This window comes from Serinus canaria, chromosome 2 (genome assembly GCF_022539315.1).
Source record: "Serinus canaria isolate serCan28SL12 chromosome 2, serCan2020, whole genome shotgun sequence".
Taxonomy (NCBI): domain Eukaryota; kingdom Metazoa; phylum Chordata; class Aves; order Passeriformes; family Fringillidae; genus Serinus; species Serinus canaria.
In genome coordinates, this window is record NC_066315.1 from 32,300,829 (window position 1) to 32,372,240 (window position 71,412).

At 40.1% G+C, this 71,412-nt stretch overlaps 4 protein-coding genes across 7 annotated transcripts in view; 2 read left to right on the plus strand and 2 right to left on the minus strand.

Annotated features, from left to right (window-relative positions):
• Positions 1–13,634: 13,634 nt before the first annotated feature.
• TRA2A (transformer 2 alpha homolog) lies at positions 13,635–38,217 on the minus strand. Of its 4 annotated transcripts, XM_050970342.1 has the most exons (9): positions 37,981–38,211; positions 29,242–29,554; positions 28,829–28,962; positions 27,116–27,281; positions 24,594–24,782; positions 16,129–16,244; positions 15,563–15,670; positions 14,794–14,861; positions 13,635–14,614 (listed from the first exon to the last, which is right to left on the minus strand). In XM_050970342.1, exons 4-9 carry the CDS (start codon positions 27,146–27,148, stop codon positions 14,604–14,606), a joined length of 525 nt encoding a protein of 174 aa, XP_050826299.1. In that variant the 5' UTR covers positions 27,149–27,281; positions 28,829–28,962; positions 29,242–29,554; positions 37,981–38,211; the 3' UTR covers positions 13,635–14,603. The 4 variants fall into 4 exon arrangements, with proteins under 4 accessions (XP_050826299.1, XP_018765051.1, XP_009084290.1 ...); XM_018909506.3 differs by lacking the exon at positions 29,242–29,554 and having other exon boundaries at positions 27,116–27,275; positions 37,981–38,217; XM_009086042.4 differs by lacking the exon at positions 29,242–29,554 and having other exon boundaries at positions 15,563–15,667; positions 37,981–38,215.
• Positions 38,218–43,306: 5,089 nt separating this feature from the next.
• Positions 43,307–44,089, minus strand: LOC127059249 (proline-rich protein HaeIII subfamily 1-like). The gene has a single exon (XM_050970998.1). It carries the CDS (start codon positions 44,087–44,089, stop codon positions 43,307–43,309), a length of 783 nt encoding a protein of 260 aa, XP_050826955.1.
• A 10,145-nt stretch (positions 44,090–54,234) lies between these two features.
• Positions 54,235–59,168, plus strand: CCDC126 (coiled-coil domain containing 126). Its single transcript, XM_050970343.1, has 3 exons — positions 54,235–54,373; positions 54,980–55,383; positions 57,582–59,168. Exons 2-3 carry the CDS (start codon positions 55,146–55,148, stop codon positions 57,761–57,763), a joined length of 420 nt encoding a protein of 139 aa, XP_050826300.1. The 5' UTR covers positions 54,235–54,373; positions 54,980–55,145; the 3' UTR covers positions 57,764–59,168.
• Positions 59,169–65,836: 6,668 nt separating this feature from the next.
• Positions 65,837–71,412, plus strand: part of FAM221A (family with sequence similarity 221 member A) — a 10,675-nt gene continuing 5,099 nt past the window's right edge. The window contains exons 1-4 of the mRNA XM_009086046.4: positions 65,837–65,971; positions 67,539–67,712; positions 68,179–68,369; positions 70,916–71,122. Of these exons, the coding sequence (XP_009084294.2) occupies positions 65,916–65,971; positions 67,539–67,712; positions 68,179–68,369; positions 70,916–71,122 (628 nt within the window). The 5' untranslated portion in view covers positions 65,837–65,915. The remainder of the gene's footprint in view (positions 65,972–67,538; positions 67,713–68,178; positions 68,370–70,915; positions 71,123–71,412) is intronic.

The window sequence follows — 71,412 nt, forward strand, 5'->3', positions numbered from 1 at the left end:
CAAATGGATTCATCACAAATCAACTTTCTGTAATAAGAACCTTCACTGCAGCTGGAAGCGAGGAGGTGACAGTGCTGCAGAGAGATGAGGTAACAGAGAGGGGTTGGCAGGAGGGAAAGTCTTAGCACTGGTCGCAGAAAGTGGATAAAACACTAAGGTCCAGGTAGTGCCATCCACTGCCAGAAGTGACCTCTTGGACAAGCATAATTTCTTCTTCATTTTCATCTTCATCTTGCTCAGTCCCACTCTTCTCCACATGCAGAAATCCCAAAACTTCCCCAGCCACCTGCTCCACTGTGTCTTTGTCCCGTGGTGTGTCCCAGAATGTCCTCTTTCCACAAATTGTTTCTCTCCAAATTCTTGATTCTAGTAACCCCTTCCCTTCCCTTCCCTTCCCTTCCCTTCCCTTCCCTTCCCTTCCCTTCCCTTCCCTTCCCTTCCCTTCCCTTCCCTTCCCTTCCCTTCCCTTCCCTTCCCTTCCCTTCCCTTCCCTTCCCTTCCCTTCCCTTCCCTTCCCTTCCCTTCCCTTCCCTTCCCTTCCCTTCCCTTCCCTTCCCTTCCCTTCCCTCTGTAACTTCCTGAGCAATTTCTGAATTTTCCAGTTTTTGTCCTCAGCCTTGTACCTTGTTTTCCCCTCTCCTTGCCCACATTCCAGTGTGGTTTAGCAAAGCAACAGGAAATTCCTTCCTTATACCTCCTTTCTCTCTTCACTTTGGGTTCATTCATTATTCCTGTTGCTGAAGTTCACAAATGCCATTTAGCTTTTGCCACATGCCCAAATGACTGGCAAATCCTTCCTATCTCTCTCTTACACAAGACAGTTTTCTTTTTCCATCTTTGCCAAGGAGGAATTGTACTTTGATTATAAAGGTGATGCTGATTTAGGTAACACTTTGTCTTGTTAGAGGGGAAGACCACCTTCCCAGCACAGGGAGAGAATCAAAGCTGAGACTTTCCTGATTAAGCCTGATCCAATGCACCTGGTGAATTTTGGAAATTCTTGGGTACCTCCTCAGAGTTCTACTCACATTCCTCCTGATTAGTAGAAGATTATGGGAAGTTTTTGCATGGATATCACCATCAAGAAAGTAAGCTGGCAGCACGTTTCAATGAGCCGTGGTCATGCTGATATTTAAGAAGCTAACTCATAAAATTATCACTATAGCCATGGAGGCTCATCTTTCTTACTCCAAACAAGTCAGAAATCATAGAGTCAGAGAATCATAGAATATCCTGTGTTGGAAGGCACCCACACAGATCAACAAATCCAACTTTTAGAAAGGAGAGTGTGAAAAAAAAGACCTCGGCAGTGTTTGGAGCAGTCACAGTTTTTGGGGCTGCTTCTTCCCTGGGGCTGTTATTAATTAGGGACTCAATACTGGTCTGTGCTGATTTTCAGCAGAAAGAGGGTCAAGCAGCTGCTCAGATACATTCAGTTGCCTGTGACGTGCCTTCAGTAAAAGGCAGTGAGACAGCAGAGTGTAGTCACAGTGGAACTAATGAGCTAAAAGTAGAAAGCAGGAGGGGACAAGAGCAGGTGGCTTTAGCAGGCGGGAAAAGGAAGGTTTATATTTCCACATGCCACAGAGGATGGTTTTAGCTATCTGGGTAGGTATTCAAGTGGAAAACCTCTCTGCTGCTAGCCAGGCTCAGCAAGAGATGGGCAGAGATGCTGCTCTTGGACCCTGGTTACCTCCCCATATCCATTTCACCAGTCCCAATGGGGTAAATGGGTGCTGAAGCCCAGAACTGGATACATCGACAGCTGCTCGTGGTTCAACCAGAGACGATAGCAACTCCCTTCCTTGGATTTGCTAAACTTCCCTATGCGGTGTGCTGCAACAGAGGCAGCAGCTGCAATTTACTTTTTCCTTGAGAAGTTGTAGAAGGAATTAATTTCATCTTAGGGACACAGACTTTGCCAGAGACAGCCATAATTTATCACCTGCAGACTCGGGGTGACACGCTGGGCTGGCTCACAGGCTTGTGCTGGTGGGGGACACAGCTCCTCCCTTGGCACCGTGAGGCTGGACAAGCTGGGAGGGCAGGGGGGGAAGCCAGATGCTCCTCCTGAGTGAGACAGGGATCACTGTGACACACACCACAGGTGTTGGGGGATTGTGACTGTAGGTCTGTCCCAGGCAAACAGGAAGCCCATCAGGAACCATGAGATTTCTGCTGTGCTTCCAGGGACGTTTTCCCCATGCTCTCTACTCTGTGTGCTTTACAGGACAAGCAGGGAAGGGGTGAGAAATCAGGCATTGCAGAAAAATCATCCAGACTAATCTCCAAAAGAGAGCAAGCTCTTATAGAGCCTTGGGAGGTTTTTATAGCGTCCCTGTGATAAGCACAGCTTTGCTGCCCATCAAACACCTTAACAGCTTGGTGCTCATGAGACATCCAGGTTATACCTCTGGAACCACTGTTCCTGTCAGAGTGCATGGACTAAAGGGTGCATCCTGTACTCAAACCACCTTCAAGGAACAAGTGTTTCCAAACTTGTGAAGGTTGCAAGGGTACCTTCACAGCACTCAACAGCTAGAGCACTCCTGAGACACTTTCCTACATCTTCAACCTTCTGCCTAAAGATTAGCACCGGGAATGGTTTTATTGATGTAAAAATACATGGCTATCCAAATGAGTTACCTCAAATGCTTGGGGTGTTGGAGGTTTTGCTTAATTTCACATATCCCATGGCTGAACCAGGTGCAGAAGCTGAGAGGCAAAACTGTCCCAACTCAGGAGACAGTGCAGAGGAGGGAATCCACCAGACCTGCCAGCTTTTTCTCTGCTAATGCAGCCCAGCTCATCCTCAGGGCAACACAGACCATCTGCGTGGAAAGACAGAGCGACACTGTCTCAAAGGGGATATTTGGTCATTTGGGTTACTTACTTTAGAGGGTGACACCTGTGACACCTTGGAAGCTTGTAGTTTAAAAATGGTATTCAGTGCTTTTCCAGGGCAGAGGAGGGAAAAGCAGATGAGTCTCTATGAGAGGTTAGTCTGGGCAGTGTGGACTTGGAACCAAGCATTGTCATTTAGAAGGTTACTACACTCTATATAAATAAAAACTGTCTGTTGAGGATGACTAAACATCACTAGTTTTGTTTAAAAATAAGAACAGAAATAAATATTACACTGTTTTGCCATTGTTCCCAGTCTATTGCTCTAGCCAGTCAGAAGAAGCTGCAGTTTTCTCCAGGAAACAAGTTGTGGAGGGATACATTCCTGCTCCCATCCTGCTCTTCCTCCTGCTTTCTCATTATATCTCCTCTGTTTCAGCAGGCTAACAGTTGCCACAGGAATTGAAGAATCTGCACCTATTCCAAGACAAAGGGACTTGCCACTAAAATGTCCTGAAAAAACAGCTATTACCAGAAGTTCTAGTCAAGAAAAAGAGATGAAGATGTGTTTTAAAAGATCAGAGAGGCTGGATCCAGGCTGGGGCAGATTTTGGTCTTATTCAGAGAAGCAAAAGCTGAGGTCTTGCCCCTGGTGACACAAGGAGTTGCTCCCCCAGTCACTTTTGCTGTCTCCTGCCAGGAAGGAGGAGTCCTGATTGCTATAGATTCTGAGTGGGTTTCTGACCACACGAGAGGGGAAAGGAGTAATTGTTTTTCTCCTTGTGCCAAAGTGGAGCAATAAGAAAAATTTTTGAGTGACTTATATCCCCAAAGGCAGGACATGAGAGTTCATCTATCTCTGTCAATAACCCAGCTCTCATCTCCAGCCTTACTGCAAAAGTCTTCTCCTGGCTTTGCCTGTAGATCTGCCTCCTTCAGATCTCTATGGTGCCTATCTCATTAAGCAACACTTTTCTCTGAGAGTGGCTTTCTTCCCCTGCTAAGCTCCAAAGCTTAGATGTTAAAGCTCTCCACCCCCTCAAAGAAACATTTCTGCATGGTAACCCCAATGTTCTGAGGCAGGTTAGTGCAAAGCCATCAGCTCTTCTACTCATTCCTCCATGGAGTTCGAGCTCAAGATGCTTTGCAGAGGGATAGGTCCATGCTTAGAAAACAAAGGTTTTGCTTTTAGATAAATTTTGGTTTGCTCCTTTTACTGCAAATTTTAGCAAAGTTTTCATTTGACTGGTTCCTCCAGACTTCCCCCACTCTGGATACTCCAGTCCTATTATCCACTTAATTCTCATTATATTTGCTTACTTGCCCTTCTTATGCATTAGAGATCTCTTGCCCACTTTCTCCTTTCCCAAGCTGCTTGCAATACCCCAGAAAGTCAGACACTTGTGGCCACAACAAGAATGGGAAAAGCTGAGAACTGTAAAATGTTCACTTGTGAAGAAATATTTTGAAGATGCTAAAGGAAGAAATAAGCAAATAATCTGCCCACTGTGGGGAATTCATTCAAAAAACAGGCATACACTTTATAGGTCTAGCAATTTCCCAGCTACTTGCTTCTATTAGTTAATTAAACCGATTAATTATATTCTTAGTCAAAGAAGAATTCCAACAGTCACAAAGAAAAAGACAAAGAAGCAGACAGATGCTGCTTTTGCATCTCTGGTTATGCAGTTCCAACAGACAATGAAGATTTCCTCTCTGTGAGTAGCTGGAAATCCACTATTCCCCAGAGAAGTTGTTTCTTTTTGCAGTTTGGGAACTTGGGTAAAACAATTTCATACAAAGTTTCCCCAGTTTAAGGCTTTGATAGACTCTAGCAAAGATTCTAGCCAGGTAGCAGCTTCTTGATTTGACTCTTGTCTCTCCCCTCAGGATTTCATGTGTGCTGTCTGAGCAGTATTTATTGTTTGCACACAGGGGTTGAGAGAACACCTCTGCTTTTCTGCATTTGGACACAGCTGAGATGAACACAGGCACAGAGAGCCAGCTGCACCTTGCTCACCTCGAGGAGCACCTGGGTGCCAAACTCTCACCCAGTGCTTCACCTGGACACAGCCCAGGGGGGAAGTACCCAAGTGTGGGGTCCAAGCCCCCATTCTGGCTGACCACTGGGCAGGCTTGCCTGGAGCCACTGCTGTGCTGTAGCATGGCTGGGACTTGGATGAAGGCTCCACTGACTCTTCCTCGCTGGTGCAACACAGAAATATCTTTCTCAAACTGAAAAGACAAGGTTGGAGGCATGGCAAGACAGGGTTAAGCACAGATGGAAGTGGGCAGAAGCAGACATAGATTCTCTTTCTCTGTATTCCCCTGTCAGAGATGGGTACCAGGGACCCTCATGAGGAAAAGATGAACTTTTTTATTCATTTATTTCTGGATTCCTCTGGCCATTTAAAATGAAATTAAAATCTGGAGCACAAGTAGCACCTTCTTCCCAAAGGATTCAGACAACAGGAGGGCCACAATTCAAACTTTCTAAATACTCCTGCTTCCACAGCCCAAACACAATACCAGTTACTTCCAATCCTACCTGCTCACACAGCCACTGGAGCAGCTGGCCTTGCAACACAGCGTGGTTGGCGGGTTTGGAAGCTGCCCCAGAGCAGGTGATGGAGCTGCTGAGTCTCTGACCCAGCACATTTCTCTCCCTCTTCACCTGGGACTGGCAGGCAAAGGATGAGGAATCCCCAAGGTGCTCCTGGCTGGCATCAGGCAGTGCTTGGCCGTAGGAGGTCTTCAAGCTTCAACCCCCAGTTTTGGCAGCAGTGAAATGGGAGGATATTTTGGCAGCAGAGAAATGAGAGAATGTTTGGTCTTTCCTATGGCTGGGGGTGGGTCGAGGAGCCCCCAGGTTTTGGCCACAGCTGCAGCCCAGGGACCCCTGTTTGACAGTGAGGAGTTGGGGATTGTCAGTAGCGGAGAGTGAGCCAAAATCCACTTGGGTGCTGCTGGTGGGAGGTGTAGGCTGTGTGGTCAGCCTCTGGACTGGCTGTACAACTGCTTTTTGATTAAACCAGGGATAACCACTGTCCTGAGTGACTCTGATTTCTGTGCTTAATATCTCAGGTTTGTCTGGCTTTGAAGAACTAAATTAACTCTGTGGTACAATCAAAGATGTGCTAAACTGCAGAAGTTTAAGGCCATATTAAAACATGGATTCTCTAATATTTTTTAAATGTCTTGGTGTTTGAGTCTTGGTGTTTCCTGCAATGCAATGTGCAGCTTGCAGGCACTGCATTGGTGCTCAGCAAGGAGGGGCCTCCCCACCAGCACTGGGCTGGGGACAACCCAGGTGGGGTGGGATAAGCATGGACTGGGGCTCAAACCCTTCCTCAAACTGAAGAAAGTTCTCTGTTCCTTCATCATCTGAATCCACATGAGAAAGAAACCTCTTGTATTTTTAAGTTCCAGAACTGGATCCTCTGAAAACTCATCTCCTGTGACATCTGCTTGGGACCAGACAGCCCAGTCCTTAAGGCTGTCCCTGAGCATGAGGCCTCACCTACATGTTCTGCATCTGTCAGTGCTAGCTTAGACTTTATAAACTTATTTTTCAATTATATCATGTTGTTTAATTATCTCTCACAGATCCTCTTGCAAATTGCCCGCCATCTTCCAAAGCTGGAAGAGAGAAAATAAAAAAAAGCATTGGAAGAAGAGCATTTATTCACTTCATACATGGAAAACTGAGAGCAAATCTTCTCCCCAAGTTTACCCATGTACCCATCCAGTTCTCCTACATTCCCACCACATCATGTGACTCAATCCCAGTATGAATTTTCCTTTTCAGGGAATATTTTCAGCTGTGTCAATATTTAGTTCAGCTGTTAACTTCCACAAGGTTTTGTCTTTTTATATTTTGAAGATCTATTGTTCTTAACTCCTTTCTATGAAATTCACAGGTGAGTTGCTGCATGGGCTCCCTTCTAGCCTCCAGTAGATAGAAATTAGACACACTGTACATAAAACAGTGTGGAAATCTAGACTTCAGTAGAATGTTTAACTTTAAAATAATAAAACCCCTTGCTCTATACATTCTGCTCTGCACGCGAGCCCAGCACTAGGGAGTTTTGGGGTTTTTTAGTGAAGTTTTGCTCTTGCTACCTTTTCTCTCAAGTGCCAGCAGTGGATGTGACGGTATCACATGCACCCTTGGCAGAGCCAGCTGCACTGGAGGGATATTCAGGGCCACCCTGACTGCACAGCCACAGCTGTGATTATTTGTGCTACCGTCACTGCTCAAGCAGAAGATTTGGCATCAGTCACTTTAAATATGACTTATATTTGTTGTAAACATGTGAAAGACACTTGGACACAAGCAAGAATCTGGTCTTCAGCTTGGCAAATAACCCTGCTTTACCTGCCCTAAAGAGGCAGCAGGTCTGCTAGATGTTCCCTTGGACATGGCCCAGTGGGATGAGGCTGGCATCTTCCCTGATCAGATGTCCGCTGATACAGGAAGCAGAAAGGCTTTGGAATGTGAAATGCAGGTTAGGACCTGTTATCTCTGCTTTTTTTCCCCTCTCTGCCAAGGAGAGCAGAGCATACAGCACACTTTGTACCTATGCTCCTTACCTTGCAGTGGGGGGAGAAGAGAGCCACTGAGAGCAAGAGGTGCTGGGCAGCAACCCCACACCTGGCTAGGGGCTGCAGCTGGGGAAGTCAGTGTTTATGGGAAACTTGACTACTTGTAATTAACCTTCCTCTAAAGTTAATTGATTGCTCTGAATGAAGAAGAATATTCATGCCTCCTAGAAGTATAAATTGTCAGACTGAAGTTGTATCTGATGCACTGTTAAAATCTTTGGGGCTTGGGTGGTTTTCTATTGTGGGGGTGGGGATAATTGTTTTGGGGGATTTTTGAGTTTGGGGTGGTTCTTTTGTTTGTTTGTGTTTATGGGGTTTTGGAGGGGTTTTTGTGTTTGTTTGTTTGTTTATTTGTTTTGTTTTGTTTAAGAAACCAGTTCCTAAGCATTTACCACACAAAACTGTTAAAGATTCAGCACAGAAATCCAAATTAGCTGCTCTGCCTGGAAGTGAAGATTATCAACCAGATAGAATTCAGCTGTAAAATAACTATGGGATTTGACATCTGGGATTTTTCAGTGTGAAAGAAATCACCTTTTTGTTCCCTAGATGATACTCTTCTCTGCCCAATCCTGCACTGAATCCAGTGGTCTGGAGAAAGGGGAAAGCTGACATCTAGATCAAGGAGGAGACAAGAAATAGGAGCACTAGGAAAGCATATTAGGTGAGAAGCAGGAGACAGCTGCTGGCTGGCAAAGTCCTCCATTCTGTTGCCATCCTACCACAGTTCAGATCACACCAAAATATCCCAGCAGTGCACATGAGAGTCATCAACCAGTCGAACGTTCCCTGGTGAAGGCAGTTTGTGTGTTTATTGTGAGATTAGATACTAGACAATATTTGTAATGATGTGTGTTGTTAGTGTAGTGGAATCATGTATCATCAACAGTGATTTAGTAATCAATGCTCCATGGTTCCTCTCTCCTGCACTGCTGTGGGAGTTAGGCATCTGCTTCCACAGAACCTGTAAAAGACAGTAGAGCCACTGCAAATTATTAAATCCCAATATCATATAGGATATGATACCCTACCTATCAGCTACCTTTAGCCATCCATAAGTTTATTTTTATCTCCATGAATTTTACAGAGTTTCTACCATGAGACAAAGAGAGCCATCTTAAAATTGTTGAGGTAGTACTGCAAATCCACATCTCACCCATAACCTTGGATCCACAAACCAACCTGGCAAAAGGCTGGCTACTTATCATGCTGAGAACAGGAGCAAAAATGGAACAGTGAGAAAAAGGGGTCAGGGCAGCCCATGATTCCTCTGTCCAGAGAGCTGCAAGACTGCACTCCACACAGAACTGATCCACTCTTCCACCCCAGTTAGTTTATAGATTTTATTTCTACATTTTAAAGCAAATATAAAGGTCTATACAAGCCCCTGTGATACACCTGAAAGCTACTTGAGGAGTTCTCTGTCTGTACTTTCCTTTGGGGTAAATCCTGAAAGACAAAGAAGCATGGTGGAAGATTACCTTGTGCCTGTGCTGCTTACCACTGCTGCTATAATCCAAGTATAATGGGACTGGTTCAGCATGAGAAAATTGAGCCTGGAATTTTTGGCAGATTCTAAATTACTGAACTTGAGATGCTGTGCAGAGGGTGCATCCTTGTCCTAATGCAGTACTGGAAGAAGAATGAGGGTGGAATCACAGATCAGAACCAGTGGAACTGTTACACCAATATTGGCTCTTGCTAACCACAACTCTCCATTCTTGATCCCTAATGTATCAGATAGCTTCACAGTTGGAAGGCTCCACCAAAAACAAAGGAAAAAAAGAGAAAAAGCAGGGTACAGAGAAACAACTACATTTTAAGCTTAAAAAATGATCTTACACAGGAAGCACTACTAGCCTTCTGCACAGTGGGACAATTATTTGCACTATATCATTTGCACATAGACTTAAAGAAAGGTTTGCAGACCTTTGTTGACAGACATCTTCTTTCAGGTTTTGCCAAAACAATTTAGTTGCTATTTGAATGTGAAAGAGATCTACCATTAGATATCAAAAATGTAGCCTCAGTTGCTACCACAAAGGCTAAGAAATCATTCTGTGTAAGGTGGTCTCTCACTTCCTCAGGAAATTCAGCAACAGACCCACTGGTAGCCTTTCCAAGGCCATTAGTATATCTGCCAGTTTTAATGAACATTTCAACCTCTGCATGTAAAGCAATAAAAGGAAAAGTATTAGGGTTTATTTGTTCCAGTTTAATACCTCAAACTGAGAAAGTGTGATGGTGGTATTTTTTATGCTCTCTGGACGTACTGACCTACTTAAGGCAAACTGTTTTCTATCTTTACTTGATCAAAGTGTTGCATTTACAAATACAAGTGTATGAAAGACAGAAAATCATTCCTCTGCTGAATCTAACAGTCCCTACCTGTCTATGTACAAATGCAGTGCTACCTGAAAGATTTTATGCAGAAGTGAAATGTCAGCAAGCAAGAAATTGTTTACAGGCACTGCAGGTGAGGTGGCTTAAGTGCATTTTGTGTTCTCCTTTATGCTGCTGTTTAAAAGGCAAGGGCAGTGACTGTGAGAATGAGGGAAATTAATTCACATCATTTGCCCAGCCAAAAAAACAAATGGCTTTTGTAGAAAGCAATACAAAATGTTTATCCCAGATTGTTTTTCTTCCCTGGTTATTCACATTAGCTCTAGAGGACTGCAGTAGCTAAGTGGACTGATAGTAAAGGGTGGCAGTGGTGCTAAGTCTAGCTGACCAGTTGCTACTTTGTGAAGCCACGCAGCAGAAGATGCTTTCCCAAAAAGCATGCTCTAGCTGCCTGGGCCTCCCCATTTCCACATCATGCAGCACCACAGTCAAATGCTTTGCTGAGTACTGCAATACCAAGTCTTAATGTCATTATAGATTTGAAGTATAGTTACACAGGGCAAATGACTAAACAACAATCTTAATAAAATTCCTCTCATGTACATTGTATTATACACACGCTCCCTCTTGGAAGGTATTCTGTCTCCACATGTAAACCAGCATGTCTCCTAACTGTTGCCGTCGGGTGCAAATTTTCCATTACATACACAGTCTCAGACTAGCCTGGGGAGCAGCTGTTGTGAACTTCTTGTGGCCACTTCTTGGAAGCATTTGGGAACAGGGCATATTTAAAAGCAAGTGTTATCTTGCATTCTCTAGGCTATGCCTAGAACTGAGGCTATACATAAACCTAGATTAATATCAGGTTTGTCTAAAGTCAGAATTTAAATATTCCCTGCAGCTCATTCTGAACTTCAGCTTCTTGTGTACTAGCACAGAGTAACATCAAGGTTTTTTTACTTAGGTTGACTTGTTGTCACTCTGTTGCAAAAGTGTAGTATTTGTTCAGAGTTCTGACTACACTAACAATTCACCCAGGACTAGAAGTACAAAAAACCTTTAGAGAAAACTATGTATGTTTCAATAGCTGTGTTTGCAGAAACAGTGTAAAAATTACTTTGGCTAATTAATTTCATACACAGGACCTGGAGCTTAAAGAAAGTGTTCCTAAATCCATTCACAACAAAGCAGAGATGAGACTCCCATTCCTGGGGAGAATGCAAGCCACAAAAGTTTAAAAAAAAACCCTCTGCTAACCCAGAGATCTCTGTCCAAGTGATCTCAGTTAAAAAACCCCAACCAACTAACAAACCAACCAACCAAAAAAACCCCACCCACAAAGGAGGAAACAGCTGCAAATTACCCTTTCCTTTTCAGGACTGCCACTTTTAGAGATGGCCAATTAAGTCCAGCAATTATTCATACATTTCAGACATCTACAAGTATGTCCAGGACAGTAAGAATTACCACTTTCACCTGTTCTTCAAGTGGACTGCCTTACATCACTGAACATGAAGCATAAAATGAACCATGTAATACAATGCTGCTACCACTGATAACTTTATATGGACTTGTGCTAAGTAGGATGTTTAGGTCGACAGATCTATCTGTTGGAGGCAACAATCTCCAAGCTAAGTATCGCAACACTCCTTCAGCTTCCAGGCAACATATTTGCTGAACTGCTCCCTGGCTGGCTAATACAACCTCTCAAGCCTGGACAATTACAGGCACCAAATACCATAAACTACAGAAAGTAGCCACTTCTCACTTCCCTTTAGCCTAATTCCCTGAGCCCGAATGCCTCCTTCAAACTGCAGTGCAGCTACTCCCCATGCTTTTGCATCTGGCTGCCTCACAGCTTCTACACACTGCTTTCCATAATCCACACAGAATGATACAGGCTGGAAAAGACCACCGAGATCAAGTCCAGCCTTTGACCAATCACCACCTTGGCACTAAGTGCCACATTGGAACACAACACCTTCATGGATGGTGACTCCACCACCTCCCTGGGCAGGGAATCCATTCCAACGTTTAACCCTTTCTGTCAAGAGATCAGAATGTCTGACCTGAATCTCCAGAGGCACAGCTTGAGGCCATGGTCCTCTTGTTATATCACTTACTGTCAGGAAGAGGAGACCAACCCCCAGTTCTGTACAGCCTCATTCAGGAACTTGCAGAGTGATGCAGTCACCCCTGAGCCTCCTTTTCTCCAGGCTAAGTACCCTCAACTCCCTCTGACATTCCACACAGGACTTGCACTCCAGACCCTTCCCCAGCCCCATTGTTCTTCGCTGGACACACCTCAGCACCTCAATGCCTTTCTTGAAACCCAAAACTGGACACGAGATTTGAGGTGTGGCTGTCCAGTGCTGAGTAGAACAGAACAATCACTGGTAAAACTTGCTGGCCACACTGTGCTTGATCCAAGCCAGTCTGCCATTGACCTTCTTGGGCCACCTGGGCTCACTACTCCTGGCTCATGTTCAGCCAGCTTGTGGACCAGCATCCCCAGGTCCTTTTCTGCCAGGCAGCTTTCTGACCACTCTGTCCCCAGCCTGTAGCACTGTCTGGGGCTGCTGTGACCCAAGTGCAGGACTTGACATTTTACCTTACTGAACCTCAGCCCATTGATCCAGCCTGTCCAGATCCCCCTGCAGAACCCTCCTACCCTTCTGCAGATCAGTGCTCCCACCCATCTTGCCATCATCTGTGAGCTTGCTGAGGGTGCACTCAATCCCCTCATCCAGATCACTGATGAAGATATGGAAAGGACTGACCCTTGTGCTGAGCCCTGGAGAACCTCTTGAAACCGGCCAACAGCTGGATGTGGCACCATTCTCCTCCACCCGCTGGGGTCAGATATCCTGACTGGTTTTTTATTCAGTGAAGAGCGCACCAGTCCAAACCATGGGACTGACAGCTTTTCCAGGAGAATGCCATGGGAGACAGTATCTATCAAAGGCCTTGCTGCAGTCCAGGTAGACAAGATCCACAGCCTTTCCCTCTCCCATTAAGTGGGTTATGGGATGAGATCAGGTTCATCAGGCAGGACTTGCCTTTCCTAAACCAGTGCTGGTAGGGCCTGATTCCTAGGTTGTCCTGGATGTGTGATGGCACTCAAGATAGCTGCTCCATAACCATCCTGGGCACCAAGGTCAGGCCAATATGTCTCTGTAAGCTCCCTGGATCCTCCTTGCAGTGCTTCTTGTGCCTGGGTGTCACACCGGCTAACCATGTTTTGAAAGAAGAATTTTCAACTGCAAATTTATGGTAAGACATCATAGATTCAAAAGTATTGAGCAATAACCAGTTAGAACTTGTTTTGTCACCAATTTTTCTGGCATATTCTATCAAGCTTTAAAGATGTGTGCTGGTGTATCTTTTAACTACTTGCTAATAGTTCCTGGCACAACACTCAGAAACAGCTAATGCAATTACATTTCATACACTTACCCTCTTAAAATCATGACAAACTCTTTCGGTGGCCTTCCCTGACAATCAGGAAGAAAATTTGCTGCAAGGGCTTTGTGGTTGTTTTCCTTTTGCTGTGGCAATACCAACATTCAACCAGCCACTTGTCAGAAAACTAAACAAAGTCAACAGGGTTTCTCTTATTCAACCATCTCCCCACAACTCCAGCAAGTGACAAGGAAGGCACAAGAGAAAGCTGGATTACCCACCCTGCTTAGTCATCCCATATAACCACATACTGATTCTCGGGGAAGACAAGGCTCCTGAAAAGACAGGTAAAAGATGACTTTATCATCCACACCCCAGCATCAAATATTGTTTAGCCAAAGTGACACAAGATGCAGAATGAAAGACAAGAAACCACATCATCAGTGGACTTAACTTTTATTGAGGGGGAAAAAAAAAGGGTTTACACATAACTGTAGGTTTTTCCATCCATACTTCCAAAAGCTCAAAAAGGACAGGAAACAAAACTTGCTCCATCATTATTTCAATACCAAAAAGTTGGCCATTTTTCCTTTCATGAACAGCAAATTATATAACTAATTGCTATGTTCAATAAATATTTTTTCTCTTGCACCAATTAAGGGGAAATGTTCAACGAAGTACCACAAAGACCCCAGGAATTGAACAATTTTAATTTCAACTGTTATCCACTGTGTAGCAATCCAGAAACTTTTTTTCTATAAAACACACATCCTTAATTTTGAGTGTACAAGGATCTATTCTCCCAGTCAAATACCAAACTCTGATCTAGCTCAAATAGTCTATTTTCAAAGCAACTACTTGACAAAAAAAAAAAAATTTAAAAATCCTCTGGTTCATGACTATCTAAGCAAATTTATCATTACAGAAAAGACTCAAAGTCATTACTTGTTTATCAAAGTAATAGGTAAACATTTTAACAGAAAGATTAACAAGTTACTTGGAAATGCAGGTTTATGTTAAAGTATCTGAGTGTGTATACTACATATGACATGCAAGCTTTAAAAATATCAATGCTCTCTTCTGATTAGTCAGGAGTCCAACTGTTTTAGAAATAAAATAGGAATGACTTCCAAAATGTATCAGCACTTTGGGGTTCTCTAATTTTTTGCTCAAGATGTTTTACTACACAAAAACTACAACAATTACAATATTTAAGAGTATTACAATAAGAAGGGGTGGAAAATAGGAATACTTCAACTGAAAATATGTATATTCTAAATGAACCAAAGACTTGTGAAAGAGCTGGAAGGAGGACAAGAAAGGGAAGATGGAAGGGAAAGCAGTAGGGAAGTTGAAGATCTGAACTTTGTATTTAAAAATCAAGTCCTCAACTGTAACTCTTCTGATCTTCAGTAGCGCCCTGGAAAAAACAAAAGACAACACAATTACTAATTACACAATCATAAGCTAACTGTATACATTATCTCAACTTAACTATGCCCAGCTTTTTATGCTTTCACATTCAGAATTCCCACTGATCAATTCATATAAGAATGTTTATGTCAGCCAGATCCTCTTTATTCACTTGTATTTACTTACTTGGACTATAGGAACGGGATCTTGATCGTGATCGGTATCGACTATAATAAGGTGATGGTGATCGTCTCCTTTAAAGGAAATTAAAAAAGAAATCAAACAACATCCATTATGAAAGAAGCCTTATTCACATCACTTCTACAGAACAGAACCACTTCCTTAGCACTGAAAGACTTGGCCTGCATGAATGATTTCTGCTTTATTTGGCTGTGGCTTATGGTTATTTAACAAATGCTTTTATATTTCTCTATTTGATGTGTTTAAACTCTAAGATATTCCCAGTCAAAGAATTTAATAAACTCTCACTAGCCTTACAAACACATAAAGTGCTTTTCCAGATGCCTACAATTCTTGTTGAACAACATTCTCTGAAACCAGATAACTTTCAAAACAGCAAGATGGTTATGAAATGTCAAGCATTAAAAATCCCATCTACAAATAATCCCTTTTTAAACAGCAGTGTGTATCAGCTGTCTCTGGTTCTATATACAGCATAGAAAAATGAATTCCCTTTTTATCTGTCCACTTGATTCCTGAGATACATGCTCTACACCTCCTTCACACAGCAAAATTAACCCCTTGCCCAACAGAAAACCCAAATTACGTAAACACTGAAGATTCTGACTACTTCAGTCCCATAAAACCTAAGGAAATAAGGCTCTAACATATAACAGGTACATATACAGAATACTGCTACAAACTGAATAATCTGTTTTGTCATCTAACTTTGCAAAAAATCCACTGTTACAGAGATGAAATAAAGATAAGGTACCTGTATCTGTAGTCATATTCTTCATATCTGTCATATCCTCTGTCATACCCCCTATCATAATATGAGTCCCGGCGACGACCCGCTCCGCCGCCACCACCTCCTCCACTGCTATTAGGGGAAAAGAAAAAACAGAACCAAAACCCCCTTTATATATCTAGTCTTCATCTTGAGTTAAATTAGATAAATAAATATAAATTATTTTAAATTTTTTTAAAAGTGGCCTTGTAGTAAATCAGACACTTAAGACTGTACCACAAAAATATACAGACAAAGTAGTTAAATAGAAACACCTTCAAAAACTCCCAGAAAAACGAGGGATTTGATGCTAATTCCCATCAAAATCAAAGGCAAATGGGCACCTCCTATTTCAGCAGGCTAAGGATACATTAATTGATCATGCTGGATATTATTTTTTATTAACAGGTCCTTCAATATTTCTATAAATAAAGATACTGCATTCTTTGTATCAGTAAAATAAAATACTGTATAAACACAGTACTGCATTCTTTATATCAGTAATTTCTTCAACTAATATCCAGCATTCAGTTTAAATCCACTGAACTTACTGTGTTGGCCTGCCCATGTAGATGCCTGGGGTGGGCGTATGTGCTCTTTTGGTGATTGAATAATCCACTCGAATCCTCCTGCCATCCAGCTCCATTCCATTTGCATGCTCCATTGCCTGCAGGAGACACAAGAAACAGGGATGTGACATCTGCAACCTACTGGTAACTATGGAAGGCTATGAACAAACACATTATTTTCCACCAGAAAAACAAGCCTGGAACTTGTCTTGTTTAGACTGGTTACTAGTGCCCCACTGTGGCGACTGGCTCATCTCTTGTCCCCATGCCGGTGGTGTTACAGGACTGCACTGGGGTGCCGAACTAATGCGACTCTCAATCTCTTCTTAAGGGAGCACAGGCTAACCACTAACACAACCACTCTCCCTAGACTTTATCTTCTACCCATCTGAAAGGTAAACTGCAAGTCAAACCAGCTTTTTTCTGAAAACTGCATCTTTCCTACCGCCGTCTCTGACCCAGAGGGGACGGGCGGATTCAAAAGCTGTGCAAAACAGTGGCTTCCTGTAGGGTGCATATGGCCGGATTACTGCTCGTCGGCTGCCATTTCATGCTCTCCCAGCCTCCTGCCATCTCCCTTACAAGGACCTACTTCAGCAGAGCTTAGTAAAATGGCGGGTTCAGCCTACATGGATACCTAATTACAACCTTCCTCCCCACTCCCTCTCACAATAGCAGCTTGCTTAAGTGATACACACAAGGGTCTGCGCTCAGACGCCCTGCCCGCAGCCCCTGCACACACTCGCTGGGTGTTCCAGCCCCAGCTCCTCCACCCTGAGAATCAATACAATGGCCTTTCACAAACTCAAACCATCAAAGTAAGTAGTTATTCAAAGGAGCACAGCGTACTTTTGAGACTTATATTCATGCAAAAATAACCTAAAAACCCAAACCCCAACAAATCCACAACAATTAATTTTAACAGCGAATGATGGACTTGAAAGGATTTTTTTTAAATTTGCTTTTTGAATTTTAATAGCTTCTGTTATCTGCTACAGAATCCCTGAAATACCAATACACACCACTTACTTCTCAACACTAAGCACAGCACTTAGTCCAATACACATTATTTTAACTTCGTCATGTCTGAAGAAGAGATACTGTTACAATCTTCAGTTAAAGAACATAACCACTTTGCTATTTTTTATCTGCAAAACCAAAACAACCTCAAAACATGAAGGTGGCTCTAAGCAGAGATTTTTTCCTTCTTTTTAATAATGAAACATTTATTCAAAAAAATCTCAACTCTAACAAAGAGCCTTACTGAACTTACATACAAATCGTCAAGGAGATACAGAAACCTGATATCCCTATGATATAACTGTTGTGTCCAAACTGGAGGCGACTGCTGGTCACTGATGTATTTATTGAGAGAGAGTTTGTATTTTAGTAATGCTGTTTGTGTCCATACTATATCGCCACCTAGTGATTTGCGTTTCAAGACCAAACTACATTTACCCAACTGCAAGGTACAGCAAAGAGCATTTCAAGTCTTTCAACATACACTCAAGTGTATTTTGCCACTAAAACACATTCCTCAGCTTTAGTCTTAGAGCCTTAACACCGTTTTTTTTCCCCACAAGGATGATGTAAATGAAAATACATCTGTGCATGCATCCTAGGAAATTCTGTGTGCACAAGCCCAATGATGAAGGCTGCAAACATTTGGCTGAAAAATTACCTCCGTGATGAAACACATCTTTCTGGAAATGCAGCAAGTTAAATTGTAAGACAATTTCTGCTGCATGGCATTTTCAAGTCCAGTCAACAACTTGGAGAATAATAAGCTTAGCTGACTAGAAGCCACCTCAAATCCAGAACACCTGGCATGTTTGTCTTATTTAGTGAAGCCAACAAACACCTCTTCCAGAGGAAAAATTCTCTGACAGAGGGACCAGTATAGAGAAGACCAACATACCAGCAACAGAAATGAAGAATTTTGAGAGTTGCCTGATTGTTTTAGAAATACCAGGAAATGTGTTACATTTCAGTGGATAAAGATCATGGTCACCAGACTGCACAGAACTCCCAAAACCCTGGTCACAATTTCTAATGTCCTACCAAATATTAAAACATTTTCTTTTAACAGCTGTCCGCAATAATTGCCAACTAAAAAATTTTAAAATAGAGAAAATCTTTGACAGACAAAAAAAAAAAGCCCCTTATAGTTCTGACTGCATCCCCAAAAGCAGGAAAGCCAAAACCTACAACAATTAACAGTATGGATCACTCACATTCAGTAATTAGCAACTGGAAATTGCTTTTAAAGAGAAAATTCTCTGCACCACTCTTGACTGCACACCTCAGGTCTCTGAAGTAAAGTACTTAAGCTGACATTATTAGGTAAGGACTGCTGCAAGGTGAAAAAAAGCCCTCTCTGAAAGCCTGTGTTCATGTAACTGATACAACAGTACTTATTTTGTATGAAGGCTGTAAAAATATATAAGTGATCCTAATCACTGGCATTTCTGTGCTTTATTGAAAGTTAAAGCAGTTTACAAGAAAATTTTGGATTTTACAAAATTTTCATACTGCATGTAATATTCAAAACAAATTTCAGTTTCCTTTTCTTGATGGGTTTGGGTGTGCATGACTGCTATGTTAAGAATATTTGAGTGTCAAAGATAAGAATTTGCATATTCTCTCTAAAAATGCCAAAAACATTCTCAAATACTGTTTAAAATGATGAAATGAAACTTTAAGAAGTAAAAAAAACAAATAATATTGGGGTTTAAGACACACAATGCCTTCTTACGAATCTTTAACAGTCAATAATATATTTTTATTACAACCTGGATTATTTTCCAAATATCTGAATGTCATTAAAAGATTTGCATGGCTTTTGCAAGAGGACAGTAAGCAAGAACACAGCATTCCTATAAACACATAATAATCATTCTAGTAGCAAATTCTATGGAAAACTTGATTTTTGTAGGCTAGAATATACACCTATATGTCTGCAATCAGAAAACAGAAGTAGGACTGTAGGGAATGGCATAGGTTCAGTTTTGGATCACATTTTTAAAGTTTTGGAGGTTTAAACCTTCAGCAGACTATGCATAAGAAAACTGGTTATCTGTAAGGTGTTAGTTTGATAAAATGAACAGTTCCTGAACTACAGTATCATCTCCAGTGGCTCAAAAAAGTCAGAAAGCAATAAATTTAAGAAAGATCTCAATGTCAGTTGATATTTAATGCGGTATGTAATGTTTTCTACACATATGACCAATTAGGTAAATAAGAGTAAAACAAGTTTGGAAACACAACTTTTAATTAAATGCACAAACTTACATGGGTGGCTGGTATTAGTCAATCAAGAATCCATTAAAAAATTAAAGATTTTCAGTCTGGATAACTATTTCAGTAACTTTCAATCACTACAAAGTTAGTAACAAAGGTAGCAACAGACCAACTATCCTTAAATAGTCAAACACAAGCAGTTTATATTGTGATTTATTTTGAAAATGTGTTCTCACGATTTAAAAATAACTACACAAGGTACTGCCTTTTATTTTCCTCACTGTAGTTTTGGGGGTTTCTTTCTTTGTTTTTTACTGGAATTTTTTCTCTACTGCATTTAATGACACTGAAAAAAACAATCTCCACTCCATTACAGGTACAGCAGCAAGGGATGAAAGACACAATGGATTAGATTCCCCCCTCCAGTAATTGATTACTCATTCAGTTCTGGATTTACTGAGAACTGAAAAAAAAATCTGAAAAAAAAATTCTGATGGAATTAATGAAGAAACTCATCTTTTTATACGTGCTACAGTCTGCCAAGTTCAATTCAACTGTCCATTTCACTTTTGAACAACATTCAATTTACATGCTCTAGTTTGAGATGTCAATGATAACTTTTAAACATATACAATTATGAGCTTCAGCATTGATGGATTCTATGTATTATCTTTAAAGCATACTTTAGAGCTTCAGAGTCAAGAAATATAGTATTTTAGAGAACCAGAATGAAGAACTGGATGCTCCTGCAAGTATAGCAATTTCATGGTATTTCAGAGTCTCCAGAAGTCTGTAACTTGTAATTCCAAACATGTGAGACCTTCTAGTGCTCTTTTCTGGTATATCAAGGGTTGTTTTTGACAGCATGAACAATACTTAAACTATTCTTCCAACAAGCCATGGGAGTTTTGTTCAATAGCGTTGGTTTTAAGCTAGTCTGCTTGCACCACCCATTATATGTTTTTCAAGTTGAACTGATAAACTCCATTATTATTCTGGTCTTTGGCAACTGAATGATGTTACTGGTTTGTCTTGACTGTTAATGAAAAACACTTCAGAAAATGGTTCTGGAAGGATGCTCAAAACTTTTTGAAGAAGAACATCTAACTAACATTAGAAAATTCCATATTGCCAACAGCTGCTGTAGCTGATGCTTCTTTGATGAGTTCCTCCTACAGACACTACATTCACAGTAGCCTCAGTTTAAACAACTAACACTTCACAGTCTGAGCTACTGAAAAGCTGGTTTAGCAGCATATGACATCCCTGGTAACTGTAGTAAGAACTGTGTCCCTAGAACAGCCAGCACTTTTCACTCATGATTTTCTGAACTTACTGTTAAGTAACACCACGACACAATCAATTCCTCCCCCAACAATTTAATTTTTTTCTCATCCTAGTACATAGAAGTTTGCCATTCTCTTAAATACAGGAGGAACATCCTTATGTGATGGGCAGATGAATATCCTCTATAATTTAGTGAAAACATGGCAAAACAACATTACAACACTGGCTGCATGCCAGTGTTGCCAGTACTGCGAACCACGTAAGAGAGTGTGAGAAACAAGTCTTGAACAGATGTTCACAGATATTGCCCTTTGCATGTTGCACATGCAGAGGACTTGCACATTCTGAGGACTTGGAAAAGGGTGGCCAAGACAAGACATTGCACCACCCAAGGCAAAAAAAGCAAAACCAAGTATTTAAAAAAAAAAACAAAAACCAACTTCTGGAAATAAAACAACTACACAATATATAACACCCACTATATCCATTCTAAAAACAGGTACATAATGACAGAAGCTTTACAAACAAGCTATGAACAAGCTGACAGACAAGAACATTGGCACAACAAATCCTCAGGTTTCCATACAATCATTAGACATTCATAAGGTGTTTCCTAGACATCCATCAGTCCTTGACATTTACTGTCTTCTATCACATTTTGAACTAAAGACAGTGTCCATAAGCATCTTCAATATGGATCAAACCCTAAGAATTCAGTCAAGTGTTATTTTGCAAACATTATACCACTGCAATAAAAGATGTCTGATGGAAAAGGAACCTGCTGTCTGATCATGAAGTTTCATCTTAACCTTGGCAGAGTTTCAAACAGAATAGAACATATTCTATAAGAAATCTCCTTGACTGGACACATGCTTTGAAAACTTCCTCAATCCTGTTATAGTGGAACATCTGAAGCTACTGTGATGCTTTGGCAGCTTCTCTGTGTAGTAGTTATCAAAAGCTAAGCTTCTGTTCCTCTTTATAATCACAATGCTCATGAACAGCTAACAAGAAGACTGCTATGGTGTAATCATCTGAAATTCTGAAATTTTAAAAGAGTTTAAGTAAAAATAAACTTTAAAACTGCCCCTTCTGTATTTTTAGGACACTGAGCAGTATCACCTTTAAGAAATGCTATTTACATTGTCTTTGGAGTTCCAATACATCGATCTAGTTCACAACTAAAAATGTCTTTACCACCATATGGACACTGCACAACTTGGTTTCAGAATCATGACTCACAGCAACATTTTACCTAGTTCAATAACTGATCCAGTTTGTAAAAGTGTTAACAGGGATGACAAAGATACTGAGGGATTTTAGCTGCATGAGAATCCATGCACAACTGACAGTGATTAATCCTAAAGTTATGAAAGTTTAAACATAACTGCTCATAATGAATTTGAGATAAAATTTTAGTATTACCTATATTTCAGAGCATGTCTGCTGAGAAGCTTCCCTATGCTAGCCTTCCTGAAGGGCAGTAGTAGAGATTATGAAAAATGCACCTTTTTCTCTAGAGTTCTACTGTCATTTAATCCATCTGTCTTTAAAAGGGCTGGAATTTAGATCAACATATCATCTCTTTATTTAGATGTTCAGGATGTTGAAGGTTTGGGATTCTGTTTTTGGTTGACTAGAGTTTTTAAAATAATTATTATTTTTAAGAGGAATTAGTTACTCAGAACTGAAGTAATTCAAGTGTCATTGTTTTTATTCATACTCAACTTTTCAGACTATCTTCCAAACACAGAATTGCTACATGTCCTTCAGTGTTCTCCTACAGGGCCTGTCACAAAATTTCACACCTACAGCTATCTATCTGTCTATATGTCTGTATGTAACTTCATTTATGTATTTCCCCCTTTTCTACACCAGCTGCCACTTACTGCCATCTTCAAATCTGTCCCCAAGGCTCATGAAATAAGTCAAATAAACAAGTTTTGCTTCTGTCCTTCTTGCCAAAGTATTTCAGTTATTAAAATTCCAGGTGTTGGGAGAGTTTGCATCCTTTCCCCTTCTTCAGGCACCAACCCATTGGAGAAAAGAAAAATGGGTTTAATTACATTCCAAATTATTTCAGTTCCTGCTTAAGGCCTTAATCTTTACTTCTGTATTTCTGAATGGAAGTAACATCCCTTTTTGTTTTCCTTTGCATTCCAGTTTCATAGCATCTGCCAAAACAGCTTTATACTAAACAAATTACTTCATGCTATTTACACGGAACATTTTAAGAAATGCATGGTGTCACGCATGACCACTGCCCATGGCAACCAGGGAAAAAACCTACCTCTAAAGACATATGAAGCTGTTAAACAGACAAGACTGCTACATGAATGTGCCAAGGAACACTGCAAATATTTCAGATGTGAAATGTTTTATGAAACAGCCACTTTTTTAAAATCCTAACAAATTCAGTGTGCAAAGAAGTTAGAACAGAGCAGGCTATTAAAGACAGCTGGATATACAACTATCCACCCCATTAGCCTCTCTACCAACCTCTCCAACTAAGACTGCAGGAGAATATAGAAGGGTCACTACAGGAAGTTATGTGTCCTTTTACTTACCTCTATAACTTGCAACAACCATGCATATATACATCTACAAGACTACTCTTCTCATAAACAGATTCTCAGTTGGATCATACCAGAAGTCAAACACAAGAACTTAGCTCGTAATCCAAATACAAGTTTCTTTCATTTAAATATCATCAAGTAGCACCAGCGTTCTTGTTTTTCAGCTCCTGATAGGTTCCAGAGCTGTCAACCTCCCTGCCTTCAATAATAAATGATCTATTAAGAGAGGAGTTGTATTTAATATCTCCTCATAAATAAAACTTAGCAAATGCACACAGGATCAAAAAGCACATTTGCCCAAAAATATTACTCCATAAACAAGATGAAGTCTGTGACTCAGTCTGTCCCAAAGAAAGAGATGCACACAATGCATGCTTAAAGATGTTTTTAGAGGGTATCTTTACTTTTAATAGCAACTTTATCTATGAATTTCAGTAAATGTGGTAAAGTTCACGGTATCATTATAAAGGTAAAAAAACTATTACTTAGTGTATATTGTGGTGAATCATAACACAGACTACTGTTCATATTCTTTGATTATTTCCTTACAGATCAATTATACTAACAACTCAATCTAGCTATTAACAGCTATCTGTTAAACAACCAGGAAAGCAACTGACCAAGGCACAAATCAAGACAAATTAAATTCATATTCAAAAAAGTTTAATGATAGAAAGAGTTCGAGAAAAATCAGAATAATGGGAATGAATATCGTTAAATTTAATTTAACATTTATTTTGTCTTACTAAAATGTTCAAAGTAATCAGCTCTGAAAAATACTGCTGTCATGGAAAGCATGCAACAAACTCCATAAGAAAAGTTAATCTTCACATCACATAAGTTTGCTGCAACCTCAACAGAATTGAAAAAAACCTCTACCTAAAGTTTTTAATAATTTTCTCTAGCATAGTTGATAAGTATATCCACTGTTTTTCAAATGTACAATGACATGCCTAAAAGGAGAAAATGCACAGGGAATCTCCAGAATTTTCATTCAGAAAACAACTTAAAACTTTAACTTCCAAAATGTTTCAAAAATACTTCAGACCTAGAAGCCTTAAAGATTTATTTGCATTTTGAAGTAACAGACTAAAATCAAAGTCCAGAGCTCACTGTTGATTTAATAACAGACAGCTTATGCTCATTATCGGCCCCTGCACCTGAACACTGAACTCAAATGCTTCATTTGTTTAAATTGCCACATTGCTTGAACAAAGCATTTAAAATTAATCTCAGTGTGAGAATCTCCTAGTGAATACACACGCAAAAACTTTTTTTTTTTACAGTTAATGAAGACAATGCATAAAGAGCAGACCTGAAAAAAGTAGCAAAGCATGCATTTACCTCTTTAGAGTCATCAATTCTCTCAAAATAAACGAAAGCAAATCCTCTTGATCGTCCAGTCCGCTGATCATAAACCACATTGACACCAGTCAGAGGTCCATAACGGGAGAAGACTTCACGTAAATCTCTCTCAGTAGTGTACAAACTGAGACCAAACACTCCAAGACAGGTATTAGGATCTGGATTAGCCTGGTAAAACAAATGTTCAACTCCAATTAATTTTCGTTTTTTAAAAAAATATTAAAAATTGAATATCCTTATACCAAAACTTATCAATTATAAAAAAATTTAATCTGAAGAAAACTAAACAGGTAATACAGTTTAACACTTTACCAGCTATCATTCTAATTGTAAGACTGTTTCAAAAAGCAACTACTTTCAATGGTTTTAATTTTAGAAAAAAGACCAAAACAAGGTTCTCATGTTGGTAAAAAACTCAGTTGATAAAATTTAGCATTCTGATTTACAGAACAAGAGGAACCCATGTTATTAGTATTTAATACTGAAATTACCAATAAGGGACAGACACCACACACAAATCTGTGCTGATAACAGGTCAGCCAGCCTCCAGCTGCCCACTCTACATGTGAGCACTTGAGCTCCTAAGCACAGACATCTGAACTATAAACTAGCTTCTACTGAAACTTCCTCCACCTCAGGATTTCCTATCCAATATACTGAAAGTCAATATTTACACTTGTAAGTTAATCTTTCCACTTGTAAACTGGATGAAAGGCACCCGATTCTTTCATCTAAAGAGCAACAAGTATTGAAGGCCAGTTCTGTGAAACTGTAATCCAAAAGCATGCATATTTCTTTAGCACAAAACTCTTCACTATCATGATGTAGGATACTTAATAAATTTCACTTCAACTAGACAGAGTCAAATATGTAGTAGTACAAGGTACAAGTTCTCTTTTAGGTTACATGCCAGACAATTTGTATCTAATGCCAAATCCTCGGTAAGAACTATTTTGATCAAAATCAACATGTTTTTCAGTTAGGTGTCTGGCACCTGTAATACTAGATGCAGCAATTTAAAACACCAGCAACAAGCACAGAGATTTAATGTTTCTGCCAAAATAACAACTGGAAGCTGACACAGCTGAAATTTGTATTTCAGTTTCAGTAAGCCATCTATGCATAATAATTTATGCCTCAGAGTCTGCTTTTCAGCCTGATTCAAAGACTGAACAGGTTGAGATCTTCTGTCATATTTTTTTCAGCACATTTGTTCAGGAACCTCTTGTGAAAATAAGATGCCTACACTATTCATATATCTGAGGTTCCTTTCTTCCATTTGTCAAAGTTCAAACTTCTGTTTCAAGACATGAATGTTCTGCAATTCCTTACTATAGCTGAAGAGCACAAGACCTGGCAGTTTGTAACTCTGAAGTTTTAATTACACACATCAAGATATGTTTTTACTCCATATTTCAATGGCACTGGCAACTATACTACTTCTATTACTGAAATCCTGTAAGTATAATGAAATTTGTCTTTTAAATCATTGTTCAGGTAAATTCCTCCACACATCCATACCCATTGCATGTTTTTAACAGCCCTCTTACCCTTACACCCTATGAATTTTTCTGAGGCAAGCGAATACTGAGATCAGTTTGCAGACCCTAAGTGCCAACTGCGTCACCACTGGAAGGCCTAAACTGAATGTGGAGGACTAAAGGGCAACTTCTGTATTAGGTTTTTGTTCTGCCTCCCATCAACCCAGTATGCAAGCTCTCTCTACAAGAAAAGAAGTGCCAAAATTGCTTTCCAATTTTCAACCCCAACCATTCTGCTGTTACAAAGAAGGACACTGGGAGAAATCTCAGAATAACAAGATTAGTGTTTTAAATTTTAGTTGGTGTAGCTATACTTCCTCTTGCTCATACAGAGACACTTCTCATCTAAATTTTGAAAGACTGACTGTGCCTCCTTTTCACAACTATAAATTTTTCTAGTCTACTACAAAGATTTACTTATTTCCTAATAACACAAGGCTTTACTTCAAGGTAAACCAAATTAAATAATGAGAAGCATAAAATCACAAGCAACCTTCAACATATGCTCTATAAGCAAATAAACACTTGGGAATTTCCTTCTATGAATCCCTATGTCCATCTCATCAATACTTTCAGGTTTCCAGCACACACAGATGTGGTCTCATTTTTGTAAAGGTTACATATACTTTTTTTAACAACAACAAAAAAAAAAAGAATCAGAACAGCTCAACTTCTGGAGCTGACTGAAGCCTATGTCACCATACCTGTACATACAGACTAGCAATACAATATTTTTCAATAAATTCTACAACTTGGGTGCCAGTTAGTTGCAGGTCCAAGAAGTAAATGCTCAGCTGTAAGGACAGAGATTGCTCCACATATAACCCCAACTCCGATCCAATTCCTGTATCCTCCAGTGACAAAACAGCAGGTCAAACTCAGCCTGCAGGCAACCTGGACTACACTGATAACAAGCAGCAATTGTTTTGTCGATACTCAGCCTTTTTGAACATGACATACTCTGCTGCCAGTGTGCCTTCTCCTGTTGGACATTGGAGAATGACTACGGCTCCTGCGACGACGGTATTCTGGTGTGTATGATCTGCTTCGAGAGCGTCTCCTATGGGAATGAGAATGGGATCTGGAACGAGTGTAACGTCTGTGCGAATGTCTTCTGGACCTGGATCTTCGACAAAGAGAAACCCTTCAGTCAGGTCAAATGCATATGGTCATAATTTATTGAACTCTAAACAGTACATTTTCTAGAGAAAAATCTTTTTTTAGATGGTGTCTACAATATTAAACCCATTAAGCTTTTTCTACCTTGCACATCTAAAGATTGCATGGATCTCTAATAACCTGCTCGGCAGCACCATTTTTAACTCTTCAAGAGTACTTCTGGCATACACTGAGGATTATATTCACAACAGTTTTCAGGAATTTCAAAGTTTAAACTTACATCAGCATCTAACTAACAACTGCACAGTGGCAGAGAAACTAGATATGCCACACTGCAAAGTACTGTTTTGACTGAAAAACTGAAATATCTGGCAGAACTACAGTGCTGGAACATCTACAAGCAAAGTTTGTCTAGGCATGAAAATTACTCCGGACAAAAAAAAAAGCAGACCCCAAACATCTGCTCTACTCCTCAAACACTTTTTTGCAAATGTCTTGCTGATAATAAGCTGTTTAAAACAGGTAGGTAATCACCTTGCTAAACATAGCTAGAAGAGAAACCGTAACATTAGTTGAACTTTGGCAATTTAGAGCACGGTAACTCTTTCAGTTGGTCTGGTATAAAGTGTATAAATAGAGAAGATGTATTACTGATCTCCCCAAGAACTGGGAAGGAGAGACAACGTAAGACTATTCCTCTTTCCCCTCTAGTGCTACAAATGCTGTTTTCTGGTTTCTCTCGTGGTTTAAGAATGATTCAGCAGCTCTCCTCATTTTTATCAATACATTGTTAAAAGGGAATAGAGAAGATAGGTAGTATAAACCAGGAAATATTTATGGCATATTTAGAGAAAAAAGCCTAAGACATTTCTCTCCTGATCCGTGCTCTGTCAAACCTGAAAGCTGTAAGGCTTTACCTCCACACATCCATACGTGGGTTAGAGAAGAACAGAGAAGACATGTGCAGCATTGAAAAATTAATTTAAATCTTAAAACTCTCATAAATCAAGACCACACCTCATTTAAGACCACACCCAATTTAATAGTTTTTTACTATATTTTATAGCCTCCAATGAAAGAATGTACAGAACATTCACAAACACTGTTTTCCAGTATTTCCAAAAGTTAGACAGCTGCTTCTTTTTATGTAACCCTGGATGCCTGTGCACCAGGTCTCACTTGACTTTTTTTCCTCCCCCCTAAAGGAAAGGTCTGCACAAGAATTCCCCCATAAACAAGTTCTGGAGAAGGAAGCAGGAGCTTCAGAAAATTGAAATGCAATCCATTCTCTTTTTTCTGGAAGCGAGAAACCTACATATTTCAGCTGTGATTTCTACATTACTACTTTAAATTATAGTATTTTCTCTATTTGTACCCATGAAATAATTTCCCAACTTTGTCCACCTGCACGAACACAAACAGGAAAATTAACATATCCCTGTTAATACATCTCAAAGAGTTTGTAATTTTTACAACAGGGGAAAAGAAACTTCACCAACCTACCAAAATAAAAGCAGTAACACTGAGCTGACATGAATAACTTTTTGAACATACCTTGATTTTGATCTTGACCTAGAGTGCGATTCAGAATGTTTGGAAGCCCTCGATGGACTGCGAGATCCTGACCTGCTCTCTGATTTTACACGAGCAGGACTCCCAGCTGGAGATTTTGACTGGGAGCGAGACTCCTAACAAAAAAGACAGTATTAAAAATGGTATTGGTTGTGTAAATGCCTAACTCCTAACATTTAAAGTACAGTAATTCTATTATATTGATTGCTCCTGAAAAACAAATGGTTAGGCAATACCCTCCAAAACAAATTTCATTTTGCTAACCCACTGTTAATATTGTATGCTTGCCTCAAATAGGTCCCTGCTTGAACCAGATCACCAATTCTCTATTAACTAAGTAATCATGCAAATTCATCTACAACTTGATCATACAGACACTGGAACATAAACCATACATTTACTTAACCTAGGACCCATTCATTCTTCCAGATTCTTTTAATTCTACTTCACTCTTGCTTTCTACTTTTCTTCATTCTTCATTGAGTTTTTCATTTTTCATACTTCGTGTATTCTTCCCCAATTCAAACAATTCATTATAGCCTTAAAAAAAATATTCAAGTGCTTCTATCTGACCAATCTTCTGTTCAATTTTTTCCCCCATTCAATTTTAATTTTCTGATCTTTAATACTTTTCATTAGCCTTCTTTTATCTTGATTTATCTTCCACATTCTTGGAAAAAACTCTTCAATTTCTTCACGAACATTAACCTTAATGGAAAAAGAACATTTAGTATATTTAAGCACGTGGGGATTATAAAACTCTGCTGGAGTTCAGATGTTATCTACCAAATTGAAAAGCCAGCAGGTAAAGTGCAAGAAACTATTTTATAAAACAACTTTTTAAAAAAAATATCTTTAAAACTGTATAAGTGTCTATGTTCTAACAATAAGCTTACTGAGTTCTCAGTGTTTTACTGTATTTGCAAAGCTACCCTCCTCCCCTCTGAGATTTTTTTTGTAAGATACATAGATACACTAAAAACTAATTAGCACAAATATATTGAAGTGTTGATATCAGTGATTTCCCCACCCCCCTAAAATAATAACTATGTGCTTCTCAGTATTAAATATCCCAAATTTTACTCCTATAGATTACTAAGACATTCAATTCAACAGAATGGCCAAAGATTTCCAGTCAAAACCTATCTATGCCCATACTTACTCGCATAATACATGAACATAGGTATAAGCAACATAAATTATTATTCTTCCTACTTTTTCTTCCTCATTGTTATCCTGTTTTCCTTATATAATCCATATAAACTAAGATGTAGAACCATACAGTTAAAGCAATCCAAGTAAAAACAGGAGGGGTTTTTTTCTTGCATGGTAAGGCACACAAGAGAAAAACTAGGAAAACAAGCAAACAAAGAGCAGGTTAGGATTTCCTCACATTTTATAGCGTACAGCATTTCTAGGGTGCTATAAAAACCCCTACAGAACATTATGCTATATACATTTGTAACTTTACAAAATACTTAATGAAGAAATGCATACCAAGTTCCCCTCCCACAGGTGTTACATTTCATGTTTATTTGCATGATTTCTCCTCCTGACTGTCCTCAAAATTTTTGCTCTTTCTCACTCTACCTATGTCCAGATTTGCTGTTTTGCAGTTAAAATTCTTCACTACCTTCCACTAGAGTTCTTTTTCAAAGGACGCTGTCTTCATATTTCAAGACAGTAAATTCACCAGAAATGGAACCTGAGAAGCTCCTTGCTAACAGCTATTGCAGCCACACTAGCATTCCCCTTTACCTCAATAAAAAGGACAAAGGACTCATGGAGATTGTCACCTACTAGGATGACAGGCCTGCCAAACTTTAACAATGAAGGCCAAATTCTAAGCTTGGCTGTGAACAGTGGACCATATAAACCTTATGAAGATGGCTACATTGAGCTAACTACAGGACTTCACTGAAATAAATTATGTACATGCATTTAAATATTACCAAATTTGGTGGTTTAACATTTGAAATTCACTGCTTGCAATAAAGAAAAATTTCTCTTATAACCACTAACACTATCTTTTTACCACCTCGCCTCTGTCTTTGTACTCTTCAATGTCTGACAGCCTCTTAAATTCTTCTCTTTATAACTCATCACTTGCAACAATTGCCAATTTCTCTGGGAAATATTTGTATTTCTCCCTAGTAAAAATGATCAGTAATAAAGAAAAACATTCAAAGTTACATCAGATTTAGAAAACACCCTTCAATAAAAAGACAAAGAATTCACCCTCCTCAGACACTCCTTTTCTTCATAAGGATACTGCATTGTTCATCCTTTTTACATCTGAAAGATCAATTCTTGAACGAGAACTCTAGAAACTTGAACAAAGGCAACCCCCATCCCATCCCTGGATCCTGCCCAATCTAGAAGTGTTGGGAGGCACCAAAAATACCATGGACACAAGTGCTCCCATACAATGTATGTCAGCCTAGTTCTTAGCTATTCAACTGAAGCATCTTACAATACCACCCCATAGAGTCTCTAATAATATCTCAGCTAGGACACCAAATTTATATAAAGTTGACAAAAGCAAATATTACATAATTTCATATAGGTTAAGTCCTTTTGGAAGCATCTGTTTAAGACACTTATGGGCTGTATTCACAAATATGTAACTTGAAAACTGCAGGGACAGAGGGGACCACATAAATTCTCAGATATTTTGAACTTCCTCAACCAAGTAACTGTGGACATAAGCTGCATCTGAAGAGAGATGACCTGACAGCAGTTGCACACTATCACTGGTAAGCAATTACATCTCATCTTCTAATGCAACATAGTTCACCTAGTTACAACTCCTACAATACTTCTAAAGGAGACTAGGAGAATCACAATAACCTGCAAACGTTCAAGGACTTAAAGAAAATGCTGAAAAAGTACCTAGTAATATTTATATCAGCAAAACTACAGGCAGGGATTAAGGGATTCAGAGCTTCAAGGAATCACAAAGAGATTTTAAAGAATTTTTCTTCTCTACTTACCACCATAATTAAACAATTAGCAAGCTGTATATTAGTCTACACCACAGACCAACCCAATTGTTCTTCATGAACTACTTATATCCATTTTGCCACACATATGACAAAAGTACTCAACACTCTTACTATGTAATCTTTAACATGAGAAACCAGATAACTCTATTATCCCAAAGCACTAAAATACCTCAGTTTTGCACCAGTCTTAAAACAACCTATGCATTCTCATCTTAGTTCTGCTATTACCACAGAAACTAAATATTGTGTAGGAGAGAAAAGACTAAAATTGCACTTTGAATCATCAGCACTTGCTTATCTTCCTGTTCTAAAGACCCTTAGTCATTTAAGGGCCATAGATGAGACTCAGTGTAAACTCAACTTCTCATCCCACCAGCTTCCTACAGGACAGTACCCATCTTAATGCCTTGGGCTTCATTATGCAGCTGTCCAGTCACTACTTTCACCCTTGCAAATTTGTAGGCAGATAATTCACTATCCCCATGTCAAACTATCTATATTTGCTGCCACTAGAGCCCGCAGGAAAAGAAACAGAGCTGCGTAATAGTCTTCAGATCAGACTTTCCTTTCAAGATAAATCCTACACCTGCAAATAACACTTTTCCCAGGAAGCACCTCTCCCCAAAACACCAAAAAACCCACCCACACAAAAAACTCCAAACACCCTCCCCCCTGCCAAAAGTAATTACAAAAAAAACGAACTCAGTTGTAAAAATGTGCTTCTTCAGAGTAAGATGTAGTCATTTCCTCAAACACACACCAGGAAATGGGACTAATGATTCACCAAGAATTGGAACTTGGAGCCAAAATTGTAGACAAACACAAAAAAAAAAAAAAAAAAACAAAAACAAAAAAAAAAAAAAAAAAAAAAAAAAAAAAAAAAAAAAAAAAAGAAAAAAAAAGAAAAAAAAAAGAAAAAAAAGAAAAAAAAAGAAAAAAAAAGAAAAAAAAAAGAAAAAAAAAGAAAAAAAAGAAAAAAAAAAGAAAAAAAATTGCAGATTCAGTCACTGATTCTCTGGATAAAATGCACAGCTAGAAGCATTTAAAGAGAGAACTGAGGAGTATTTTTAATCCTTGTTACCTTCCTTCATTCCCAGGAAGTAACAAACCAAAGTGATATGGAAAAGACCTCTCCTCCTACCCCATTACTCCACAATCATACATACCCAGACACTAAACAACTATCAACAACTTTAGATGATCCATCTAAGCCAGGCATCAGTCAGTCCAGGTATTTCATCCATACTGATAAAACTTTAACTCATCAAAAAGTTCTATCTACCACTTAAATTCCCTGCATTTTTCAAAATAAATCCTACTTTCCAATGCAATTATTATTTTAAAAGCATTTAAAGACTCTTACACAGAGCAGAATTGCAGAAGTCTTGAAGAAGTATTCTTTCCATTTTCAACCCATCAAAAGAATTTATGATAAAGAACTCGAGGAGAACCATAACAAACAAAAACAACTGACCAACCAACCAACACCTTTATCAAACGAACCAAACAAAACAATCCCACGTTCTTTCACAGTTCTCTTCTGTCCTGAACTTGTCATGCCTTACCCTAACTCTCACCTTACAATTTCAGAGTATGACTGAAAAGCTATAAAAATTTAGAGTGAGATACTAACTAAAAATAATTACATAAGTTTAAACTAAGCTTTCTATAGCAAAGCATGGGAAATGAAAAAAAACCACCCCAAAACATTACATCACACAGAAATTCCAGGTGAAATTCATTCGACCTGAGATGAAAAAAAAAGGACAGGACAAGTGGTCGAGCAATACCATTTCCAAAAATCTTGTTAAAAACGCCTACCCAAAGTTATAAACTAAATGAAGTTGGACTCTATTAAAAGGGGACAGAAAAATATAAGCAGTCAAAAAAGAAACATGAATTTAGCAGCAGCCCACATTCACCGGATAAAACTGTTAAGCTACTGACATCTCACTTATGAGGACAAGATTACATTTTGGCAGGAATCTACCAACTTTCCTTGAAACTCAAAAGAGAACTTAAATCCTTCTTGCTTCATACTGTGATCTATCACTATACTAAAAATAAAATGGATCCCTTAATTAGCTAATCTTCTATAAATATGACAATAGTACACATAATAAGCTTCTGTATAAAAAAACATCTTTTAAGTTGTCACCTAAACACACGGATATTTTAAAAGTTACTAACATAAGCAAACTTTGTATATTTCTTAATGACCCCACTTATAAATAGAAAAAAAAGGCTTCAGCAATAAACTTCTTGAAATTACAAGCCCATCTTCTTTATGAGGCTTTAAAATACACCTCTTCAGGGAGGGTTCTGTAGTCATTCCTCTACCACACACACGGAAGACAGTAAAAAGAATTTGTTCAAAAGAAGCAGTTATCCCAGCTGACAAGGTCCAGAACAATGCAAAATTTATCAAGCTTGATTAAAACAAAAATTGAAAATCAGACTTGGAGAAAAACTCTCCCACATTGTCATTAGACACTGCAAGGTGACCACAGCACTGCCCAAGCGAATGCAGAACCCCTGAGCATTCATTAGCAGTCCATTGTGCTTGTGTTTGAAAAGGTGTGGGAAGCAACATTCCTTCCTTTCCATAGAGGTGGCAGACTGCCATGCAGGAGAGGTGGAATACAATAGCTAAATACAATAGCTAAGCAAGGCCTTGGGGATTTTTTTGCCAAAGAAATCATCTCATAGTTGATCAGTTCGGTAATGCCATAGCTATCTAAGTATTTTGCATCCAAACATCATGAAGCAAATATAAGTCACTTTCACAGCTAAACTAACCCAAAAGCCACTTGTGTTCCTATGAAATATGCATAATTCCTTCAACAGGACGGGCCACGTGCAAACGTCCTCCATTTTTTAAAGTGTTTTATTAGATTATACTATTTATTTCACTGTAAGTTCCTGCATACAGCAGGATCAATAGAATGAAGACAATCAATACAGAGTCGTAAAATGGAATTTTACCTTTGTTCTGATGAAAGGTTTTGCCTATTTAGACAAACAACACATTAATACTGGTAGACAACTACTAAACTGTTAAGATCACAGAAATTATATGTTACCAGAAGCTCAAGAGAAAAAACTGATCCAAGCTACAAGTGGAGCTACTGAAGTGCAGGTTTGTTCAGACTCCCTTCTGTTCATTGCTCTGGGAAACATATAAAGTTGCACCACAGATTGAACACCAAATAAACAACAGCCTATAAAAATAACAAAAAATATGAAGGGAAGTAAGTTGTCTGCCACCTGACAGAAATTAAAGATAAAAAAAGTCTAACTGTCTAATCTGCTCACAAAAAGCATTCAATGGTGATAAAATATTTTGTTGTTTCCAAAACCAAGTCACTGAATAAGAAACACAATTTAATTATTTTTCTTTTTATTCCTAATGTCCATAAACTTAGCTCTAGCACATCCACTGTATTTTTAATTCCTCTGTCAATTTCTTTCTATTAAATCACCATGTTTGAGGAGGGGGCTTTCTTCTGTTGAACCATCCACATTCTTAATAAAAAAACTTGCTCAAGTTGAAAAAAAAAGACACAAAAACAGAGCAGATGTTGATTAGTCTGAGCATATTTGACTAACATGTGCTTTAAATAAAAAAAGCCAATAAAGGAGTGAGTTCAAGAAGGAAAAGCTCTACAATTTCACACACAATGCTCTAGAAGTTGAAGTTTTAAAGAGTGCAAACTAAGCAATTTCATTGAAAGTTATTTTCATAATTATTAATAGCCTGTTCAGATAAGTTAATATGATTTTAAAATCATAAATTAGAGGCAAAGCACATACGGTATTTTACTGTTGACAAAATTAGCATTTAAAACAATTCTGTTGATACTCAACTTTCACTGAAGTGCTTTTGGGACAACATGCATTGACACAGATGAAATATAAAAGGCCTTAACTAAACTTAAAACACCCTTACTCTTTCGGCATTCAGTTTTTAAAAGCACATCACACTAATTAGCACTTAAACTGACAGGGGGTGGAAGAAACGGTACTCAGAAATCTTATTCCTGCCAAATTCCATGAAAACAGGTTCTTTACAAACTTTCTTCCAGTTTCTGCAGTTCTTTCTCTCAATGAAAACTTCTGCTTTACTCTCAGTGCCTGGATGTAGCAAACTGAAACATCAGGAAATTCAGTGTGTGACAGAGTCCTATCCAACCGGGAATAGCAGACTAAACACCACAGCCTCCAAGTTATATGTGCTTAGTTTTATGCCTGTGAGCACTTTCAACGGAGATAAAAAAATAAAACATCACTCTGAAATATAATTTCTTATTTCAAGAATGTTAGTCCCATCACAACAAAGCAGTATTACTGAAAAAAAAAAAAGAGACTTACAAATGTTCTTCAGTAGAACCACAAAACCCCCAACTAGAAATCAATCAAGTACCTGCCATTATGCTCAGTTATGCCATATTGATTGAGAATTTTCAGTGTAGGGAGCAAAAACAAAGTTTCCGAAATGAAGACTCAATACAGTCAGCAGTTCTTTTCAACAGGTAAATTTTCCATCACACACACAAAAAAAAGGAACAACTGATAAGCAGAAGTCAGAGAAACTGCTACTGTACGACTTTTCAGAATTCATATTCTCTCAAAACATGTTACTTCTACATTTGGGAGGAGGTGGTGCGCAGAAATACTGAAATTACAGAGCTGTAACAGCTTTGTAACAAAAACAACAGACCCATCAAAGAGCCCAATACCAATGTTCTGACAACTAACCTAACATAATTTTTTTCCTAACTATAACCCACACTGGGAATACAGACAAGAAAATAATCCTTAAAGATATATATCTTTACTGTAAAATGGGAGATTACCGTCATCTTAAAAAAGAGAAAAAAAACCAACCAAGCATAATCATAGCTCAAGTTTCTGAAACTTAGTTGTTTCCCCTTCAAAGATCTGTTTATTTACCCCAATACTGCTTAGCTACACAGCCACCTTTTGTCCAAGCAATCAACACGAGGGCAGGTTTTGTTTACCTCATGCGAGGAAGCAGCAGCAGTTATTGCATACCTAGGTAAAGAACTTTCAGCCTACGGATTTTTTTTTTAATCACCACAAAAATGGCAGCAATAGTAATGCAAAAGTAATTTGTGGAAGGTAATGCCGTTCTTCCAAGATTTTATTGCTTGTTTCCCCAGACAGTAGCTATACATGTAACTGCAAGGCTGCTGTCACTGGATCATCACACAGAGTCACCAAGAGGATGCTCAGGTGGTCTAAAGAGTCTTTTAACAAACAAAAAGAAAACCTCTGCAAAATTAAAAAAAAAAAAAAGTAAATTGTGATGGAGAAACACACATTTCGTTCCTGTTTCAAACAGCTTTTAATTCCTGCATGCCTTGATCATCACTAAAAAAGAAAAACAAAGCAAAACAAAACCACAAAAACACTGAAAAAGGAAGGGACCTGTCACACGTGTACATGAAAACCTGCAGCCATTGGAGGGAAGACACAGGCCTAACGAGGTTACAAAGCCACAGCAGCTCGTTCGAAGCCTTCAGCTTCACGATCGATGACTTTCAATGGTTTAATAACGACGGCCGGACCTCCCCGGTGGCGGGAGGGGGCCCGGCCCGAGGCAGCTCCCGAGTCAAGAGAGACCGCTCACCTCGCACAAAAGGACGCGGGGTCCCTCCTCTTTCGGGCGGGAGGAGGCCTCGGCGGCCCGGCCAGGGGAGCGGGAACGGGCAGGACAGCGACCCCCAGCCCAGCGGCAAACAGGCGGCTCGGGACCGCGGGAAGGGACGGGTGGAGGGGGGAGGAACCCCGGGGCTACAGCAGCGCTGTTTGCACAGGATCAGCCTGCGCTGGCTGCGCAGGGGCCGGGCCGCAGCACCGAGACCCGGCGCCCGCACCCCGCCGGGACGATGGGAGCAGGGAGCGTGAGGAGAGACGCGGGCAGCGGAGAGGGATGCGGGTCGGCACCCACGGCCCAGGCAAGTCTCGGGCGCCTGAAGGAGCCATTTTAGAGCCAAGCTACGCTGCCCCCAGCCCTACTAGGCCCGAGGACGCCGAGTGTCGCCACCCACTGCCCCCGGTTCCGATTCCCCCCTCGACACGGCCCGCGCAGGGGAGGCCACTCACCCTCCCCTCGAAGTTGTTCTCCTCCACGTCGCTCATGTCGGCAGAGTCCTGGCCAAGGGGCTGGGGCGAAAATGGGACGCTAGTCCCGATTAGAAGCAATAACACCCACGGCCACTGTTATCGCCACCGTTACCTCTATTGCCGCTATTACCGGCACTACCACCAGAGCCACCTCCCGCCCGCGCCTCCCGCACCGCCGCAAAATGGCGCCGCCGCGGCCGCTCCGTCTGCGCCCGGCACCGCGCTCGGGGCGGGGCCGCGCCCGCCCCTCACAAAAGAGGCGACGAGCGCTGCGGGGAGACCCGCCGCGCATGCGCGTAGCCTCCGGCGCGGGAGCGAGCGCGCTGTCCGGGGTCCCGCCCCGGCCCGCCCAGTGCGCGGATGTTGCTGCCGAAATGTGGACTATGTAAACAAATGTTCTTAAGAAAGGATGTTCTTTGATGTCTGATATTTGTGAGCTTTCAAGCCTAATGAGTAAGAAGGGAGATTTAATCCCTGAAACAGGCAGCTGTGAAGCAAGCGCTGAGTGATGTCCCGGCGTTAAAAAGACAAAATAGCTGTCGGTAGAATTGCCTTGTCAAGGCTCGGGGCTGGACGTGTTTCAGTGATATCCGACCTAGGGGGAGGCTAACAAAGCCTGGGAAGGAGTCACTACTGAAGGTGGATACAAAGAACGCAGAATTCACGGGCCACAAGAACATACCGCAGAACTCCCGAGATAAGGAAGAAACTGCTAAAGACAACTTGGGGACTGGGCGGAAGCAGCTCTGACTGGGTAAATCGTCATTCCGGCAGGGGGAGGTGTGTGACCGACTCACAGACCACCGACTCAAAAGAAGAGAAGGATTGAGCATGCGGGCCAATTAGCATGAGAAGGGAGAGAATAATTAACCAATAGAAGATAGAATATTAATTAATAAGGGAGCGAGGTAACTTGTAGCCAATGAACATTAACGCCTCTGTTGCTAAAATGTATCGTAAGGTAAAGTTTTGGGAGTGGTCGTGAAGGCCTTATGGATTTCCCACCCAGCTCCCCTCTCTGCGCAGAGCTGTCAATAAATCAAATACCTCGACTCAGTGTGTGCACTGGCCTCTAGCACAGCGGCTGAAAGGAACTTATTTTGAGACAACGCGGGGCAGCCCCGCACCCTCCTGCCACTCCACGCACAAAGGCCTCCTCCTCTCTGCTACGAGGACTGCCCCTTCACGCCATGAAAATTATCAGCCTTGCTCCTCTGTCCCCTTATCTTCCACCTCCCCCCGCACATTCTCCGGCTCTGCTCCCGCGGTGCAAGGAAGAACATTTATATCAATGTGTTAATGCAACCATATGAATTTGTGTGGGTCTGTGTCATCAGGGGTGTTGTGTTATGGCAAGGGGATATTTAATATGCAAGGGTGGCGGGCTGCTTTTACTGTACACATGTGGAGGTGAAGTCACAGGATCCAGTGATCCGCATGCTTCTATGAAACAAAGGCCTAAATTTTGACTTGCAGTCATGAGAATTGCATTTTAACCATGGTTTTATTAAAAACTATATCCTTTCTGCTCAGTCACCTCAGAAAGGTTTCCCTGATCCTGTATCCTATGTAGTTTTGGTGCCTCCTCCTCCAGCATGCACCAATAACTACAGCAGCTGATACCTTGCAGGCATTTGAGACCAGGTATGCAGTTCCTTAAGTCAGAAAATTTCCCAAGATGATGAAACCGCTTAACTTGCTCTGTCAGAGCAGAAAAGCACTGAGTTCCCAACAGGTGCTTTGTCCCACTGGAGACATCACATGAACACTGATAGCCAGTGATCACCACAGCTTAAGGCTCCAACAGAGCCTTGACATGCACTCGTCTTACAGGAATGGTTCTGCCTCTTCCTGCCTGGACCATAAATGGTGCTGGTTGTTTTGTGCTTCTGTTGTGAACGGAAGGCTGGAACTGTGCATGCCAGCCCTTGCTCTTTTTCCTTGGTGATTCAGAATCAAATAATTGATTGAAGAGTAAATTATCTCACAATGGTAAAGAAGGCAGTATTGAAAAAAAGTCTTTCTTGTCATCTAGGTCTTTTAAATATTAAAAATATTTAATTTTGGGTAAAGTTTCTTTCACATCACTTACTTAAAAAGCTTCAGTCAATTCCTTAGTCAGTTCCTGTTTAATTACAAATAAATTTTCATTCCTAGGAGGTTGACCTGAGTTTTAGCCTCTGCTGATGCAAAATCAATTCTGAATCCATGTCATAATCTGTCTTCTATAGCAGGTCTACTCTGTTCAGCTCTGGTGCATAGATTTGTTCATCTCCTTTTTCAACTGTAACTTTATTAGTAAAGTACTTATTCTACTGCAAGATCACACTGTTCTGGCATATTCTGATCTGTCTGATGTTGCCTATATTCTAACTACAAGATCAAGAAGGAAAGAGCATGAAGGACATGCTTAAATTCTGAGGTGAAAATACTAATCAGTTTTCTGCTATAGAATGGTTCACAAAAAAAATGGAATATGAAGGACCCACTGAAAATACATAAAGGTTACACTGAAAAAAAACCAAAAAAAAAAAAAAAAAAAAAAAAAAACCCAACAAAAAACCAAGCAGGAGAGGGAGGGAAAGGTCAGGAGAATAGAGGACAGGAATACAATTTTTGTTTACACATACATGTATGAGATCTAGCTACAGTCCACATTGTGATTTCAGTTCCTGAGGGTTAGACTAGACCTGATGCACGCATTCAAGACATTTGCATTATTCCAGCAGAATTTTTTCATTCCTGTTATCCTAAAATCTTCTGACAATTAATCCTGAAATAAAAATGGCAGTTGCTGATAAAAATACCTATTTTTCAAAAGTCTAATCAATTTTACATTTTGAATTGAAAACTACATGCTGCCTTCACTATTTGTTCCTGTAACTTATCTGCCTTTATTGTTCTTTACAATGACTTCACTCTACAATGACTTCACCTGTAGTTTCCTGGACCATAAAGACAATTATTATTTTATATTATATTTCAGCTTTCACTATTTATTAGTAAGACTCCAAGGTTTGTCTGGGTCTTTGGGAGCGTCTCTCCTAAATGGAAGATGGTTTGAACCAGAAAACATCTAGAGATGGCCTAAAGGATACACTAACATGACATCATTACATGTTCTTCAAGCATGCCTTATAGAGGTTTTTGAAGAAATATTAATACACTGGTTTAATACAGTGTTAGCTTTAATGCAGTAGTAAGTAGAGAGTATTCACAATTTAGGAAAAAAATGCACATTGGGGGGGAAAGATAGTCCCAGATCAGGCCCATTCTCTAAAGGGAAAGAGTATAAACAACTGGTAAGGGATCAGGAAGAGGGAAAAATAGTGGCAGTAAAGCAAGTATAAAGTTGCATGTATTCTTATCTGGACATACAGATTATAGGATTAGCTAGTTAAGCCAGGAGCTATGCTAATCTCAGAGCATATTGATTAGTGTGCTGCTCTCTACCCATTACCATTTAGCAGTTTAAACATATTAGGAGAGGAAATTCTTAATACATATTTGAAAAGGACAGAGCAATAGCTATGCAAATTAAATTCGAAAGGACCGTCCACAGATAATGATTGGCAGGAGAGGAATGAAATAACATTGCAGTAGCAATCTAATTCTGGTAGGTGTGCAGCAGAGGTAGAGTATTTTATGATTGGATTTTTGCAAATATTGAAATTAATATTATATGCGTTGTGTTAGAAAGTAATGCTGTGTTAATTCTCTTCAGTAGTGTGTTAAATATAGTTTTAGGTTATGAGAAATGTTAAAATAGAAACTATGTTATGTGGGATACTTTTTTTAAAGAAAGGACTTGCAGCGACATAACAGCCACAGGACACCTAAATCTTTCAGAGAAAAATAATTTATTGCCTTCTTATCAGAAGAAACGAACTTCTTCCTGCTTCGAAGGCACTGTTAGGATTCAGAGGAAGGAGTTGAAGATGACCAGACAGAATCCTGTGTTTGAATGGAATTTATGCATCATGTATGAGGCGTATGAATATGCAACAAGCTGTTGTTTTTAAGGGTTAATCTTTTGTTAACGGGGGTCCTTTTTCGGGCTTCTGCTGCCCAGAAAAAGGTACCCATTACTCTTTGTTTCTATTGTCTCATATTGTCCTAATTAAAATTGTCCAAATTATTATTACTCTAATTGTATTACTATTTTTTTAATAACCATATATACTAATAAACCTTTAAAATTTTAAAAACAAGTGATTGGCTTTTTTCACAGTGGTGTTTTTTTATTTATTATTATTTTGACGAATAATACAGAACACTGCAACATACCTGCAATACTGGGCTTTTATCTACCCCTTGAAATGATACCAAGAGTTATTATTACCCACAAATATGAGAACTATATAAACACTTTCAAGGTTTGGTTTTCATATGCCACTGAAAAGAAACACTGTGCTTGACATTGTTCTGTCATATAGTTTTTATCACACATCTCAGATTCATCAGCTGAAATAACACCTGCCAAGAGTTTTGTCTGTATACTTAGGTCTAGGTCCCTCTGATGTATCAATATCCCTTTTTCTAGAACAGCATCACATTTAAATGCTGATTTTTCCTGCAGCTAACCCGTGCAGAATATGCAGGTTGAAAAGCAGGGAGATAGGGTGACCAACAGGTACTTCTGAATGCTATCAACTCTGCAGCAGTCGAATGTGGACTTTACTTTTCCCTTATGTTCACCTTTCCTTAACTGATACCAGCTTCCTTTAAACAGCACCTTGCAGGAAGAGCCTGGGGTGAGTCTAGCACAGTCCTGCACTCACAGTTAATTTTATTTAGGCGATTATCACGGTGAGGGCGAGCGGGAAGGGGGAGGTTTATGTACAGCGCCAGCCCCGAACAATCAGAGAACGCTTAGGGCTGGAAGGGAGCTCTGGAGATGCCCTAGTCCACCCCCGTGCCATGGGCAGGGTCCCCTAGAGCAGGTGACACAGGAGCGTGTCCAGGTGGGTTTTGAATGTCTCCAGGGAGAGGTAGACTCCACGACCTCCCTGCGCAGCCTGTTCTAATGCTTTGCCACCCTCAACGTGAAGAATTTCTTCCTCATGTTGAGGCGGAACTTGTTTGTGTTCCAGTTCACGGCCTTTGCTCGCCGTCCTGTCGCGGGGCACCACCAAAAACTCTGGCACCATCCTCTTGGCACGCGGCTTTGAGATATCTTGAAGCACTGATGAGACCCCCCGTCTCAGTTTTCTCTAGACTAAACATGCCCAGCCCGCGTTCCGCCGCCCAGGGCACGGATGAGGACGAACTCCCCGCAGAGCCGCGGGGCGCGGAGCCCACCGCCTCACGCCGCTGCCGCTGCTCCCTCCCGCCGCTGGGGGGCGGCCGCGGCGCCGGGAGGGCGGGCGGGGGGGCGCGGGCCGCGGCGGGGGCGGGGCTTGGGGCGCGCGGTGCGGGCGGAAGCGGCGCGCGGGCGCGGGCCGGGAGGAGGAGGCGGCGGCGGAGGCAGCGAGCGGAGGTAGCGCGGGGCGGCCGGCGGGGGGCGCTGCGCGGGGGGCGCTGCGCGGGGGGCGGTGCCAGGGGGGCGCCCCAGCCCCGGCAGAGCCCCCGAGCCGCGCACTGGGCCGGGGTGGCGGGAGTGTGTATTTGAGGGCACGCCCGTCAGTCCGCCAGCCCGCCCGTGTGTGTTTTCACGGGGGAAGGGCTGGGGGTGGCTGCACGCTCGGGTGGGACCGGGGTGGCGCAGGGTGGCTGCGGCTCTCCCGCACTCGCGGGTGCGCACCTCGCCTGAGCGCCCGCCTTGGTCCGCCCCTCCTTCGGGAGCTGCGGGACGGGATCGGCTTCCTTCGGGCTTCCTCCCCGGCGCGTTCCGGTACCTGCGCGGCTCTCGGGGCGGCTGCGGCAGTGTCCCCGCCGAGGGGAGGGCCGGGGTTCCTTCGGCCGCGGTCCGTGTCCCAAGGCTGTGATGCAGTGTCCTTGGGTGGGGAGGAAGCGGCGGAGCAAACGGGGGTTCTCTGGTTTCCTTCGCCGTTAGCAGTGGTCTTCCATTCTTAAGCTGTGACTGCAGTGACTCTGCAAGATCGATGCCTTCTGCTGTAAGGACATAACTTCCAAAGAGGTAAAGCATGATAAGAGAGATGTGATGGAACTCACGGGAAGGAAAAAAAAAATTGTATTCAGGCAGAGGCAGGATCCTTAACAAGGTCAGGTTAAGAGATCTTCCGGCGCCAGCAGGTCTGCATAAAAAAAACCCAGAACAAACGGGTAAAGGTAAATAGTTCCCCTGAAATTGGTCTCGTTGGTACTATTGAAGAAATAGGAAAAAGTAATATTGAATGAAGTCTGCAAAATTTGAAACATTCAGTTTTAGGAAATTATAATATATGAAATTTTTTGATAGCAAGAGATGTAGAACAGCCCTTCCTTCTTACAACATAATAAAATTAGTTTTATTTGTAACGTCTGATGATGTTTTGACTGCACTTACCTTCGATTTTGGTAAACACGTATAGTACTATTATCTCAACCTTATTTCGGTAGCTCTATTCATCATTCATCATTAATAAATTCTCTTTTCTGTTGCCTAACCTAACATGGTAGCATCCTGTAAATTTTTTTTTATGTCTCTTGTTATCTAAAAGATACTGACAACTAGAGTGCAGTGTAATTTCTGTGTTTGTGTGCCACAAAACAAGCATAGATAATTTTTGTTCTATGCTATGACATGATGTGGAGTTTCCTTAGAACAGTTCAGATTGGGTTAACTAGTTATTTTTGGTTGCTGTTTTGGGGGCTTTTTTTGTTGGTTTTTACCCTCCAGTGGGTGAACTGGGGGCAGATGGATGTGTTTTTTCACTGTGAAAAGTGATCTTTGTAGGAATTGCAACTTTATATTTTAAGAGAGCCCTGAGAATGTGAACACGATGTACATCCTTATGTGCATGTGATTTGTCCTAATTGTAACATAGTGTTAATTTTGGAACAAATGTCATGAATTGCTGCTTTACTCTCATGAGACTATCAGAGAAAGGAGACAATATGAAGATGATATTAGATTGTGAGTGGCATGTTCTGGTAGTGTCACAAGCAGTGTGATTGCAGTTTTAGACCAAATGTAGAAATTTATTGCCTGTTTTGACTGCAGATACCCATGTGTATACAGCTTAAGTTATTCTGACCTCTTTTTTTGTATTTTAAGTGTTAAAATTTGTAGCTGTTTAATAGGTACTCGAGAGCTCCAGAGTATTAAGCAATTATGCTGGAATTCCTTTTGTCTTTTACCTAAAGATTTTTACAGTTGGAAACAAAGGTACTTCCTTTCCTCCTCCTCCTCACCCCCCCAGCTTTTTCTTTTGAAAGCTCTTGTAGTAGCTGCTTTTAGAGACTCCTTTTGGCTGTTATCTCCTTGAAGGAGGCTTTGGTATCAGCTCATCACAGATAGTGATATATCTTGGGGATTGGATGTCATTTAGCTACTAGAAGTAAGATATTTCCCCCGGAGTTCATGATCACTGGTGCCTTTTCTGAGAACAGTAAAGGGGAGTAGTTCTTGCATCTTGCCTAACTGTAAGCAGGATAAATGCATGCTGTCAGCTAAAATTGTCAGCTGGATAGTCAATGTATCTGAAGACTAGTAAGTCATTTTCCAGTAGCTGTCAAAAATCTGTGAAGCTCAGTCACTCAAATGAATCTGTTTTTCCTGGTACAAGTTTACTGATAAATTGTACTTTATATGCTATTTGTTTATGAACAACCTCTTTCACCTGTGATTTATAATTTGTGCCATTTTATGAGCTGTTTTCTCAACTGAACATTATTAATAACAGCCTCTTATATTTTCTTCTATGGTTTACTAAAAAACTTTATAAACTTTACAAAAAATAGGTGTATTAGCATCTACGTATGTAATTTAAAAGATTAATTTTGGATTGCTCAGAACTGAATGGGTACTTTGCCCAGGTAAAATAGGACTTGAACTAGAGGCATAGACAAGGGAGTGTAAAACTTACTCCAATGCAATTGGTTTCTTCAGTAATACTAAAGAAATAGGAGGCTACCATGTTACAAATAATCCCGATAAATTTCTGGGTACCTTTTCCTTAATGGTAAGAATTAAGTATTTTGCAGTGCCCACCACTGAGGTGTTACAGTTAACTAATGTCTGTCATATTCTGTTACTATGTTACATTGAGCTGACAAGTCAATCTAGAAGTAAGACTGTAGAAGAAAAGATGCAGAAGAAATCACTTGTCTTTAATATTTCCTCCAGTGTTATTTTTCTGAAACCTTCACCTGGGTCAGCCTACTGGGAAGGAGCATGAATCCAAAGCCTTGTCTATATTGCAGTTTTGCCATAGAAACATAATTTTGGTGGACAAATTCATATGCAGTTTGAATTGTACAGGTTTCCTGAAAGAAAATCAGGCAAGTTAAATTCTTCCTCTCTCCCCAGTGGAACAAGTGCTTTTTTTTTGTTGTAGTTCTACAGGAATAGTGTTTGTGTGGTGCACTGTGTGCATGTGTGAGCGGTGGCAGTCTCTCCCCCATTGCAGCTGTCACTTTGTTAGTTGTCTCCCCCCCTCCCTTCTTTATTCTCTTTAATGACACCTGCCTTCCTTTTAGGTCTCTTTAAAACGTTCAGTGAAAGTCCTTCTCTTACCAGTAACACACATACATCATCTTGTAGGATTGGCTCTCTGTAAAACTAGTCAAAATTAGCTAAACATCTCAGGAGGAAGTTTTGGAGTCTCAGGGGTTTTGGAAAGAGTGATAAAAGGACAGCTGTGAAGTTTCACAAGGGAGTACTATGGGGTACTTGTCGTAGCCTGCAATTTATAAATTGTGGCAGTGTTACTGGGAAGTGAGAAGCCAAGAAAGTGCCCTGTGCTCTGTCATAAGTGACTCTTATCAAGGAGCAAGGGTCCTACAGTGACCTGAATGGTGGCAATGAAGCATGAAGAAAAAATAGAGAGAAGTGTGCCAGGGAAAATTAAGCTGAGATTTTTTGCTTTAAATATTTTTTTTCATTATTATTTTTCACAGATTTTTAAAAATCTGATACAGAGATGTAGAAATGTTTTGGGGCCCAGATGGGCCCAGTGGGAGGAGGGCAAATTCAGCAAGTGTAGCATACTGTCCCTATTGATATACTGTCGCTATTGATATCTGCTTGCTTTACTTTTCTTCACAAGCCTTGCCAAGCGATTTCCCCTCTCAAAATCTTGAATCTTGGCTGACTGCCCACAGGCAAGGAACAAAGAATTTCTCTTTTTATATGGTTGGTTTATTTTAAAAGCATTCATTGGCAGTAGTAGGAAAAATAAAGGGTCTCAAAAAAAAAAGATACTCTAAGATACTTGAGAAGACTTCTTAGACACAATGCAAAATGAAAATAATTGTTGGTAGGAAGTATAAAACAAAAACAATTAAAACAGGAATGCATGCATTTAAATAGAAACAGCTTTCCGGCATTTCTAAAATACTGACAAAATTTGGTCTGGTGTTTGGGTTCTCAGATAATTTTATACCAGAGCCACTGTTAGCTTGCTGTGTGGGTTTTCAAGTAAAAAGCATTATGTTTGTGCTCTCAACTCGAAGTTCATCTACAAGACAAATTGGTGCTGTTCTTAGAAGCCTGTAGGAGGTGAAACCTTTCCTGGTGTAAGATATGTTTGAGTTAGTCCCAGCAGCTCACAGCAGCAGCAGCAGCACTGTGTCTCCTTGATGAGCTGTGACTTTTGTTGGTCGATATATCCTTTGGCTGCCTGGAGAGACAGAAAGTGTTGGGAGCACACAAGATTTTTCTTCTTTCTGTGTAGAAGAGTAGGTATTTTTGGTAGTTACCCATTTTTGCTACTTCCTTAAGCTTCATGTTTCTTTCACTTGGAATATCCCTTAAAGGTGTTCCTCAAGAGGCAGCTAGCAAAAAGGCAAAAGAATTTTTTAAATTTTTTTTTTTTTGTGTGTGTGCCAAGGTAATTGCAAGTCTTGAGCATGTAGAAGCAGGGAATGAAGGAACACATGCTGTAGGAGAAGATATAAAGATAGATGTCCTGGAAAAGACACGAAGGCAGACTCCTTTGGCAGCATGCTCTGAAAGTGGTACTGAACTGCTGAAACCTACAGCCCAGCAGCCTTCATAGAGATAGGACAGCCTTTTTTTGCCCAGAAGTATGCCTTCTTGCCTTCTTAAGATAGCAGCATGTTTTATTGTACTGTTATTCTCACTTGAGTCTAGCAGCTATTAATATAAATGACCTCTTCTATCTACTCATCTGTGATGCAGTCTGCAAAGACCCTTGAGTTTCATCACTTTTGGTGGGCTGTGTTATTGCTGATGTTTTGTCAGTACAGATCCTCTTTTCCCCTCTCTGCTGTGATATTTTTCTGTTGACCAAATTTTACAGCAGCAATAATAGGAATACTTGAAGTCCTGAGAGTAAATTTTATCAAAAGACAGCTAAATGTGGTTTCACTTGTCTGGGAACTGGCATTGCAGTTAATAGTTGGTTCCAAGTGGAATATCCTGCTCTCTTATGACACTGTGCAGCTGTCTGAGTGAACCTGATTAATGAACCTGGGAATCAAAGGACAGTCACCAGTATGGATGTGCCAGTACAGGACAGAAGTCTCATTGGCCTCTTCTCGAGAACTTGTGTACTCATAAAAATATGAGGGATGTGGTTCTTCCTTACACACCAGTTTTAATCAGGGCTCTGTGTAAACACTTCACTTCTCTGAGCACCTGTTTGCCAGCTGCACCTCATGTAGATTTTTCACCTACTGCCAAACCAGCAGCCATCTAAGACTGCAAATTACCAGAATACATCATTTTTGGCATTCCAAAAAGTCTCAGCATGTGAGCTCCTGGGCTTTTAGGTCCTTATTTTCTTGTCTCAGTCTTTAACAACTAATTGTCTAGTGAATGTGTTCTGTAGTGTTTTGCTCTATGTCAATTATACTTTAGACTTCCCATTTGCATTGCTTCACAGAAATGGCTGAGGGTTTTCCAGCCTGACTGCTCTCAGAATGGTCAGTGCGATTGATTCCTGTCAGCTGAGTGATGCTCAAAGTTTTCTGTTGGAAAATTAGAAAACAGAATACTTTGGAGGTCACAGAGGTAAATGATCCAGAGGGTGCACTCTGTAAATAGATGCAAAAAAGTGGAAAATAATAGAATGGAGCTTGATCTACTGTGGAAACTTTTTTCCTGGTATTCTGTAGTGCCCAGCGATTCTTATCTTCCTGAAATGTCTGTTGGCTATTGCAATGAGGTATCACTCTGCATATTTACAGGCAGGTTTTTGTTTACTGATACAGTACCCTCTCTGTACTGAGGAATGTTTGTTGCCATTAATTTAATAGTAATTTCTTGTACAGATGTAATTTTACTGTGGTAATTTAAAATTGTTAACAATTTCATAAACTTTTTGTACTTCCACTGAGACGGTAATAAATTCCAGTTTTTTACTGTATAATTATTTTATAGTTGTTATTAATGTCAGCTTTTATTTGTACTCCCTGATTTCTCTTTGCTTTCTGCTCTATTGCAAGATTTTTTCCACTTACTCTCTAATTGGATGTATGCCTCAAGGACTGTGTATGGCTTTTTTTTTTTTAAGCTCTGTCTTGATAAATCACTTCTTCTTTTTATGCAGTTTATCTGGTTGCAAAACCAGACCTGCTCTTGAATGCACAGTGTCATGTTGTTGTTTATCATAATTTGAAAGTGAGGAACTGATAAATATTGTGGTAGTAAGTAATAGATGGAGTAAAATTCCCAGTTACCAGGCTTGCCTTCCTAATATATGAGTGCAGTAGAGACTAGGTCTTTCAAAATACTTGACCAAAGAGGTGACTTTATTGTACTGTATCTTAACAATCTTCTTTTCGTTGCACTTTTCTTCACTTTATTCTTAAAAGTATTTTTGATCTTTGAATCAAGTGGGTTTCTCTCAGCCTTTGGTTTTCTGTATTCTTTGCATCTGCAAACTGCTTATTAATAGCTACCAAAAATGCCTGATGGACCTGCTGCTTTCTTTTTCTCTTACAAATAATTACTGTCATCTGTCCTGTGCATTTTTCAAAACTAGAAGGTAACAAATCATCTCTTCAGGCCAGGTTTAAATTTGCCCTACAACCATTTCTAGTGGTTTAGCAAGGTTGGAGTCTCTTGGACAGGCTAGAAAAAGGATGATGAATATGTGCCAGTCTTTCATGAGCTGATTGGCAGAAGTGGCAGTGCTGTAAGGTAAAATAAGTTTTTAAGGATTTAGGTATGCCTTGTTTTCCTGATAACTTGAGGTTGTTTCAGAGCATGTACGAGGCATTCCTTTGCATTATAGACAGTTTAATTTTTGTGTTTGAATGTTAATATAATCTCTTGTTTTTTCTGGGAATGAGTAAAGAGGAGAACTTTGCAACAAAATTCAAGAGGGATGTTTTGTAAGTATGGGCTAGTTCCTATGGAGGAGGGTCAGCATTCAAACTGAAGTCTGATGCTAGTTAAGTATAACTTTACTGTATTATGTAAGTTAGGTATAACTTTTCTATATTAATCTTTTTTTATCTTTGCTCCTTTTGTTTCATGTAGTCAATAATATACTTTATATATGACTGACCTGATTTTATTTTGGAGTGGATGACTGTCTTAGTTCATTGTTTTGTTGCCAGATGGATGTCAGTGTTATGTTACCACTGGACAAAGTTGTATCGCCATTGGTAGGTTTTGGCAGTACATTTCTTAGACAATCAACAGTGAAGAAAACTAAGCTGTTTATATGTCTGTGAAAGGCAGACCTAGTGTCAGATCCTCATTCAGGAATTGGTTGTAGCTCCAAGTTCTAATGTTGCTCCTGGCTTGGGCTTGTAACTTTCAGAATAATTTAAATATGCTTGCTGATTTAAAGTGCTATGCTAATTTAAAGTACTTGGGAAACTGCACTTGAATCGGTTACTTTAGGCTGCTAATTGAAAGGATTATCTGGAAGACATTCTTTTCTTCATGGATTCTTGGATTGCCATTTTGCCTGCAGTCAACTCAGGGGTTTTGTTTGATTTGGGTTTGTTTTGTTCTGGGGTTTTGTTTCTTTTCTTTCCCTCCTCAGATTTTCAAATTTTATTCTGGTTGTACTGCTTCATCTTCATGGTTGTCTGCCTTTTGTCTCCGTCTCTGTGATTAGAGATGGTAGGAATTGCAACAAGGTTGTTCTGATGCATCCATTTTTCCTGTTGCTCTCTGCAGTGCTTTCCCTTTGCCACAAAAGTCCTTCTGCTGTGGTTAGAAGAGTGGTTTGCCAGCATTTCTAACCAGGATAAATCAGTGTGAAGAAGGAAGTCTCAGCTTCCTTTTTTCCTGCTCAGGGAGGATTTCCAACTCAGCATATTGTGTGGTTTGAGAGAATGAGGGAGAATAAAGATCACAAAGTACATATAGTTTCTTTCATGTGTGCTGTTATCTTTTGGGATACTGCCTCTTAAGTTACTAAAACAAAGGTCCATTCTGAGCCCAAGTTTCAACAAAACTAAAAAGTTCTTGTAGAGAAGTGCTGACCCTTCAGGGCAACAAGAGGTACAAGAATATTCCAGTCCATCCATCTTACTGTGTTGTTTCCTTCCTAATATGTGCACCTACTGCTCCGATACTCTTTTTTTCCTACTTCCAAGTCATTTGGGCATAAGCTTACTTTTTTTTTTTCCTTTTTTTTCTCTTTTTTTTTTTTTTTCCCCCAAGGTTGTTGAAGGGAGTGTCTTATGAGTCACTACAAGTGCATGCACTTCAGGGGGAAAGAGGAGACCAAATCTCCAGAACTTTGAGATTACATTGGAATTCATGAAGAGTTGGACTGACACCTTTAAAAATTTGTAGGAAAAGTGGCAAGTACAAATCATTCCCTTCATTTTGGTAAACCTTGCTCCTGAGTTCCTTTGCCTTGTGTCAGTATATGGATGTTATGCAATTTCCCAGCGGGTGAAGCCCTTAACTTCCATTAGTTTCAGTAGTCAGCATGTGCACCGTGGATCAGATATGCATGGCGATGGCCCAGTCTGCAATTCCTGCTGCTGCTTGGCAGGAGTTTATTCAATCTGTTCCTCTTGGCTAGACCTTATCTTGGCTTGTGGTCTTATTTACAGTGTGATGGCAGAGTTATTTCTACTCCAAAGGACTCTAGAGGTATTGTCTAAATGCTTCAGGATGAGATATGGCTGGAGATCTGTGGAGAGGTGAACTCAATTTAAGTTTTGCAAGAGCTATCTGTTCTTTTCAGTCTTTTTTCTTTATTTCATAGAAGAAATAGAAGATTTTGGGAATGGGGTTTGAAACTTATGGTGTCTTCTTGAGTGATAGTTTGGTCTTCTGAGCCATCACATGAATACTCTTCTCCTGGACCTCATAATGTTTTCCGTCATTTTTGATACTGCTCAGAGATTATATAGATACATAGTGATGTGGGTGCAGTTTTATTTGTAAAAGTCTGAGTGCAGAGCCGTGGATTTGGCAAAGAGCTAGGGAAAATAAGTTTTGGTTAGTGCCTGTTTAGGGAAGATCTGTTTCAGGAAATCTTAAGCCACACAATTCCAGACATTCATGCTATGGAATGTAAATTTTTATTCTTTTCCCGCTTATTTGATATGCTTAAGAAAAATTGGTACCTTAAAACCAGTTTTAGGGGGATTAAGCACATTCCTTGAGCAAAGTACATCCCACTGTATGTGCAGTGGTGTCACTGTCATATTTTCTGAAAAATCCCTTCACCAGGATTTGTTCTCCTGGGAAACTGAGAAGCCTCAGAGAAAAAGGAAAACAATATTATTTCGTTTGCTTCTCCCTGTCTAGTTGCTTTGGAATGTGGTTGGGGATTGTTTATCCAACATGTGAATTGTTTTTACTTAATGACCAATCACCGTCTGGCTGTGCCAGGACTCTGGAAGCAGTCACAAGTTTTTAATTAGTATCTTGTTAAGCCTTCTGTATGTATCCTTTCTCTATTCTTTAGTACAGTTTTGGTATAGTATTCTTTAATATCATACAGTAATATAATAAATTAGCCTTCTAAGAACATGGAGTCAGATTTATCTTTCCTCCCCACGACAGGGGACCCCGAAAATACCACACAGTGGGAGTTCAAATAACTGCGTGTTGGCTGTCTGTCCTTGAGCACGGTCATACCCCATGGTGGAGGGTGAGCTGTTCCTCATTCAGTGACTTGGGGTTGCCACTTGCACTAGTGCGCCCAGCAGTCAGTTTATGTACTGGCAGTGGCTGCCATGTGGCATTTCACACACAACTGGTTGTTACTGTATGGCAGCTTTGGTGTCCAAGTCCAACCCTGCCTTGGGTTAATCATTTTCAGAATAATTTAGATATGCATGTTGATTTTTGAGCACTTCAAAAATTTGCCACTTGAATCAGGCATGCTGGCTCGCCTGTTGAGAGTATTATCTGAAGAGTGAAGGGTAAGCGACAAGCAGCGCTCCGCGCCCTGCTGCAGTGACACTTGTGTTGGCAGCAGACAGCGGGGTGTTGGCACAGGGCCGATGGAACTGGTCAGTGGAAGGGATGAAAAGTGCCATGGAGGCAGAGTTAGGGTTAGATGAGAGCTCAACACCACAAGAAACTCAGTCTCAATATTCTGGTGCAAACCAAGGTGCAAGTGCCACTACAGAAAGTCTGGTGAGCAACTCTATTACACGCGTAATTTCAGTCCCAAAAGTGCTTGTGTCAGGTTGTATGTGGGGAAGAACTGGGAACAGTGAGGAAAAATGTAACTATTGTGTGAAATAAGTAGCATTAGCTGGACGATGCTAAATAATAGAAATTCTCTTTTAAGAAAGTATTGAATAATTGGAGTAGTGTCAGGGATGGATGAAAAATGAGAAATACAAGGTATGCACATGGAAACAGTCTAAAAATGTGGAATCTGTTTGAGGGGTAAAAATTAGTAAGAGAATGATGCCTGTGTAAGTATATGTGCATGTACATGTACGATGAATCTGGAACATCTGTTATCACTGAAGAAGAAGTAGATGCTCATGAGATTCTTACCAAGCTTTCTTTTAAAAATACGTTGAAGTCAGTTACTGGGCATTCAAGTGCATGCATTCATAATAAATTGGAGAGTAATTCTATGTTCTTCCCTAACAATTGCTTGAAGTTAGGTTTAAAAATGTAGTTCTGTTTTAAAAGCCTGTAGCTTGAAGCCTTCAGCTGCAGCTACTCCACAAGTAAATGAAGATATCTTCACTTTTTCTTTAAATCTTTTTTTTTTCCCAGTACAGATATCCCTGAAGATGTGTGGCTCAAACTGCTTCAAACTATCTGAGCATTTGTTATTTAACTGATGAAGCTTTCCTACCATTTGCTTTCCTCCTGAAGCCTTCATCTATTGAAGGATCCAAATTAGGTATTATGGTAAGACATTTTTAAAAGTTGAAATAAATTGCTGAAGTGCAGTGTGCCAGTTTTTTTTGTTTTATCTCTTTATTCAATAATAAGGCACCACAACAAATAATAAACCTTACTGGTGTACAAAGCCAGGAGAGGAAGATTTGAACTAGCTAACCAACCAACCAACCAACCAACCATCATTCCACGTCTTGTCTGTTCACACTTGTGCTGTACTTCAAAGTGAAAAATAAGAATCAAGTGAATAATTTCACAAGATCTTGTGTCTAGATGTATTTGTATAACTCATCACAATGTTGTACAGAAATGTTATACAGGTCTCTTCTAGATACTGCATCTTCTTTAATGTCAGTTTAAATCCCAATATTTCAAATACTTGTGGTGCTTTGTGGAAGCACAGAAGTTTTGATTTTTGGAGAATAAAAATCAATAAAAATAGGAAGAGGAAACCCTGTAAATAACAGGTGAGAAGGAAGTATAACTGAACCTCTAAGCAGATAAATAAACTTTGCTAGATGATGTAATAATGCCATATTTGGAAACTGATATTAGTTCTTGATCTCAACAACTGTAGCAGTTTTGAATAACCAAGTGTTACTTTACAAATTTCAGGAATCAAGACCAGCTAAAACATGAGAAGATATGTTCAAGATGATCAAGTCAGAAGATTTTTCACTTCATAGAAATATTATTTTTGTTTAATATGTAGTATAATTAGACAAAGCAAAATTCAGTAACTTTTCTCGAAATTAGGACGCGCCTGTGGCCTTCATCAAAAATGTTTCTAACATTTTCAAGAAAAAATATGTCCCAGAAGCTGAGTATGTTCTTACTAATCTTTGGAATCATTTGGGGGTTGATGTTGCTTCGCTACACTTTTCAGTATCCAAGACGCCAAAGCAGTGCTGAGTTGCGTGGACAGATATTAGACCTCAGTAAAAGATATGTCAAAGCACTGGCAGAAGAAAATAAAAACCTGATGAATGGTGGTGGTGGAGCCTCTATGTCAGGATATGGTAAGAGAAAAAAAGGTATACTAGAATATATCATTTTTCTGAAAAATGTAGTTATACATTTTCTTTTTTTTTAAATAGTGTATGCTCTTCAGCAGAAAAAAACTTCTCTGTATTAACTGATTTGATTTTAGTTTATTCAATGAAGTTGAAGATTGAGTTGCAAAATCAAGCTTCATACATGAAATTTTTGCTTTCCAGGTTTTTTTTTAGATCTCTTCAGGTACATGAATATAGTTATTTACAGAAGTTACAGCACATTTGTCTTTTTCTGAATCTTCAGCCATTGAGGAATAAGCACATGCCTGATACAAGGTCGAAGTTTTATATTAAGTCACTTCAGCATTCCAGATTCTTCTAGTACCTCATTGCTAACTTCCTGCTTTTATTTATTGAATTTCCTTCTCCTTGAAAAAGCAATGAAAAAGGAAGATATTAGTTGAGTTTGCAGTCTGGAGACTGCAAGGCAATTATGAACTTGGCAGAATCTCTCCTTATTTTAGAAGTAGCCATAAGAGACAACGTCCCTTGTCTTGTGAGCTGTAGTACTTGATGCATCAAATCTCTGGTTTGCCCGTCTTGTGAATATGTACCAAACTTGATAAATAGGTTGCCAGTGTTTACTATCTTGTGAAATATTGAAAAGATAACTAAGGTTGTTTATTTTTAAAAATAGCATCTCAAAAGATGTATAGTAATGAATTTTGATCCCCTTAAGATTTCCTTAAATGACTCTGCCAGTTGTAGGATGCCCTTTGTAGGCCTTTGGTAAGAGTGCAAGCAGCAAAATAGTGTCTGAAGTCTTTTTGCTGCTGCTAAGGAAGAAGGAAGCAAGTCTGTGATGACAAGATGTGCAGGAACAACCCAAGAGGAATAGGAGACTAAAAAGTGTTTAAACTTTTAATCCTTTCATTCTTAAAATTAACTTTTATCACAGTAAGAGACTGCCTTTTCTTCCCTGTTTTTTCGTTCCACCTTTTTTTTTTGTCATCAAGGACTTCCTTCCTTTACTGTGTAATTAAGTTTTTCTGTCATTTAAAAAAACAAAAAAAATCCTCATGTACTGCAGCTTTCTCCTGCTCTAAGTCTTACAGCATATTTCCAAACAAGAATTGTCTTCTGTGGTTTTGTCTGAAGTTTAATATGAACTTAAGTCATCTCTTGATCTACCTGCTGATCATCAGAATTAAAACTTGACAATTCCCTCCATCAGATTGTTGAGCGCAAAATGATACTACAGAGTACATGACCCACCCTCTGTACATGACCCAGACCCTGCTCTGGCTTGAGTTGTTTAGCAATTTTTTTTTCAAAGTTAACATTAACATTACTAAACAAGGACTAGTTAATTTTAGAGGGAGGAACTTCTTTTTTTGAAATTTAATTTACTACTAATTTTTAATTTTATCTGTTTTACTCCTGTTTTTTCACTTTGATGCCTGTGATCTTTCTCCCCAATCTTTCTGCTTAGTTAACTGATTAGAGGGCAGCAGGTAGAGACAGAGTTTGTAGATTCCTTCATGTGTAAGGGGAATCTTAACAGCTTGTAAAGCCTGGTAAGTTTGTTAATGCTTTTCAAATATGAAAGAATATGGTGATTGACAACAGCGTAAATAGTTTTGTATTGAAAGATGTTACTGTTTTATTGTTCCAGATCATGAGATTTTTTTTACCATATTTTCTCATATTTTTCAGTCAATAAAGATGTAAATAGATTTTTTTTTTACCCTTGCTTTATAGCTTATGTAAGAAACAATAAGATACCTTTTCATAACAGCTTTTCTGTGGGCTAAATCTGTCATTTATGGTGGAAGGTAATAAGTTATATTCTCTTGCATCCAAGGCTAAAAAATGACATAGCTGAGTATTCCAGTGCTGTTGTCTGGATAAAATTTGAAAAAAAATACTTTCGAATAGCCCCTTCTAGTGTTCCAACTCTTTTTTTGCTCTTATACTCTAATATTTAATTAGATGTGCCTTCACAATTCCCTGTTATGGTGGTATCTCCCTTCCCTAAAATAACAAAAGAATGTTATTAAAGAAAATGCAAGCAGCTGTTTAATTCTGTACTTAATCAATCTGCACTCCTTTCCAAAAAGTATGCTAGGGAGAACAGCAAGTCTTAAGATGTCTTGAAATGGCATTTCTTTTCCACACAGAGTAAATAACAGGCTGTAATTTGTTTTTTCCATTATCTTCAGCTGATCTGAAGAGAACAATTGCTGTTCTTCTGGATGACATCTTACAGCGCCTGGTGAAACTGGAAAACAAGGTTGATTACATCGTTGTGAATGGCTCAGCAACCAACACCACTAATGGAACTAACCATCAGGTGCCAGTGACTTCAAACAAGCGTGCAAAACCAGCAAGCAACATCAGATAGCAAACAGGGCTGCTTTGTGTTGCTGCACCATTGATGGATAATATTTAAGATAAGCTTTTGTCTCTGGCTTGGGCAAAGCAGTAGTTGACTCTAAAGCAAGCATAAATTATTGTATTCTACAACATGCTTGGATCTGTGTAGGCCTAACATGTGCTGAGGTTCTCAAAGCATTATTTCATTGCCTTTGAGCAGTGCTTCTGAAGTGATCTTTGTTGTCTCTAAAGATATTTTGATATGATTTGATGTAGTAGGCCATTGGATAATAACAATATGTGGAAAGCAATGGGAAACTTATAGGTAGGTTTCTAAATATATTTATTTAAGTATGAATATAACATATCTTTTGGATAGGTGAGCAATACTGTAGTTTATTCATTTTTTGTGATCTGCATTAAGCCAAGGTAACTGAAGAAAATGTGTTGCTAAACAGATGTTAGAAGATGTGCACACTTAAAATATTTTCTTACTTATTTACTAAAACAATATTAAATTGAGGGTAGCATTGGTGGTAATATTTTAAAATTGTGACCCAAAGAATGTCTTTATTTGCACTATCTGTCAGAATAGTTAAAGAGAACTTACTGTATATTTAAGAAAATTTATTATAATAGGAAAACATTCTAGGTAGTAACACTGTCCAGGTTTATCTTTATGCCAGAGATAGGGCAGTTAGATTATCAAAAGCAAATTATCATCTGTGATATCTTAGATTATTATTTCTTAAAAAGATATTTAAGTGTATGTATTTTGTAATTGCAGATAAAATTATTTAAGTGAGGGAAATAAGTTTTGAATATGTGAATATAGTTTATTTTTATTCACTGTTGTTTGTTTTAACATTTTAATGCCTTGCAATTTGTGTTTAGTATAGCACACTATCTCCCTGAATTGCTTTCTTGATCAGAAGGAAAAGCAATGAAGGGAATCAAGGCATCTCTGCATTTAACAGGGGTATGTGTACTAAGGGTGTCTAATCATGGAATATTTGAGAGCTAAGGTAATGTTTGCCTTATGTCTAAGCCAGCCTTACAGCAAAGTGAATTGCATGCAGTGTTGGGTGCACTGTATCTCAGTGTTACTGAAATCATGTTGATGTGCCACTGAACCTGTTTTTTAAACTCTGCTGAATGTTTGCGGGGGGACAGAATGTTCAGGGACTTTTGCCAAAAGTGTCCTGTAAGTGAGGTTTTGGGGATGAGTAAAACCAGAGGCACTGGGTGATATACCAGGCAACATTATGTGTGTTTTTCCTTTCTTCTGTTTCCCTGCTTATATTCTCGCTGGTTATAAAGGAAAATACAATTGCAATCTTAATTAGTACTTAGTATCCAGATGATTTTTTTGTCACATTGTGTGTAAACATTTCACTTCAATGCAGGAAGAGAAAAATAAATTTTTAATTGTACTTGTAAATGTTCCTGGGTTTGTTTGTTTGTAAATATATGGTCTTGTCATTCTTTCTACATGTGCTCTATCAGTTTCTGGATTGGAAAACTGTGCATCTCTGAGTTTTAATAGTACTCTTCCTTCTTAGTCACTGAGTTCTTCTGCTCTTGAAGTTCTAATGCCCTGAAACTTTCCTCAGGTTAGAGGTGAGGGGAGAAAGAATTGAAAATAAAAGAACTGATTTAGTTCTTTATTGGCGAAGACTTCACTGTTCAACACAAGAGTAAAGAAGATCTGTGCAGAACTTCTTTTGAACCTGCAGATTGACAACATGAAGATGATAGACAGATAGATAGATTTTTATATGCATCTGTCTGGTTTATTTCCTAGATGCTTGCTTGTTACAAACTGAAACCTTTGTGCTATAAACACATAATTCTTTTCAAAGTGGCAAAACTAAACTTCAGGTGTGCAGACTGAGGTGAAAAAGGGTAAGGATGGGAGTGTTTTAGCTGGCTTTGCTATTGACAACAGTAGTAAGAAAACATCTGCATGTTCTAGCCTGCAGCCTCCTATATAGGACATGTGAGAGGTGTGGCACCCCTACAAAGTTAGGAGTTGTGTAAAGAACACAAGGGCTTGTGAAGAAAGCGTACAGAAAGCCTACAACTTACCCCAGGTCCAAAATGTTGCTAGTATCACAGCATTTGGTTGTGTTGCCAAGGCTTATTTTTGATTTCTGAGCAATATTTAGGTAATATTTCTGCTGCAGTTTTTATGATGCAGCACAAAACCTCCCAAAGTGACTTCATTCAAGTCTTGTGTGTATGGAATCTCCTCACGGTTGGTTGGTTCTTATAATAGTTTATAAGATGGAGTTTGGGATATTATTTCCTTTTCTTTCTTCTCCTTCTATTCTTTAGAAGGCAGGAGAACATATAACCTCTCTTATATAAACCAACTGCTGATTTGGGGTATTGGGGAGTGTTTTGGTTTTGTTTTTGAAATCTTTTTGGTAAATTAGGGGACTTGAATTTTCCCAGCTGTAATTTGCCTCATGAGTGTTTATCACCTGATTTCACTAGGTAATTGGCAGTACTTCTGTGCCTCTGAGTGATTGCTTAATGTAGGTAGCAAAAAAATGACAAGGTTCACTTCCAAACAAAAGTTCTAATGAAGAAAAATGGAAAGAGAAGAGAATATATTGATTGCTGTCTACATAGACAGAAATAGCCCAGGTCTCAATACAGCCCTTGAGTTCTATAAATACCTGGCAGGCAAAAATCTTGGGGAAATTGTCTTTATTGCTCACGCTTTCTGTTGCTTTTCTCATCTAAATAAATACTTTAGCATCTCTGCATAGTAATCTTAACATAATGAAGATATCCAAGCATTTTTTCACAATTATATGTGAAGAAAAAGTGCTGAGCATTTCCACATTAAAGAACTTTTGAGATGAATGGATGAACAGACACTCCTCTGAAACACACTGATACAGCTCTTAACAAGCTGCCTCACTGTTAAGATCACAGAAGTTTGCTGATCTGTTTTAAATGAAATAATTTAAAAAATACAGAAGCATGGCCCAGGATCTACAGGTTCTTGTGTTTAGTGTGGTGAAACATCAGTATCCTTAGCACCCAGTATTATGCATCACATATTGCACAGTTGTCTCTTTTTCCAAGTGGCTGCTAAATCCTTGGTTTTTTAATAACACAATCATTTTAAGAAGCTGACTAGATAGATCTGAATTCTAATGAAAAATATTTGCTAATCCAGAGGTTTCCAAACCACATCATGTTTGTGATGTGTGCAAGTTGCTTCAGCAACCAAGCACCTCCTATGCAGGTACATGTTCTGGGGGTGTTTGCTACTGTCACAGCCTTTGTTCATGGGAATGCAGAAGCATTTGGGTACATTTGGGTACCTCTATCAAGAAGTTATTTAGAAAAAGGATTGCATAAAATTTAACATTCCAGTTTATTATGTTTTCTTGAAAACATTTTAATTCCTAAAAAGACACTGACTAATTGAATTAGCTCAATGTTTAAAACATTCTTATTTAAAATTGGTGTGGTATTTTTAAAGGTGATATAAAATGTAAATTAACAATTAATCTAAATATGAATCTCCTTACCTAGCAATTGTGCTCTTTTATAATTTTGTACTTTACAATGATAGCATGCCACCTTCAAAGGCAAGAGCAAAATGGGAAACTTCCCTTTATAGCAGCCAAAAAACTGAATTAGAGTTCTCCTATGTTTTTCATCTGTGACTGGTACTGAATGGGTATTTCCCTAATCTCAGTTTGTTAGGAATCATAGGTATTTGAAAATATCCTTTAGGTTATTAAAATGAAGTAAAATTAAAAAAAAATCACATTACATACTTTTATGGAATCACATCTCTTAAGCACCAGTGGCATCAACATGCTGCTGAATTATCTTATCTCTAAGTGATCTTAATTACTACAACTTTCCTAACTGTGTTTGTCAGTACCTCCAGCAAAAACTTTCATTACTAATTGATCCTTGCTTGCGCATGAGCTTCCACATTCCCTGTGGCATTCATCAACTTTGTCTGATGGTGTGTAATCAGGTTCTGTTTTTCTAAAAAAAAAAATTGAAGGAAAACATGTTAACATTTTTAAATCCTGTAAACTAGGTTTAATAATAGAGAAACTAATTTTTATTGCAGCATAGTCTATGGTCATGGTTAGAAGTTTATAAAAGTGAGTACTGCTTGTATTTACTTCTAAGTATATTGGGATATTGATAACACATGTGGAGGGAGGAAACAATTTGATGGAAACTGTTTATGTTATGCTTTATGCCTCTTAAATTGTTCTTGTTTTTAGAAGAGCTAATCAGATAGTCATTGACCAGATCCATAGAAAGAGAATGACTGACTACTACTTCAAAATGATGACTTGAGGTTTAAAATATTAAAACAGGTTTTTCCTAAATTAATTATTTTTACATTAGTGAAGTGGCTATCTTCAATTTATAGATGTTTCACTGAGAATAATTTTAAGCACTTGTCAAATTTGTAAGGGTTTAAAAAAATTTAAAGGGTCACACGTTTTATTGTTAACAGAGGGTGTTGAGAGAGACTGTCAACACCCTGTGAAGCATTAAGCTGTTGCCTTTGATGTGTAGGCAGCACCTTAGGTCTCACAGAGCTGTACTGTAAGTATGTGTCCATATGTTCAACCCACTTTGATCTGTTCAGAGATCTTGGGCCAGCAGTATCCGTATGCTACATCCCAACTCCAGGAGGTAAAACATGCCATCTGGATTCCTGGTCCTTTTACTTACCTTGTGTCATGGCTTCTTCACGGCAGCAGAAAACCTTCTTTTGGTTTTTTTCCCTGCTATTCAAAGTAATTTGGTAGTTTACCAAAAAAAAATCTGTTTTGAGCAATCCTTTATGAATTTTATTTTGGCTGCCTATTAACAATCTAGAAGGGATGAGAGACAGGAATGGGCTTTCTAAATTCAAAATGTATTCTAATACTCGTGCTATGACAGTAAAAAGAGTGTTTGAGATACCTTTATTAGCTAAGAACACCATTTCTGTGTTACAAAGTACCTTTTATATCCCAAGGAAGTCTACTGATCTAGATTTGGATCCAAGCAGGTCTTGTGGAGGTCTTATTAGCACTGGGTGCTAATAAACTGAACACTGTCTGTATTGTAAAACATTTGCTGTGATGAAATCCAGGGGGAAAATCCTCTATATTTTTGATGGGAAGTAGTTCATAAGACAGATGCCTCACAAAAAAATGACTTGATTTCCTACTCTCAGTAAGTTCTCACTGTCTGTTCATGCATAAACACTGACGTGAGTGACATATAGACTAACATTTACACCCCTCATTGAAAGCTGCCTTATTATGAAACCTGGTTCTCTCTGAACCCAAGCTGTATTTCAGGGGACTGTTTTTAACAAAGATCTTGCACAGATGAGGCCCATCAACCCATGACACAGGAGCTCTGCTCATTCTGTGTGAACCAGGCTTGCCAGAGCTCTTCCCCCACTCCCACACCTCCCCCTTTACTGGCAGTGCAGGGATCTCTGGCACTAGCAAAATGTGCATACAGATGAGGTATCTCAGAGATCTTCCGTTTTGTGCAGCTCCTGTGGAGCAGTGTGTTCCTCAGTATGTTCAAACTCTCTGTCTGCAGAGCTTCTAGTCCTGCTTCCAAGGTCCCCTTTCCCCCATCTGGATTTTTTTTTTTTTTAACATTTTGGACAGGAAGAATTTTCCCTGACTTTTCCCTGACAATCCTGGAATTTTTTGTGTGATTTTGTTTTATTCCACTAGCTTACTTGAAGAAGTATTGAGTGCAGAGGGGACTTACTCCCTTATCTTCCTGCCATTGAGGGTGACCTGTTAGTGTTCGGATCTCAGTGGGACAGAATGTGTGTGTTGTGTTGCAGTGCTGTCTGCTCTGCTGAAATTTCTTATACACGTGGCATAGCCACAGGACAAATGCCCAGACCATATGCCCTATCACCTTGTTTGGATACTGAGAGTGTCCCTGTTGTTTCATCTCCTTCTGGAGGATGTTTTGGCAAAACATTGCCATGGTCCTTGTGACATTTCTCTTCATCACCTTCTGCTGCATTGCTGGCAGCTTGCCCAGTTCAAAACGATGTGGAGATTTCCCTGAATTGCTGTTCCGTTCCTTTCCTTTCCTTTCCTTTCCTTTCCTTTCCTTTCCTTTCCTTTCCTTTCCTTTCCTTTCCTTTCCTTTCCTTTCCTTTCCTTTCCTTTCCTTTCCTTTCCTTTCCTTTCCTTTCCTTTCCTTTCCTTTCCTTTCCTTTCCTTTCCTTTCCTTTCCCTTTCCCTTCCCTTTCCCTTTCCCTTTCCCCTTTCCCTTTCCCTTTCCCTTTCCCTTTCCCTTTCCCTTTCCCTTTCCCTTTCCCTTCCCTTTCCCTTTCCCTTTCCCTTTCCCTTTCCCTTTCCCTTTCCCTTTCCCTTTCCTTTTTTCCCTTTCCTTTTTTCCCTTTCCTTTTTTCCCTTTCCTTTTTTCCCTTTCCCCCAGGGAAGTATCATTATATGGTATGGAAAAAGCCTTTCCTCTTGGATCTCCGTTTGAGAGTCTGAAGGCTCATAGCTCACACTGGGCAGGCAGAGCACAATTTAAATACCAATTTCCTAAAGCTTGGATTAGGAAAATGTACTACATTTTTTTCTTCACGTATTTGATCACTCTGTGGCCAGTCTGTTTGTATCAAGGGGAAGCAGTCAATTTACACACAGAGTGCAGTGTCAGAAATAGCAGCCTGTGGTGGATTCACTGAAAACACATTGGAGGAGTTGTTCCGATATGGTTACATTGATTGTGGCATATGGAGAGAAATTGGGACTTGCAGGTTGCCAGTCTAAGAACCATCCTTGGTTAGGAGTGTTTCCCAAATTTGGCTTCCTGTAGTCTTGAACTACAAGCAAAACATATTTTCTAATGGAACATACATTTTATTTTGTAAAGGAAGAGGAATTGGTGACCAACCAGAAGTACCCCTCACCTACCCACCAGAAAAGTGGTGGTCTAAACAGCAGCAGCAGAGGGCAATGTGGGTGCAGGGCAGTCGCTGGGAGGGCTTGGGTGCTGTGCTGGGTGGCACCCAAAACTGTGGGTGCCCTTCTGAGGCACTGCACTTGTGGGTGTGGGTGGCTGTGCCCTGACACTGCTGCTCAGGGAGTGTGTCTATCCCAAGGGGCACGGGGGGTTACTGCCTTCCCAGAGAGTGGGTGCACACCACACAGGTCCTGTCTTTGATAGCGAGCCCTTCAAGATTTGAATCAAACTTTGCAAGTTTTTTCGTTGTTAATCAGTAGCCATAGCTGGACAGTTATGGTTGAGCAATTGCATTGTGAATGTTGTATGCTTGGCTAATTTTTTGTTTTAAGGAAAAGAGAAGACAATTCCAGCATTAATGGACTGTCTGGATGAGAACCACTAGAAGTGAAGCCAGCAGAACTGAGCAGTAACTGCGGGAAAGGGAGTTCCAGCTGTGGGACCACCTCCTCAAAACAGACCCCAGACTCAAATGGGCAGAACTGTGCCTTTGTACTAATTAGCAGGACAAGTGAGAGGTATGACTAGCAAATAGGAGGCTAAATACTAATTAGTAGAAAAATCGCGCAATTTGTAGCCAATGACTGCCGATGCCTTTGTTAAAAATATAATTAATAGTGTAAAGTTTTGATGACCTAGACTTTTGTGGGTTACCACCTAGCTCCCTGCTTTGCGCATGAAACAAAGCTGCATGTCGCCCCGCTGCGCGCCCGGTAACGACAACACCCGGCCGAGACAACACCCAGCGCGGGGCCGGCTGTGCCCTAGGGCTGGCTGTGCCCGGGGGCTGGCCGTGCCCTCGGGGCTGGCCGTGCCCTCGGGGCTGGCCGTGCCCTCGGGGCTGGCCGTGCCCGCGGGGCTGGCCGTGCCCGCGGGCCCGCACACGCCCCCCGCACCCGCCCGTTCCTCAGCCGCCCGTGCGGAGCGTGCTGCGGTCGGCCGCCCGCCGGCGCCCGCCTCCCCTCCGCCTGCCTCTGGGTGCCTCCCGCCTTCCCCCGCCTGTCCCGTTCTGTCCCCCACCTCACTCCTACCTGTCCCCCGCCTTTCCTCGGCCTGTACCCCGCCTTTGCCCCGCCCGCTCCCGGTGCCTCCCGCCTGCCGCTCTCCGTTGCCGGGTGCCGCCCGGCGCGGCCGGGCCCTGCCTGTTCTCAGGACCTGCCCCGGGCGGCCTGGCGGGCATGGAGCGGCTGCAGGTGGATGCACAGGCCCTGGAGGAGTACGCGGAGTACCGGCGGTGAGCGCACAGGGGCGGCGCGCTGGGGTCGCCTGGGCGGGGGACGGACGTTTCCAGGCGTGTCGCATTCCCTGCAGCCGGCCCGCGGCCCGGCATTCCTCCCGGAGGGATGCCTGCCTCCGGCCCTCCTGAATTAGCTGCTTCGGGGTGTGCATGCACCTCCCTCCGTTCACTGTCGCAGTCGGAGGTGCCGTGGCTGGTGTGCGCCGGTGAGGACGCGCTGCAAGCCTTGGCTGTCAGCGGTGAAGTCACGCATCGTCCCTCGCATCCAAGGCAGCGTGAGATGTGCTGTGACACGCCATCTGGTCTACCAGTGGCATCCCTGCCCACGGCAGGGGCGCTGGAATTAGGTGGTCTTTAAGGTCCCGTCCAATTCAAACCATTTTTTGATAATCTGCCAGCCGTACTGCTCTTTCAGAGTACAAGGAATTCTGCACATCGTGAGTTCCAAGTTTTGCATTGTGTAAATCCCTTACACTGCTGCGTGTCTTTGCTAGTCTTGTCAGCGGTTCTCTCGAAAGGCTGAACAAAAATAAACACAGTCGTTGTGCTGAGATGAGATCTTAATTTAGTTTAGGAAAACCTTGAGTAAAACACCAGAGGAAGGCGCAGTGGTATTTCTTACATAAGATGTGCAGTGATTCAGTGGGTGTTGGCTGGGTTGATATGCAAATGATAGCATTATGTTGGCACATTATTCTGGTGCTGTACAGTGCTGGCAGCGCACAAATCCACAGAATATTTTATAAAGAATCACTCGTTTAGCATATTTTAGCATATCAAATAAATAATAACTGAAATCTTTACAGACATTAATAAAATCACTTTTAGCATAGGTAAGTGCTGCAGTAGTCTCAATTGTATTTTACGTATTTTATTTATTGCCCTTAATTATTTCCATAAATGCAGAATTTGGATGCTGCTCCAGAGTTCCAGCTATTCAGTGACCTTGAATTTGAACACAGTGATAGCTTAATTGAGGGATACAGCCCCCACTAATTTCAGCTACAGAAACTGGCATAGTCTTCCTGCAAATCAGAAGACAACTTGGATGTGATGTTTGTTGACTCGATGGCAGTGGGGTTACCTGCTTGCAGCTGAATACTCAGACTAGACTAAGATTAATCTCCTGGTACAAGTTTGCAGTACTGTTGGGTGTAGATCAGTGAAGTGACTTGCCAGAGGTCAGTCAAGAAGTCTGAGGCACAGCTGGCTGGTTACATGACCCGTGATGCTCTTTTCTTTTTTTTTTTTTTTTTTTTTCTTTTCTTTTTTTTTTCTTTTTCCCAAAAGAATCGCTGGTAGTTAGCTGTGTAATTTATTCCTTCTCTCTTAGAACTGGTTTTCAGTCCATCAGAGCAAATTTTTTAAAAGAGCATTATTCAAAATATACTCTCTAAAAATCAGCTATAGTTCTGTTAAATTATTAGGAGAGTAATATGAAATACAAGATTTGCTTTGCATTTCCAGATAAAGTTCTGTTATATATCTTTTTTTTTTTAAGCCTGAGAAATCTACTTTTATTGTCTTCATTTTCTTATGGGCTTCTTTTATGTCATGCATACAGAATTGTAGGTGATGATGATGGAGGAAAGCTCTTTACTCCTGAGGAATACGAGGAGTACAAAAGAAAAGTGTTACCAGCTCGGCTACAGAACAGGTTGTATGTGAGCTGGAGATCACCAACTGGCATGGACTGTAAGCTTGTGGGACCAGAGACACTGTGCTTTTGCACTCACCGGTGGGTAACTTCCCTCCTTTTACACTTCAGTATTTTAAAAATCAGGAAAATGTGAAATATCCCCAGACACATTACAGCACATTGGAAAATTTATTTAAGGTTTAAGGGTTGAGAAAATTAAGTTTGAAATAGTAACAACTGTTTGTAAATGCAAACATAAATATATTTTTGAAACCAAAATGATTTTGTAGTCTCAATAAATTTGTCTGCAAGGCATGAGTTAACATAGATAGATTGATTCTGGTAATGTTCTCTAAATGAAACATTCAGATATGTGATATTTATGTAATGAATAGATGTAAAACCACCTGCTAAAATGCATTTAATTGAAATTTCACCATTAAGAGTAAATAGTACAATTAAAGCTACTTCAAAACTAAACTTGTGAAGTGAATAGTAAACTTTTCAGGAAGTTTTCTGATAAATACCAGCAAAGTTGTGAAAGTCATTACTTTTCCTGTTTTAGGTATAAACAGCACAAAACAGACTACAAGGTGCTTCCCAAGGAGCGCCCTATCAGTGTGCCTTGCAGGGTGAAGGGCTGCCCATGCCAGTCCTACCACTTTGTGCCCCTGAACGGCACCCAGCCCGTCCGCTGCCGCTGCAAACACTTCCCTGACCAGCACAGCGCCGCGCCCGGCTTTCCCTGCAACTCCTGTAAGTCACTCTTCAACGGGAAACTCAGCAGGAACAGCGTGACAGGGGTGTGTGCTCTGCCCGGGCAAGTGGGTGTGCGCTGCCCTTGTCACTGTTAGGAAAATTAATCCACAAACACCAGAGGTTTGTGTCCAAAAAGGAGACAGAGAAGTCCTTTTTTGGCTTCATTCGAATAAAGGGAGAGGCCATGGGGCATTCCCCTGGGATCCCTTGAATTTTTGGAGGACACAGCCTCCTTTTTATCCTAATTTCCTGGTTGCATTTCCCTTCTCTCTTTCCCCACTGGCTGAGGTACTTGAGAGGTACAGACTCCCCAGTATGGCTGATACCGAAGATTTCCCTCTAATGTATAACCCTCCCTTTTTGTTATTAATTCTTACAGAACTTAGAGGTTTTTCTTCCCCATTGTTTCTTTCATCTCTCAATGTCTAATTTCGTGTATCAGCAAACCTGATATTTGTAAAAGCAAATATCTTTTTCCATTCATCAATCGGTGGAATCCTTCCCATTGTTTCTATTATCTCCCAGTGCTAGTTTTATCTACCAACAGACCCACAGCTTGTTTCTAAAGACAAATCCACCGTTCTTCTCACAACCAGTGTGTGTTTTCATCCTTGAGAAAGGATGAGAAATGGGAAGGAAGACATCACCTTTCGCACAGGAGGGTTTAGAACAACATCCTTAGTTTCCCCAGGTCCTGTGAAGGAGTTTAAATCTCTGAATGCTTCAAATGAGTGCTTATGGAGACAGATGCCTGAAGACAGTATGAAAGCACCCTGTTTGCAGTTTGTCACTTCAGCTGCATGCACATACCTTTTCTACCTGAACTGGGTAGTTTGGGAGAGGAAAGTGTTGATCTCCATTCCTCTATTGCCTAGCTGACTAGAACATTAATATATTTTTATGGCTTTTCTCAATTCAACAGGAAGTAGTACTCTGTTCCCAAATAATTCTATTGCCAGCACTCTAACGAAGTGGTTCATGACCATAGAGATTGTGGGTCCGGAAATACAAATGGGAGTGGAGTTTCAGCAAGATCTTAGAGAAGGGATGAAGAGGAAGCTTTTTGCTACAGTTGCTTGAGGTTAATATTATGAAACAACAGTAATTATTAACCACAGGAAATAAATAATGCATAAAGATGTCTTAGTTTGAAACCTCAAATTACATAAGATGAAGATTTGTTTTTGTTGGAGTTCTGTACTGGTATTAAATTTCTTTCATGGAATGTCTCTATTTTGTACAGAAAAAAAGTGCAAACAGCTCTTGCTGGTTGAGAATCCTATACCACAGAATAAACCATAAAATATCTACATGACAGCCTTTCAAGAATTTGCACTAAGTAATGTGAAAATCTTAGATGTGCAGCTGGATAACTCAGACTGAATCCATAGAACACAGCATTTTCAATATTAATATATATATAATGCCCTATGCTTAGTGTTTCTCAGAAATACCAGACACTTCTGAGGGTTTCACAGGTTCCGCAGTGAAGTGCCAAGAATTTCTTCTATTTTCAACTTTTTTTGTTTAAATGTAATGGTATTAGTCTTGTACAGTGTTGATAAATCTAAGATGACAGACAAGTTGCAAAACCAAACTGCTTGTTGCTCTGTATATGTTGCATAACTGTATTCCGTGTACAAACATAGAGTTCTGTTACTGAGGAGTGCCCAAAATAATATGGAAAAACCTTTAACATTTTCAAGAATGTGATCAACATATTACAAAAGACTTGAAATTTTTCATGGTGCTCCATAAAATGAACTGTGAGCTGGGAGCAGGGTGATTTGTATAATGAAATATTTGCAACATCACTTCCTCAATTTCTTGGTCACATCATTGCTCCAGAGGGGCTTTGATGACAGCTTTAGATGTAGCTAGGGGAGACAGGTCACTTTACTCTGTTTCTGAATGTCACATAACATTTTTATAAATACTTCAATTCCATCCTGTGGCTGTGTTGGCTTAAAAAACCCTGAAAGTCAGTCTAATGATATTCCTGTGTTGAACTCATTTTGTTGCTTCCACAATCTCTATTTTCTCTATTCCACAGTCTCTGAGAAACTTTTCTCTATTCCACAGTCTCTGAGAAAATTTTTCTAATTTAAAAAGATATTTAAATTGTGATTTGTGTAATAAATTGTGGTATGAAGTTTCTTAGCCCTGCAACACTGATACATGCTATACACCTTTGGAGGGAATGCTGCCAAAATGCTGGCAGGTTGTCAGCTTTACCCAGTGTCAGAACTTTTATTTGTTGTAAGTGGACGGAGGGGCATGTTGGTAATGACAATGAACACAAATTGCAACATAGGAAATGCAGTTAGACATCAGAAAAGAAATTTCTGATCCAGCAGTGGTCCAGGCTGCTCAGAGAGGTGAAATCTCCATCCTCAGTGGTGCTTGAAACTTGGCTAAAATCCTGTGACTGGATGGCCCTCATGATCTAATCCCAGGAGTCATCCTTTCTCTTTTATACAGCCTTTTCACACAGCTGGATGCTTAAATCCCATCAGCATCTCACTCATTTATTTGTTTCTCAGGTTCCAAGTGTTCAGGCTTTCATAGCAGCTTTACCTGTGCGTGTGGTCAGCCAGCATACGCTCACGAAACCGTTGTGGAAACCAAAGAGGAGCGCTTAGCCCAAGGAAAGCCCGTGGGGCAGGATGTTCCTTATGCTGCCATGGGAGGACTGACTGGTTTTAGCTCTCTAGCAGAAGGCTACATGAGGCTTGATGACAGTGGAATAGGTATGTGCAGCTGAAATTTTAATTGTCCACCTAAGTTTTGAAAAGTACTCAATCAAAATAGAGTTATAGAGTTTGAAGGAAGGTTGGATGAATAGGAGTAGAACTGCAGAAAGACTGTTCCTTTCCAGCTGTCATCAAGGTTTTAAGGGATCACATTGTCCTACTCACTGTAGTGAGCTGATAAAAAAATTCATTTTCAAAAATTCTGGTATTCAACCTGATTGCTTCTGCTTGAAATGCAGCATATCCTTTAGAGAGAACCTGTAACTTCTAATACTTCCTGTAACCTA

What these genes read in the sequence shown, in the direction of transcription:
- LOC127059249 (XM_050970998.1), bottom strand. Translation starts at nt 44,089, where the DNA reads ATGCTTTACCTCTTTGGAAGTTATGTCCTTACAGCAGAAGGCATCGAT.
- TRA2A (XM_009086041.4), bottom strand. Translation starts at nt 38,016, where the DNA reads ATGAGCGACGTGGAGGAGAACAACTTCGAGGGGAGG. An exon ending in AGAACAACTTCGAGGGGAGG is followed by an intron (nt 28,963 to 37,980) that starts GTGAGTGGCCTC and finishes CTTTTTTGTTAG; the next exon opens with GAGTCTCGCTCCCAGTCAAA. An exon ending in GAATTGATGACTCTAAAGAG is followed by an intron (nt 16,245 to 24,593) that starts GTAAATGCATGC and finishes TGTCTCCTGCAG; the next exon opens with GCAATGGAGCATGCAAATGG.
- CCDC126 (XM_050970343.1), top strand. Translation starts at nt 55,146, where the DNA reads ATGTTTCTAACATTTTCAAGAAAAAATATGTCCCAGAAGCTGAGTATG. An exon ending in AGCCTCTATGTCAGGATATG is followed by an intron (nt 55,384 to 57,581) that starts GTAAGAGAAAAA and finishes CATTATCTTCAG; the next exon opens with CTGATCTGAAGAGAACAATT.